Here is a 72,089-nt window from a genome sequence, read left to right on the forward strand (position 1 = left end):
GGTTGGGAGGTGGTACACCCTTGTCCCCGTAAGCCCCCTCATTAAAAGCACTCTGAACGAGCCGGAGGGCGAGCACACACACACACACACACACACACACACACACACACACACACACACCCACACACAGACACACACACACACACACACATTTGGACATTCTTGGTTTAGCTTCATTCAAATGAGGTGATTTAACTGCTTTGGTTAACACAGTGCAGAGCGGGACCAATGTATTTTCTCAGGCAGGACAAATTGACTTGGTTAACAGGTGGGACTTAATGATTTTACACATTTCATTCTCGTTATCGCCTTCTTTTTGCCTAATTAGTTGTTCATTTATTTCAGCAACTAGATAAATTTTACAGACTCGTTTTTAAGGACTCCTGAAGAGCATTGCTGCAAGTTTTCTGTCTTTTTCCCCCCCCTCGTCTAATCTCACACCTAAAGCCGGTGCTCGCAGGTTAAACGAGGGACAAGCTGTTTTGTTTTCAACAGTGCTATTTCAATTGGCCAGTTTTCCTGCTCGACTTAGCCTGTGGAGGTGGTTGGTAGGTAGGCTGGTACTAAGTGTGTGTGTGTGTGTGTGTGTGTGTGTGTGTGTGTGTGTGTGTGTGTGTGTGTGTGTGTGTGTGTGTGTGTGTGTTGTGTACGTGAGGACAGTGTGTGCAGCTGAAAGCCGGTTACCTAAAAGGGCCGTGCCAGGCCAGGCCAAAGTGGGTTAATAAAAATAACCAGCGTAGGAGCAGCGACAATCCAGGAGTGCAGGCAGAGGAGTTGGAGAGATTCAGAGAGAGAGAACAGAGAGACAGAAGAATCTGTCGCTGCTGGTTTACCTGAGATTAAGTCTTTCTGTGGGCAAAAACTGAATCAGTGATTATTCTTTTATTATTATTTAACTTAAATATTTAATCTTTTAATTGAAATTATCTGCAGTTTTTCTTCTTTTCCCCTTTTCTTTTTCTTTATTTCAAAGAAAGTAAATAATTATAGAAATAAAAAGAACGTTTGGCAACGTTGTACGAAGGAATGTGTGGACGACTTTACAGTCACCTGCATGGTGTTTTTGAATTGGAGCAGAAATATTTCCATTGATGTTGTGATTGTGAGTCAAAAATCATGGCTGTGCGGGTCATTACCTGGTATACATAAAAATATAAGCAGATTTTAAATATATATGGTATATTTACTGCGTGTTTTGTTGTGTTTTTTGTCGTATTTTAATATACTTTTTATGCCTTTAAAAATGTTCCTTTTTTCACTTCTCGGTCTTCCGGTTTTTACTGACCTACCTTCTCCCGATGTGTTTCTTTTCGCTCGCTCGTCGCCTTCTCTGTGGTTTGTTTTCAGCATCTTGTACCATATGTGTTTTTGGCATTTGCCTCTTCTCTCTTGCGTCTCTCTGTTTTTGTTTTAATTGGCCTCGTTTAAGATAATTTTGTGTCATAATCTCTGTACTTAACTTGAATTATTTTACCTCAGACACACGTTTCATTTCAAAGATTAAGTGAAGTTTGTTGACTTGCCTCTTCTTAGAATCTTAGAGTCTTTGAATTTAAAGTCTTTTGTAGGTTTTGCTTTTCATCTACATTTCTCGGTTCCTTTTTTTCTTCTGTATTTACCTTTACTGAAATGAATATTTTATTTAAAATGCAACACTTTGTTAAAAACTCGGATACTGAGACCTTTATCTAACTCTGACTCTACCTCTGTGTCTCTGTGTGGCTGCAGGTTATGAGGACGGCAGGATGGAGTTCCCAGACCACAGCAGACATTTACTCCAGTGTCTGAGCGAGCAGCGGCACCAGGGCTTCCTGTGTGACTCCACGGTGCTGGTGGGCGATGCCCAGTTCCGGGCCCACCGCGCTGTGTTGGCCTCCTGCAGCATGTACTTTCACCTCTTCTACAAGGACCAGCTGGACAAGAGAGACGTGGTGCACCTCAACAACGACATTGTCACAGCCCCGGCCTTTTCCCTGCTCCTGGAGTTCATGTATGAGGGCAAGCTGCAGTTCCAGGACCTTCCCGTAGAGGATGTGCTGGCAGCGGCCAGCTACTTGCACATGTATGATATTGTCAAGGTGTGTAAGAAACGTTTGAAGCAGAAGGCCACGGCGGAGGCAGACAGCACGCGCAGAGAGGAAGATGGCGGGTCCAGCTGCTCCGATAAGGCTGACAGTCTATCAGACGGTTCTACAGACCGGCCTGCCACGGCCGACCTGCTGCACAGTGATGAAGAAGAGGAGGGGAAGGCCGAGGGAGGACCGCTGTGGCTGAGGCTGCCATCTGCAGACAGACCAGGGACACCAGCCATGGCTACAACCAGCCCAGGGCATGGCGAGGTGGAGATGCAGGGTGGGGAAGGGCTGGGGGAGAGAGGGAAACTGCTCTCCCCGGCCGGCAGCCCCACCAGCTCCACTGGATCTCTCTCACAGAGGTCCCACCGCTCCGTGAACTCTCGTGGAGGGCGCAGGGGCAGGAGGGTGTCAAATGATGCGGCTGACTGCGTCCTGGACCTGTCAGTCAAGCCGATTGCCGGTAGCAACCACAGTAATCACCACCAGTCCTATTTCAGCGGGGCAGCGACACCAGACAGCCTCCAAAGCCCATTGGCTGTGAGGGTGAAGGTGGAGAGGGGCGTGGCGTCAGACGAGGAAGAGGAACTGGGAGGTGGGGACTATGACATGGAGCACAGCGGCATCACCAAGGCGACGGTTCCCAGTGCCAACGGGGGCCTGACCCACCACGGGGTCGGAGGGCCTCTGTCGGCCCAGCGGAGGCTCGGCCTGGAGGCGCACCTGTCCGCTCTGCGAGAGGCCTCTCTGGCCTCAGAGCTGGAGCGGGACGAGAAGCCTTCGGCCACAGCGGACGACGAGGACATACTGGGGGGTGAAAACGAGCGCGCCCAGGCCGAGGTGGCCAGCATGGATAGTTCCCTGCTGCCCTACGTCTCCAACATGCTGTCAGCTCAACACACCCAGATCTTCATGTGCCCGCTGTGCAACAAGGTTTTCCCTTCTCCGCATATCCTGCAGCTTCACCTCAGCTCCCACTTCAGGGAGCAGGAGGGCATCCGCTCCAAGCCCGCTGGAGACGTCAACGTGCCCACCTGCAGCATCTGCAGCAAGACCTTCTCCTGCATGTACACGCTGAAGCGCCACGAGCGGACACACTCCGGTGAGAAACCCTACACCTGCACCACCTGCGGCAAGAGCTTCCAATACTCACACAACCTCAGCCGCCACGCAGTGGTGCACACGCGTGAGAAACCGCATGCTTGCAAGTGGTGCGAGCGACGCTTCACGCAGTCCGGGGACCTCTACCGACACATTCGCAAGTTCCATTGCGAACTGGTCAACTCGCTGTCAGTGAAGAGCGAACCGCTGGCACTGCCCAATGTCAGGGACTGGGCGATTGAGGACAGTTCCCAGGAACTGTGGAAGTAGAAACAGACTGCTGGGTTTGATAAAGGGAAAGAGAGCGGAGAGTGACAGAAGGGCAGAGAGGCATAGGGAGGTGAAAGGGAGGTGGCAAAGTTTGATATTCGGGGGTTCAAGTGAGTCATGTTCTTGTGTGTCGCAAAATCTCATTCAATTGCACTTTAATAGCACATGAAAATGTTACTACTGAGTTTTTTTGTTGTTGCTGTTTGGGGTAATTTTGTTTTATTTTATTTTATTCTGAACTCTTATTTTTATTTGGCTTAAGTTCTGTTTTGGTGGTTTTCATTGCGTCTAAGGACGATGGGTCCCAGTGAGAATGTCTCGCCTTTTTGAAGAGTTTTCACTCTTGTTTGTGTTTCATCTCAGACACAACACTCCAACGCTGGCCAGCGTGTCGGTCCCAGTTCCACAGACAGCAAACACCACTGCAGGAGTTCAGGTCGAACACACTGAAGTGAAAAAGCATTACAATACACTAAACGGGTACTGTGATCACCACAAGTCGATACCACCACACACGCACACCCAGTTTGAAGAAGTGTGTGTGTGTGTGTGTCTGTGTACTGCACTACTCTGGCAAACATTTCACCTAATGTGCGTAAGTGTGTATGAGTGTGTTTTGTGTGTATTAATTTTATTTCCTACTGGCATGGAGGTGTCGTTGGCGAAGCGCTCTCTGCTTCTCTCGTTAAGCTCTTTGGTGTTGTGTGTTCAGGGTTAAGCTGACTGACTGACAGACGAACTGATGGCACTCATGCAATGCACAGCCTCCTTTTTTCACTTCCAATCAATTTGAAGTATTTTCTAAAAATGAAAAAGACCTTTACAAATTATTATAATAATTATTATTGTTATTAATAGAATTTTTTCTTAAATGTAGCTGGCAGTCTTTAAAACATCTCTTGTTGAAAAGGTATTTAATTTAAGGTTGTTGTATATTGTTCTGCTATAGTTTTAGAACTTTAATCCGTTACAATTTCTTTTTTTTTAAATTAATGATTATTATTATTATTATTATTATTATTATTATTTTGTTACTTTTTTTGTAATGGGACCTGCTGTTGTTGCATGACGTCCAAACCTGTATATTTTAAAATAAAAATGTGAATTTGCTGTATTACTGTACACATTGTAATTGATCAAATATTTGACAATGGGCTTTCCTTTTCTTTTCTTTGTGAATACTACTCCAGGGTGCGGTCTGTTGAAAAACTGAATATTATTCTCACGACTATGGAAAAAATGCATGAAAATTTGATTTTTGTCTTAAACCTTTTAAGTTGTGGTTTTTGCATCGGGGTGGGGGGATGGTGGGGTGGGGGTGGGGGGGTGTTTGAACATAACACTTTTGACAGTGAAAAGTTTGATTTTTTCTACTCGTCGTAGGTCGCTGGGCTCCTAGAAGAATGTTACCGAATGTGTTTCCGTCTGATGTTGAAGCGATATGATGAAGCATTTTAAGCCTGTGTCTATATGCACTGATCTCTCTGCTGCGTGTGTGTTTGTGTGTGTTTATGAGCGTGTGGCTTGGTTATTACCGGTCAATTTAACCTACTGAAGATCTACGTCCACCCAGCACTTCCTGCTCCTCCTGCTCTTCCTCCTCAGGCGTTAAATTTCTCCACTGCTGTATGTTTGTTTTCCATCTCTCATGTCTCCGTCCTCTCCAGCTCCAGATGTGGGCAAGCCATTTCTTAATTGTTTCTGCTCATTGGGCTCTTACTTCAGGTCTGTTGAGTGCAGTTATGTGGCTGTGACTTGGCTAAAGTGTGGAGGAAAAAAAAAAAGGAGAGAGGATGAAACTGTCCTGCTGAAAGTTGAAGGGTCAGATATCTTTGTCAAACTGTTGCGTCACGTTGAGCCGAGCTGTGCTGAGCCGAGAGAGGCCGTGCTGATTCAGTACAACAACCCATCCAGCTCACTGCAGCGCGTTTCACGTTAGACGCAGTGATGTGGATGTTATAAGACGTCTGCATGTGTGTGTGTTTTCCTCTTAAAACATAATCCTTACTTTGAGGTAGATGGGAGAGAATTGGCATGACTGAATGCACCTTTTTAAGCTAAAAGACATGAAATCAGATTTTTTGCTGAAAAGATGCCTTTAATAGAAAACGCTATGGAAGTATTTGATACTGTAGAGCATTGGGAAATAGTTGTTTAAAGTCATATAAATTCTTGGAATTTATTGAATTTATCAGAAAATGATGTCTTATTATATTTTGATCTTGTGAAAAGTTTTTTTTTGTATGTGAATGTTGTGTTCGGGTCGGGGCTACATCAGTTTAATAATTCTTTTCAGTTCTTTTTAACCTCTCTTTTTGTTCTAATTTCAAAGTAATGGTCAAGCGTTTATACAATCCAAAAACATTTGACATACTGAAAAGATGAGCGCTCCACATTTCCCCTCACTCAGATATATATGTGTGTGTATGTGTGTGTGTCTGTGTGTGTGCACGCCCACGTTGATGTGCATGTGGTGGGTGGGGTGGGTGTATGTTCCGCCCTGTCATCTGGTGGCACCTACAGGCTTTGCCAATGCAACAGTGTGGGTGACATTGCGGCAGTTTGCACCGCATCGTCTCATTTTCTTTTTCTCGAAACGTTATTTCTTCACTGGCAGCGTCTCTGCATATGGGCTCCCTCCATCCTGCTGTTGTTTTCATCATTACTGCTGTTTTGTTTTTTTTTGTTCCGTTCTGTTCCTCTGGTTGTACTTGACCGCCTTAAACTGCTGTAGTCCGGGCTGTTTTATTTTATTTTATTTTATTTTATTTTATTTTCTGAAGTGTGAGTGTGGGGTGGAGTTGTGGGAGTGATGTCAACCGCTCAAGACGCTGTGAAGTAACCACCCTGACGAGACATCTCCACCTTTTTTGCTGTGCTTACTTGAAAACAAAGGGGGGTGAGACTTTTTTTTTTTTAAAGCAAGGTTTAAAAATAAAATGTTCAAAAGACAGTTTATGGAAAGGCAGACGGGGGGGGTTGGAGGTGGCGGATGGGGGGCGTGAAAAGACTGAGTCTGTTTTGAAAAAGGACAATCACTGTCTGGGAAAAAAAACAAGCAGATTTTGATTCAGATATATTTGCTCCCCCTTGAGATTAAAACATTTGCTTTTCTTTTATGTTCCTTTTTTCAGATTTAGTCATTTTTAGCTTTGACAATCATAGTTGGGTTGATTTTATTTTTTATTTTTTGTTTCTCTCAAGGGGAGTAAATTCTAATTGTGTTTAGTTTTGTAATTTTTTGGTGTGCTGTTGTTGACATTTTTAAATTGTGTGCAAACTGCAATAAATTATAAGAATCTTGAAATTCAATTTACGTGTGAAGTTCTATTTTCTGTCTTTTTTTTTTTCTTAAAAACGGCTCACGGCTAGTATCTATATCACAATGTGTCATTTTTACCTACAGTGAATCTGTGTTTCTGCTCATGTTGATGCTGAGCTTCACCTCACAGTTTCTTCACTGCCATTAAATTCACAAAGATACCTGAATATTCAAATTTACATCATTTCACATGTTCTTTTGTCAGTAACTGTGTAACCCTGTCGTGTTTGCGCAGAGTTACAGGTTGCAGGAGGTTTTGGTGTCCTGTTCCTTGGTGACTTGCGATGTGGGTGGAAGTTGTTTATATGCATGTGTGTGTGAGAAGCTCTACAGCGGGTCGTGCTTGGATACAGCATGATGGCCTGCACATTCGCCGTGTGTGTGTATGTGTACAGTCACTCTGTGCTTTCGCCTGCCTGCACAGCTCCTGATATATCTGCTACACCGTTTGGGGTGTAGGCTGCATTTGAGAAGAAAATGTGCAGCAGCTTGTTGAGCTCCAACCCCCTGCAACACACACACACACACGGCCTCACTCCAAAGCTCCTCAAGTCCAGTTTTCGAGTAAAGAAATCAGCTTTAGCTAATGTATTGCTGCTCAGTAAACCTGCTCTTACAGATGCATTAAAAGCCCCTGCGCTCTGAGGCCAAGGAGCAGCGTTCATTAGGCCACAGATGGCCTCTTCAGTAAGCCCCCAACACACGCTCACGCGATAAGCTCACTCCTAATCTATATGACATTGTCCTCTGTCTGAAGAATGCCTAATATTGGTTTAAGAAACTTTAGCAGTGTTAAAAAGATTTCGGCAGAGTTCAGTAATTTTTTATTACAAACCCGTAACCTCACACGTATTTAATTGGATGAGATTTATGTTACATTTGAAGGTGAGCGATTATTTGAATATGTTCATCGTATTATGTTGCTGTATTATGTTTTCTGTTAAAAAGTCAAGTGTTCTTGAGGTACTTGCTCGTCACTTCAGACAAACAGCAGACATTATGATAACTGCTGTAGAAAATACAGCAGCCCTGTCCTTTGGGTATGCGCTGCTTGGTGATCATTAATTGCAATCTGCAGTGTTGTAAGTGAACATCTGCTTATAGACAACTGCTCTCTCTCTCCCTGCGAGGAGGCCGTGCGAGGTTTGCTGTGAATGTAGGTCATTAATTTGTTTCTGTCCTTTGTTTACTTAAGGAAGGGGGACAAAGGGGCAGCTGCAGAACCATTTGGCTGTGCCCAAGGCAGGCCAGCTCAACATGTTGGGAGGCTGAGACCAGCTTGGGCTCCTGTCTGGGGCCCGGGCCCCTGCACTCTGCTGCTTCGCGTGAGGGAGCGGCTTCTGCCAAGCTGCCAGCGAGGGCTCCCGTACCAGGAGAGGGGGGTGGGCTGGAGTGGTGGGGAGATAAAGAGAAGAGTGTCATGTGGACTCGAAGCGTCCTGATGTTTGACTGTTGTGCCATATTTTCAAACCAGTTTCCAGCTCGTCTCTCTCTAAACTGACATCTGCAGGTTTGGCTGAGAAAACAATCTCTATAACTTTGTTGCAACTTCCAAAATCAGCTCAAGACAGCTGTTAACATCAAAAAGTTCAGTTTTTAAAGAGCACCAGACACATATGTCTATATATCCAGCTTCTTGTCATGGTGTATTTGTGTATGATGTGTGAAATAAATTGGGTTTTTATGTTGCACCAAAAAAATACCAGTTTTTTTTTTCTTGTGTAAAAAAAAAAAATGAAGCTGGTTAAATATACAGTAAGAACAAAGCTCCGTCACAAAGACCACAACAAACAGGATTTCAACTTTTAGCCTTGACAAGACGGCCAGTCCACAAAGCAGCGCTAGCAGCATTCATTCAAAGCTTATAACCGCACCGACGGGGAGAAAAGCCTTCTGTATCCTTTTCATGTCTGAGACTTGTTGATTCTCCGTGAAAAAGGAAACACTCCCAGGCCAGGTCCAGCCACGGAGAGAGAAAGAGGAAGGCAGGGACAAACGTGTGTGTGTGTGTGTGTGTGCAAGTGATCGAGGATTGTCTGCATATTTAAAAGAGCCCCTTTGTCAGGCACTCAGCACAGCAGGACAGAAGGCAAGCAACAAGCGGCCCGCCTGCAAGCAGACAATACAGTGGCACTACACTGGCTGGGGTGGGAGGGATTGGGGGGGGGGGGGGGGGGGGGGCTGGAGGGGGGATGTTTTTTGGGAAAATCGAGGGGCACAGTGTCCCAGCAAACCATCCATCCATCCAGCCATCCAGCCACCCACTGCACCCTCCTCCCCCTCCTGAAAACAAAAGGCGACGCAACTCGAACTTGAATATCTGTGTGTCTCTTTGAGAGGGGGGCCCCAAATACTACTTACCCCCCCCTCCCCACACACACACCCCTTCACATACACACACACATATATGTCAACATACACTCAAATAAGAGTGTCATTCAGCAATTCACACACCGTGGCTGCACACACACACACACACACACGAAGAACAGCGGTTTATATAACCTGTCATGTAGCGCGCGCACACACACACACACACACACACACACACACATACACACACACACACTCATACACAAACACAAAGGCCTCCAGCTGGTCTGTCTTTAGGGCTGGGCTACGATGGGATTAAACAGTACTTGTCCTTTGTGTGAGTCTTGTATGGAAGGAGAGCAGCCATGAACTCTCAACATAAGAGAGACGTAGAGAAAGAAAGAAAAAAAGGGGGGGATGGAGAGACATAAATCTCTCAATCAGACGGGTTCATTTGAAGAAACGGCATCTGGGACAAACAGACAAATTAATTGGATTTAAGGTTAAAGCAACAATGACGCCCTGCAGAAAGAAATGGAACGTCTCCCTCCATACTTCTGCCACCCTCTCCCAGCTGTGTGTGTTTCTGCCAGATAAGGGGCATTACCAGGGCGTGTTCGGGGTGTTGTTGGAAACTGCTGGCACCGGGACACATGTGCACGACTCAGCACTTTATCATCGCCATGGTGACCTGACGGGGGTCACGCAGGGAGGGGTCCTTTAGTGTCACAAACTCAACATGCCGGGCTGCTGCTGTGTAGATGTTAGCGGCGTTACTGTATGTGTGTGTGTGTTTGAGAGAGTTGTGTGTGCTGGACATCTGCTGCACCTGCCTGCTGAGTTGTACACATGTATAAGCACACACACACACACACACACACAAATGCAAACACACACACGTGACAAGCGAGCAGCAGCCAGCCAGCTGTGGTGTTGTGGAAGAGTCAAGTTCATTCTCCCTGTCATGTCTTTCCTCCCGCTGAAACACAGTGGAGACCTGATGAAAGGGACACACACACACACACACACACACACAGCATTCTGGGTAATAGCTCACACCCCTGTTAGTATCAAAAGCTGTGCACTGTATCTTACCATTGGGAGTGTAACAAATCACAAAATTCACAGTCGGATTTGATGTGTCACAGCGCTGTCAAGATTCAAATCAGCAGGAAGAAGGAGCGGCATGTGTCTAACATCCCATTTGTCAGTTTATAATAACCTTTAACTTGATAGAAGTTTAAGATTTGAAACTTTGGAATCAAACATTAGAGTTCTTCCTGACCTATTTAGAGAAGTTTCTCAGCAGCTTTACTAACTTTACAGCGTGAAAACAACGAGATGTGGAGACAAAAACAGGTGTCATCTCATCTCAACTCGGGGTTAAATATGGTTCAATAGATTTTGAACAAAACGCCTGGCAAATACGTTGATTTGACTCCGTCATAAACATAAGAAACAAAAGAAGAACCCCACTCAAGAAACACAGCTTCAATCTAAAATCTATTCTGAAATGTAAAAATCAAACAAACTGTAAATTGCATGAAACACTAACAAGGTGTTATGCACAACAGAAGCATGGCACAGGACAAAAACACAAAAAAGACTTGTCTTTATTAGAAACAGTGAATTAAAAAAGCAAAAACAGTGTGTGGATTCTACTTTTTGCCACAATTCAATGTGTGTGCTATAAAGTACAGATCCGATACAGTAGTGAGTTACAATATGTCATCATTTCTGACACAAAGGAGGGAGATGAGGGACGTCGACTGAGACAAGTTCAACAAGTTGAGAGATGTCTGCCTGCAGGGCAACTCCACTGTCGGGACAGGAAATAACAAATGTTTTTTACGTACACAAAGGACGTAACTTAGGGCATCCATGGTTGTATTCACAACACTATGCTTGGTGACAACAGTAGGTGACTGTGTTGACTGATTTACATTACCCAAAAATGTCTGAATGCATTGTTCTTGCACGTTTGCCGTCAAAATGGCTGCCGCTATCAATATGTGTACATCTAAAACAAGCAAATAAGCTTTAAAGGTAGTTACGCTAACGGTGAGTCGAGTTGGCTCCTGACGTTTTATGGTAGGATTAGCTAATGTTACGTTAAGCTAATTGTAACTGTGTGTTCGGCTTTATTAAATGTTTTGTAAAGAGTTAAGCAGGGGCATGCCCTGCAGGCAGACACTCTTGAACAGATAAAGATCAGGAGAGTTTGTTTAACATATTTTATCCAGTCAAACCTATTTTAATTCAAATTTTGCCTGATACTAACGTACAAGACAGCATGTTGGAGTTTTACCTCAAAGTGCTTTCAGCAACAGTGTGAGGACTCTCATACCTCGGGTCACGTCGATCCCACTGATCTCGATTTCTAGGACAACTTTGAGAAATTCTGCATGAATCAGATATTGAACTATTATCTTAGCCTGCCCATGCAGAAATTGATTGCAAGAGCAGTAAAATATATGTATGCAAACAATATGTTGAAACGTCCGCCGCGCCATCTATTTGTCTATTTATCATATGGTCGACGTTTTCTTGACACAAGGAAAGACATCGAAAAACACCTCCTGACAGCAGAGAACGTGCATGAGAGGAGTTAACTGGCGCACACGCTTGTATGCGTGCAGTTAGTGTGTGTATTGTGTGTGTGTGTGTGTGTGTGTGTGTGTTTGTGTGTGTTCTCTCACCCTGTGATGCCAACCTCTCCGCTCCCTCCCAGCTCTGGCCAGGCACGACCCATCTGTCACATTCCTCCTTCCATCCCTTCTTCCATCCCTCCCCCATCCGCCGCATCCATCCCTCCCTCTGCGTACCCATCCTTCATTTCCATCCCTCCTGTTTCTCTATCTGCCTCCATCCCTCCATCTCTCTCAGCCTCCATCACCCTCCATCCAGCCTACCTCTCCCTGCTCCTTCCTGCAAAGGCCCAACTCCTCGCTTCTTTTTCCTCTTAAGAAGTTCCTCTTCAGGGTTCACTCATGTCTCTCTCGCTGCTTTTCTTCCACCTCTCTCGCGCTGTGTTTTCATTATATGTGTCAAGCTCTCGTGTGCCTCTAAACGTCCGGCCTTAAAGAGATGACAAACGAAAACATGTGGCCACTCCAGCTTGTGAAATAATAACAATAGTCATCATCTAAACACAACACAATCAAGCCCAAGAGCTTTTTTCCATTGTAGCTCCAGCTACTTGAGGCCAACGTGGGACCCTGCAGGCCCATGTAGAGCCCTAAGGCCCAGTGTTACTGCTCCATGCTGAACCAAACTGATCCAATCTGGGCTAGAGAGACAGGGGTCCTGCCTAGGGAACTGGCACGGTCTCTGTGTATGTGTGTGAGTGTGAGTAGTGTAGCATCAGGGGTGTAGCCTGGGGTGTACTGGCATGGCTGTGCATTGGATTATTGAAGGCAGCTTGGGACCATCTGTATGGTGGTGGGGAAGAAGTGTAGAAGGAGGAGAGGAGACTAAAAGAGAGAAAAAGAGTTGTCAAAAGAGATGCTCTTTCTTTCTTTCTTTCTCTTTTCTCTCTTACTTTGCTTCGGTGCAAACAAATTCAACAGGACACAATCAACCAGCCTCAGTTTCTTCACTATGAACACACTGTATGTTGTTTTCATGAAGGACAGTGGTTCCCAAATAGGTGACCTCTCAAAGTAGCAACGGGTAGGAAAAAGACATGTAGACACATAAAGACATTCCCCTTTTCTTTGCCGCTATAGTGGCTATTGCTGGTCGGTCCACCGCGTTGTTCCAGACTGAAATATCTCAACAGCTATTGGATGAATTGCCATAATATTTCGTACCGATAGGCATAGCACCCAGAGGATGAATCCTACTGATGCTGGTGATCCCCTGACTTTTCCTCTAGCGCCACCAGCAGGTCAAAATAATTTCATTCATCCAGTGAAATATCTCAACATTTACTGGATGGACATTGATGTTCCCAGACGATGTATAATAATGACTTTGGTTCACATGTGTACCGATTTAGATAATATACACATTCATGTCCCCTGCAGGATATGCATCATATGTCGAGGGGTTGTAAATCAAGATTACATAATTTTAAGGGGTCAAAAAAGGTCGGGAACCAGTTTAGGAACTACTTCAATTGAGTGCAAGTATCTGAGCTTTAGCAGTGCATTTACACCAAAGAGCTCACAGTCTCCACTGTGTCACGAACAATTTTGGGCTGAAGTATACTAATCAATAACACAATCAGTAAACATGATTAAATGCAATACAAGTGAGTCTGTGGGGAAATTCCCATACAGGGAGGTCAGAGGTCAGGGTCGGCTACAAAACAGCTTGTGAGAATTAAATGTTTTCAGTGTCTCGAGGGACGAACTGATCTGTCTTGTTCTGTCTACCTAAACTGGCCAACACAGAGGACAAATCCGACACCAGTGTCTTGTTTTCTTTTTCAATTTGAAACGTCGCTGTGTGGAACTGACTGGGATCATTGTTCTGCGTGTAAGGCCACACATCAGTTGACTTTGGACAACAACAGGAGGTCTGCAAGGTCCAGAGGGTTAACAATTTTATTACAATTTCATAACTGCAGTGAAGAAACAGTAGCCTATTTATTGTTATTTAACGGTCACGACTAGCCAATCAGTTCAATAAGGTCAGTATCGACGCAGACACCAATCCAGCATATCGGATCGTTGTATTGCTAACTGTCACAGAGGTTTGTATGCGGGCTTTCCCTTCAACAGAAAGTCTCCGAGGTAACCCAAGGAATCATCTTGATGACCCATTTTCTTTCCTCTTACATCAAAGCAATTATACTGAATCAGGACATGGGCTGGTGAAAGAAGCTTTCACTCCACTTACTTACTCGCAGTGCTTACTTATCCTTGCAGGGCTGGGAGCATTTCCCAACACACGACGAGTGAGAGGTGGGTACGACCCGGACAGGTCGCCGGTCTATCTCAGGGTTGACACACACAGACAAATAACCAGTCGCACTCATACAGTTTGGTTTCCACTTCATACCAAATCCAACACCTCAACTCAGGTTAATTAGGTTAAATGATGAGTACCAATCTGATACCAGTGCTTTCTTTTCCCCAAATTTATAATCTGTATTCCTCACTGCGTGGAGCTTATCGCAATCCTTTTCATGTAAGGTAACGTGAGGCCAGAGATAGCTGTGGCACTAAACTAAAGAGTTTGATGTAATGACTTTAAGACTTTGACCTTATAATCTATCTGATTTTACACATTGCAATTTTGATAACAGTCTATTCTGAACACGTGACATCTATTGCATGTTTGTCCATCGTTTTCCTTATCAGAATCAAGGGTCTGAGGATAAAGGATGTCATATGCTGTACAGATTGTGAAGCCCCTTGAGGCAAATTTGTGATTTGAGATATTGAGCTTTATTTTGACCGTTATGGCAAATTCCTTGTATGTGAAACCAACTTTGCAATAAACCTGTTTGTACTTTTCATGACTCTGACACAGAAACTGTATCTACTGTGGATCAATCACGGCTGATACCATAAGGTCAGTGTCAATACCGATCCCGTATATCGTATCAGTGCTTCTTCAGAGTGCTTTGAGTGGACAGAGGACCAGCATGTTGATAGAAAAGCTTTTACTGTAAATGTAAAAATGAAAGAACTATTGCTGAACTCAGCAGCTTCAGAAAGTTTTTATTGTTATAAAACTGAAATTTATCGAAAAGTTTGAGCTTCTGTACGTCGTGCACAGGAAGCACTGTGACTGAATAAATGTGCAGATCAACATTAAAAAACACAACAGCTGTGTGAGTGTGTGTCCATGTGACATGTATGGTTGTGAGTTTGTCTGTGTGCACATTGTAGGTCTTCCAGAAGGTCTTCTCAAGAAGGCAGACAGGCTGGCAAGCAGCTGTGGTTGTAACTCTCTTTCTCACACACACACACACACACACACACACACACACAGCGACCCACACATGCACGCGCACTCTCTCTCTCTCACACACACACACACACAAACACACACACAACACAAGCTGTTGTTGCTTAACGACTGGGCTGCTCCGGAGCACATCTGCACTCTGCATTATCATTAGCTCTCTCCCGCATCCCCAGGATCGCTGACAAAGTGAACAATACCGACAATCACCCCCATCAGCTGCGGCCATATGGGCGCCATCCATAGCCGTAGCCCCCCCCCGGCTGGCTGGCTGGGTGGAGGGGGTGAGGGGTAGAGTTGGTGGTGTTGGGGTGGGGTGTGTGTGTGTGTGGGGGGGGGGGTGGGGGGGGGCATAGCAGCAATTGTGCCAGCATCTGTTTGGCACTCACTTGCTCACTCGGCCATTTTTGAAGATGAGTCGGCCGAGCTGGCGATGAAGAAAGTTTCTTTTTGCTGTTATCACAACAATCCTGATGTGTGTGTTTCCCTTTCCCACCCATCTCATTTGTTACTCCTCCTTTGCTGTCTCCCTCCCTCTCTCCCTCCCTCCCTCCCTCTCTCCCTCCCTCCCTCTGCTCCCCTCCCTCACCCTCCCGTTTCCCTCCCCTGGACAGTTAAATGTATTGCCAGGTACGCTCCTGTCGGCTGCGTCTTGTAATTGCCACCACCTTAATCCTCCGTCCTAATGGGCTGGGAGGAGGGGGAGGAGAAGGGGAAGGAGAGATGCGTGTGTGTGTTTGTGGTGGGGGAGTCAACCCAGATGGCACAACAAGGTGCGCTCCACCACTCTTCTGCTAGATCCCCAAATCTCTCCCTTCCTGTGGCCCTCTCCCTCTCTGTCTTCTCTCCTCCTCGTCTTTTCTCCCTCCTGGACTTTGAACCCAGCTGGCGGAGGTGTTTTTTCTGGGATCAGCAGCAGAATTCTTCACTGCTGTTCTAATTATCTTTCAACTCCAAACCCCAACTGTATATCATTATTTTATATCCACATTCCTCTCTAAATTCTTTCACTCTCTTTGCATTTCTTCCTCTCTCTGATGGATCACAAGCAGAAGCTTCAGTTGCTCCTTGGAGATTTTTGGAAAAACAGACACTTCACAGCGCATGTGTCACCTTGAGATTAGCGTTTGTTGATGCACAGTTTTAGCCTATTGGTGTTTTGTGGCTGTTGTTCTTGTGAAAAACCTGAAAATGTTGACTACAGGTGTAGCCATTAATTGATTCTTCTTTTGTTTAGTGATTTCCTCCACCTCTGCTCTGCAGTTGCTTTAAACCTAGGAGGAATTATTTGGAAATACTTGCAGAAAACGACTGTGCAGGGAATCATAAATTCACTTTGATTTTCATGAGCACATAAACTGATATACTGTATTAAACAGCCGCGACAGCATGTGGCTGGTATTGTTTTCACCTTGTGAGTCTGTGTGTGGTGTTGCTTTTTCAACGTGATGGCATCACAACCGCGCAAGATGCAGTCACCAAACTTTACAGGCATGTAGATGAGATCAAAATGAAGGCCGAGTTTTTGAGGATGTGTGTGGTCCGAGCAAGAGCGATGGAAACAGTGGGGTAGGAAGCCGGGAAGGGGACATTGGTCCCCTCACTTTACGCCCCTGGTCCACATTCACTTTAAGTCGCAGATCACTGTATGTTAGTATGTGGGTGTGGCCTGATCCGTGATTACCGAGGACTCCTGAGTCGGAACGTCAACGTGTTGACGGGAGTCACGGCTGCTGTGATCCCATCACAATATGGTCTCTAGTTGCACTGTGTGTTCAGTACAGTACGACAGAGAATCAGGAGGTTCCACACTTACATACATATACAGCAATACACAAATACACATGCTGAATCAGGAACTTTCACACATCAGAAGTGTTAGTAAGTGAACTTTGTGTTACATTAAGATTATTTTGTCATATCAGGAAGTAGATTTCTACATTTATTTGACAGGCAAAAATAAAAAAAAAATAGACTTTTTCCTGCAACTGGTGAGGTGAAATATTCTTTAAAGCAGCGGGACAAGCTGTAAGCACGACACTGACGTATCACCGTATACAGCTGATGTGGCGAACGTGTTAGCTAACAGGTGTCTGTTTATTTATCCAGCAGAAATGGAGCAACTCTAATGCTTTCTGGTCTCCACCAACTCAAGAGAAATATCTGGATCTTTAGCTGCTGAATGCTCCACTATGTTCACACTTTGTCTGTGTGCTGTTTAGAGCTGGTCAGGTAGCGTTCAATGGGTTTATCAGAGCTTTTTTGACAAAAACAGCAGCTTCTGGAAACACTGAGAACTGCAGCGGCAGGTGATATTTCTCTGTGGCTTCATCATTACGACGACTCCTTTCACAGAAGACGTAGTCATTTGATCCAGTTGTTAAATATTAATTAGAGCAGCTTTTAAAAAGTCTGAGCACTAAACCTATTTCTTAGATAATTAAGCACTAATATTAACTATGATGACATTTACAGCTTAATGACTTAATCAACACACACTGCTGAAACTGCTGTGAGGAGAAGCTGGAAGATGTTCACATAAGAGATTTGTGGTTTCTACAGGTGACGTTTCTTAGAGGTGCCAAAAAAGATCCATTTGCTATCAGCTGTCAACTCCTGGTGTTTTCCCCAGTTGCCAGCTGATCTTCCCCCTCAGGGCCATCAGATCAGTTGGGGAGCTGTTTTCTTTCTCCCTGTTAGCCGTTAGTCTGCCTAATGTTGCTTTCATCCTGCGGAGACAAAAAACCGGACAGACCAGCCCTCAACCTCTGCCAATACAGGTGTGTGTGAACATGACTAGAGGTGCTCGTCGGTGTGGGTATTCATACATTCATACACAGAGAAGCTGTTTGAGTGTGTGTCAGGTTGCAAGCCTTCCCCGCTCCTCTTCAACTCCCCCCTCTCCAGAACAGAACAAGCGCCTCCTGGGCAAATATTTAAAGTCAAAACAGGCTGGGCCCATAAAAAGCTGAGAGGTGGTGGTGGTGGTGTGGCTACATCTGTCAGGGGGGAGGGAGGGGGGAGAGATGAGAGAACTGGGGGAGAAGAGGGGTGGTAGCAGCTGCCGAAACGAGTCTGGACACCGCTGACGCCAACACCTGTCCATACTGGAGACACGCGGCTAGCAAATGTCCAGCCACAGCCCCTCAAACACACACAAGATCACACACATGCAAAAAAACACGCCTGAATCTATCTGATTGTGGAATGAGCTAGAAGACAAACACACACATAAAGACACACAGATACACACACCTAACCCAGCCCTTTGTAGCCCACCACACCCCTTTCCTCTGGCTGACCCCCATCTGTTGCCTCCCTGGGGAGTGTGTGCGTGCATCTGTGTGTGTGTGTGTGTGTGTGTGTGTGTGTGTGTGTGTGTAAGGGTAGGAGGTCAGGGGAGGGGACAGGCAGGCGTTGGCCCCGGCTGCCCATTGATCAACAGCTGCTAGGCTTCTCATGCTGGGCTGGACGGCTGGGAAGGCGACAGCAGCTGGGTTGGGGAGAAGGTAAGAGCTCAGGGCCAGAGGCTGGGAGCAGGGGCTGGAGTCGGGGTCGGGGCTGGGGGGGCCGAAGCTTACAGGCTGGGAGCAGGGTTGAAGCAGGGGCTTGGGGCCAAGGTAAAGGCCAGACATGAGTGAGTTTTCAGCTGAGGGAAGGGAAGCAGTAGGGGCAACAGGCTAGAGATGGAGCTGCCAGAGATGGGCAGCACAGCCTTGAACGGCAGCCAGATGCTGAGCAGGGGAGGGATGCCAGAAAGACACATTAGAGATCTCGCAATACTGCAGTGAAGAAGACCCGCCATTACGCCCGCTTTGCTTTTTTACACTGAACCAGAGGGTCAGGAGCTCCCAGACCTCGTATCCTCACTCTGCAGACATTTTTGGTTGCTGTAGGTTAGCTGCTAACATCTTCCTCTTGTTTGAATTAGCTGCTAACTGCTGCTACCTGCTTTTTAAATCCCCCGGTGGTGGGTCGCACATCCAACACATCACACCCCTGTCCCGTCCTGCCGGCTCCCCCATTTTGCACTGACGCTGATTCGGTTTAACGTTGAAACAACAGCGTCCTCCCATTCTGTGTTCGTACGATTCATACAGACGAATAACGCCGCAACATTCCCGCCTTGAACAGACTGAATAAAAGTGCCTAATGAGGTTAGATAAAGCAGAGTTTAGGCTTGAAACAAACTAGTTTGTGTCATCTGGACACGTCTAAAGACAAAAGTGTTGATACGTGTTCCCAGTGACCACACTCGAAGGCGGGGTGAAAAGCCTGCCGTCACAGAGAGGAGCGAGACGCGTGGTGTACCCATGAAAAGTGAAGGAAGTAGTTGTGTGAAGAATAAAGAGCTTCAGAGAGAAATCAAAATCTCGCCTTCTTTCTCACTTCCACACATTCGGCAAATATCTGCATGAAGTGGGCATCGATGTTGGATTGTCAGTTTCAGAAAGTTGTTGGACGCGGCCCTCAAGTGTGACATCGTAAGGTGTCGGGGGAGGGGCGTTCAGACGCTGCTTGATGGAGAACGTAGAGAATAATGTGCATAATATAAGAACTTAATAAGACTTATACTATTTAGCTTTACATTTACATTTACATTTGTGCTTTGTCATGCAAGTGCACATGGGAAATGCAGTTCATAATTGCAATGGTCCAGTGGTGGAAGAAGTCCTCTTTTACTTAAGTAAAAGTAGTAATACCACAGTGTAGAAATACTCTGTTCCAAGTAAAAGTCTTTACTCAGGTAAAAGTACTAATGTATTAGCATCAAAGTATACTTAAAGTAAACAAGAAGTAAAAGTACTCATTATACAAAACTACTGGTAAAGGTAAAGGGATCAATAGTCTTATCTTGACCGATAATAATAATATATCATATTTGTTGACACACAGTAGGAACTAGAACTGAAGCAATACAATGAATCACAAAACTGATGATAGATCAATACAGATCAGTTATTACAGTAATATATTTTAGTATTTTATTTTTGGAACCTCTTTCTTCTTGGACTTCCTTTAACCACCAGTATAGAGAGCTCACTTACCAAAACAAGCAATCTTGCTTTGACTCGACTAATATTTAAATCAGGTAACAGCTCTTGTGCTCTTTCCTCCCTTATTTTTATGACTTGAGACTAAATTAAAGTTTCGGTGATCCTGCGTGCGCTCAGGCTTTATCATGTGACCAATAGAGAGGAAGGACTGATGAGAGGGCAAAGAAAAAGGGTTTGCGAGGCTGAATATGTGTACAGCCGCAGATGTTAGGGATGTTGATTGTTGAATTATTTATTGCTTTTTAATCAAATCGGACCCCAGGATGCTTATTTGTTTCCTAGAAATCAAGGTGAATTCACAATTAATTTTTCCTTTGAGAAAATAAAGAAAACTTTCGCCTTTCGCTCCTGGCAGGTCGGATTTCAGCCTTGGAAGTTTGAGCCGCAACTGTTGGAGGTTGTTGTTTGGAGCTTATATGCTGTAGGTTGCTGTGTGTGGGGTTAGAGACTAAACAGGAGCTGATATAAGAGCTGACAGCTGTTAACAGTGTCGACCGTCACACATCTGCTGCGTTTGGGCTCTTTTACAGAGCGGCCACAGTTCAGGGGCTGAGGAGAAGTGAGGAGGGAGGGGGAGGAGGGTGGAGGGAGGGAGGGGCTGGAGAGAGGAGGAGAGAAGAATTGAAGCAGGTGAAGGAGGGTCAAGAGAGATAGCAAGTAAAAACAACTTTATAGGCTTTTTACAGCCCTGCATTCCACACAGAGGTTAGAGGCGTGGGTCAGCGGCAGAGCAAATCACGTTTTCTGGGTTGCTCAAGAGAACCGTGGAAGAGGTGCAGAGCTGTCAGACACCCTTCAATCGCTCTCATGGATACATAGGTTTCTTTACAGATGTTGGTAGTGCTTGACGAGGTGTAGGAGATGAAGGAGCTGAATCTCATTTAAAACATAAACATCTGCCAGTTTCAGAGAGAAAAAGCTTGACGTTGACCCGACCTTTAATCTTCGCATCATGACCTCGAGCAAAAGAGCAAAATGTTACAAGCTCCAGTAAAGAGGATAATATTTCAGATATTTGGATGTCCCTTTAAAATGTGAGAATGTAGGAAAATATGACCCAACAAAAACACACGGGTGACGTAAATGCTATTAGCGGTTGACCTTTGGACACAAGTCAGACCACCTTAACAGAGAGAAGATAACAGGAGCTGGGCGTCAACTCACCAAGCAAGAGCAGCAAGACAGCAGGAAATAAATCATCTCTGCTACTTAAAGGAATAGTTTGACATTATTGAAAATATGCATGTGCGCCAAATATGAAGCTAGAGGCAGGAGACTCTCAACTTAGCTTAGCATAAAGGCTAGAAACAGCCAGAAACAGCTAGCCTGGGTCCGTCCAAAGGTAACAAAAGCTCACAAATTAACATGTTTGTTTAATCCGTCCATGAACTTGAAAGTGTTAAAATGACAAATTGTAGTTTTAGGCTAGCTGTTACCAGTCTTTGTGCTAAGCTAAACTAGCAGTCTCCTGGCAGTAGCTTCATATTTACAGACACAAGACTGGTATTTATATCCTCATCTAACTCTCGGCAAGAAAGTGAATGAGCTTATTTCCCAAAATGTTGAACTATGCCTTTAAGTACTGCACATATACTGAGAGATCTCGTGACCATTAGCTCCACTGCTAATGGAACAATTAGATATGAATGGCAAAAACTTCTGGCTGCTGATGTTTTGGGGTGTGCATTACAATCTCGTGTTTTGTCTCAAGTTTAGTTTACATTAGTGTTTATTTTAATTGATGGTTTTAGACTACTCTTCGGTTGTCTTTAAGGTGATATTTTATATCATATCTTCATATCTTTTTGGTGATTGTCATCTTGTGTTATATGTAATTGTCTGTAAGTAATTGCCATTGCTGCTTCTCCTGGCCAGGAAACACTAGAAAGGTTAAAGCTGCATTCATCAAGATTTGTATATTTACAAATAATGAAATTATGTGTAATGTGAAAGATGTTACTCCTCGTAGTGACAAACCTACAGAGTATTATCACTTCCCCTCAGCTCTACTGATTCTTTCAGGGCTTTTAAAGTCATTGTTTTGTTTTTTCCCAGGCCACAACTTTCCTGTTTTGGTTCACTCTCACTGCTCTAATCCCGTCGTAGCTGTAAAAGAGCCAGATATCAGGTGGCCATGACACATGACTCTGAATGTACACTGATTGCTCCATGTCTGCTGGGTGTGTAAATGGGAAAATTATTTGCTAACACATTTGAGATATTTACAAACATAGATAAGAGTTTCCTGGAATTTGGAGGATCATATTAAAATGTGAAAGTAAAGCAAGACAACAATCATCAGCAGCATTTTCTGCAGCAGATGGATGTAAGACGTGATGGACGTGATGATACGCGCACACTCTGCTGTATGTCGTGGCATTTCCCTTTCATAAAGTGGCCTTTGTTTCAAGGTCAAAGGTCATGGACGCACAAAAGAAAGAAGAGACAACTTTCCGAATGGGCGCATGTATCTTTGCGTGTGTGTTTGTGAAGGGTGCATGTAGGTGAGTGCGTCAGAGCATGTGTGTGTGTCCTAACACCACAGTTGGCTGAAGGAGAAAACTCATTTGCTTGTCCATTTACTCTGCTTCCCTTTGCAGCACAATGCAGCGGCAGGCTTTGGACAAAGAGGCCTCACTGTGGGATTCAAATGAAGGAGGGAGGAGGAGGAGGAGGGGAGCAGCGCATAGAAAGGATGGAGGGGTTGGTGGTTGGGGTACGGAGGTTGAGTTTGGAGGGTGGAGAGGATTGAATGAGTTGTACAAGAAGGAGGGGGCGGAGGATGAGGTGATAGATGATGAGGGGTAAAGAGGAGGGAGGGGCGGCTGGTCACAAAATTAGCGCAGCCCCTGACCCAAATCATGGGTGCTCTTCGGCCTGCTGTGACGACGTCCAGCCTCTCATCAACGTAGTCACACAATACTGAGGAAGGCTAGGCTTCATGCCAGATGCCACTGTGTGTGTGTGTGTGTGTGTGTGTGTGTGTGTGCTTCAAGGTGACACACTTTATTCAATAGGGTGACCTCACTCCGGACAGCTGTGGAGTTTGGTACACGAGGCAATGAATGTCCAGTTTCAGGCAAATCAGGCAAGAATGTTGTTGTGCTCATCCTGTTCAGATGCATCTGGGTGGACTCTGAGGGTGTGTGTGTGAGAGACAGAGTTTGTGGGTTTTTACAAGTTGTTGGTGCATTCAGATGTAGTCAAATATGACGAGGAAGCTCGGTGAAGGCAGGGAAATGAGCTGCAGGTGAGGCTGTGGTTAAAGCCAACCTGTGGTCACACGGAGTATTAATAGTAAACACTAACAGAGACGAGAGAGAGAGATTTTAGCGGCAGTGGAAGAAGTACTCAGACCTTTTACTTACATAGAAGTAGCACAGTGTAAATATTCTCTTCTGCTTTATTTAAGTAAAAGTACATTAAGTATTAGAATCAAAATATACGGCACCAAATGTAAAAGTACTTATTAAGCAGAATGGCTTATTTCATAATATGGGTCATTCTGTATATTATATTACTGGATTATAATAACTGAAGTGCCACTTTCATGCTTATATATACTTTATTTACTGCTGGGTGAATTACCTCCAGGGATCGATTAAGTTTTATCTTCTATCTAAACCTATAAAACAAACATCATAATTTATTTGTTATTTATTGTTGTATTGTTAATTTGAATGTACAAAGTCATGAAAGATATCAAATAAATGTAGTGAAGTAAAAAGTACAATATTTGCCTCTGAATTGTAGTGAAGTATAAAGCAGCAGAAACTGAAAATACTCAAGTACCTGAAAAATGTACTTCAGCACTTGAGTAAATGTGGTTACTTTCTACCACAGGGTTTTGGCTGTGTAATTAATACTGTATTTAAAACCATCTGCAGCCTCTCTGTGTCGGCGGCTTCATGATAACTTCCCTAAAAGCTTCCTGAGGAGAGAACAACTCTCAGTCGTGTTGTTGGTTCATTAACAAGCGTTTAGCGTTCGCAGTCATTCACAGTCAGATGCTTCCCTCTAGTGCTCGTGAAGAGAACTGGTCTCTACATTCATCACGTACTGACACTAAACCATTGACTATTTTACTACTAACTACTTACTAATTAACAGATATATGACAAATTAAACACTTTATAATCTATAATAATAGCAAATCTCCACCAATAGTTTCTTACAGGTTTATTTATTTATTGACTCCAGTTTTCGTTACGTATGGATAATGTTTCTCAGTGCTGCGGACACAAAGCTGGATAACTCAGATCCTTTACTTAAGTAAAAGTACCAATATCATAATCTAAAAACGCTCCATGACGCGTAAAAGTACAGAAATATTACCAATATATTTTACTGTTCTGCAGTAAAATGTCCCATCTGACTGATATTATTATTATTATTATTAGATTTCTAGTACTAATGCATCAATGTGTAAGCAGCATTTTGCTAATAAATAATACTAATACTAATACTTTTAACTACAGTGGTTTCCAACCCTGGGGTCGGGGACCCCTCAAAGGGTCACCAGATAAATCTGAGAGGTCTTGAGATGATTGAAGGGAAAGGAAACTTTTCTCTAATCTTTGCCTGTTTGTGAAATCATGGACCTCTTGTGGCCTCAAACATCTGAGAAGTTTAGGGGGGAAATCTGTCTTTGGTGGAACTAATATCAAAAGAAACATCTGAAAAGGGGCCCCAAGTAGACGCTGATTTTTGTTAGGGGTCACGAGACAAAAAGATTGAGATTGTATTTTATAGACTTATAATTTTTTTTAATCTAACTAGTATCTATATCTGTCAAATAGTTGTAGTGGAGGATAAAGTATAATATCTCCCTCTGAGATGTAGTGAGGCAGAAGTATAAATACTCACATATTAATAATGCACCATTGTTTGTAATGGCTTTATTAATGTCAATAGATATTTTACTAATGCCTTATAGATCAGTCAATAGCCATTAATAAGAACAAGTGTGGGGTTGTCAAGTCATGGAAAAACCTTTAGGCTGGAGTTTATCCTCCTCAACAACTTCTTTATTCGTCTTTTTAACTCCTTCACTTTAGCTCCTCCTTCAGAGTTTAATCAGCTGATGTGTTTGAATCATGATACCACCATCGATATTACAAACCAGCCAAACATTGTTCAAACCCACAGAACTTTATTTTGACTTCTAGTAGAGATCCCAAAGTTTCCACAGACACCAAACACCATGTCAGGATACATTTTCTGGAAATGTGGTGATTTTTTTCCAACCTGAAATATGACTTAACTGGAAATAAAAAGGGGAGAACTGCACGTGAAGGGGTTAAACAAGAACAAAAGCGTTAACACTAAATGTGTTGAGGGTTTTTGTGTGTATTTTGTGCGTATGTAGCCTAAAACATTCATTTGGTCTTAACCAGATGTCGAGATGGGAGTCTGCCTTTAAAAATATAAATAGAGAAAGAAAAGACAGAAATGGACACTGCAGATCTTCAGGATGCAACAGGGGATTCAGGGAAAGTTGGCAGTGTGAGCACGTAAAGGGATAAATGTTCATTATAACAGCAAAAAGACATAGTGCTGCTGTTAGAAAACAATACAGATACCAAACATACAGTGTTCAGTAGAGCAGAGACGAGTGACTGATCCTGAACCCCCATGAGGGGACAAACGGGAGCCACAGTGTCTCAGTGCTTCTAACAAATTCAGGAATTCAGAAATTTAAATTAAAGAGTTGTTGAGACTTTACACGGAGTTTTGTTGAGTTTCACAGCTCAGTTTGGAGTCGAACTAGTTTCAGTTACACACAAGACATCAACAAAACTAGCATGAAGAGTTAAAAGAGTTCTTTAAAAATCCCGTTTTTTATCAATGTCCTGAGAAAAATGTTTCCCACTGAGTGGTCGAGACGCTTAGGTCACCAGAGAAGAGTTGGATTAGATACTATTTTATATAACTGACTTCAAAGTTACATTATTATGCTTCCCAGAAAAATGTACTCACTTCTTCTAAAATACTGACTGCAAAATGTATTTCAATTCATGTCATCATGTGTATACTTGATTGTGTTTTGGAATAAAAATAAACCACATGTATCCGTCTTGCTGCCAGTTTGTAATTTCTGACATAAAACACAGAAACACACTGAACCGCATCTGCAAATAATCTTTTGGTGCTTTCAAATTCATGTTTTTAAAGTGGAAATTATACTTCTGTGACACATTGTTATGACAGCTGTGTGTCTATGAAACATCTGTGACAATTCTTCCACCAAAACTTGTTCAGCTTTACTAAGAGTTGTTGGGTTCAGGGAAACTGGGACTTTTCTGAAAGTTTTATAATAAGAAAGTGCCTAAAACCAAACAGACACACGTCAAGCAAAGCCCGTTGTTTATGGATATAGTGTTATTTTGTCAATGCACAATGCAATGTGTTTTTAATGCTCACATGATGAATTCTGTCTGAACCATCTTGGTTTATCGGATCATGCAAGCGAATCTTTCCCATCTCCACCATCCACCCCACATGGTGTTAATGTGGACTAATGAAAGACGCCACTGAGCTGAAAATGTAGGATCCAGCATTTGAGGAGCTAGACGTCAGGAGTCAGGATATCATGGCCTCTGTTGCTTCAGTTTTGTCTCTTGATAGTCCCCAAACTTCATGAAGGAGCAATACTAAATCACTGGAGCACACCTTTAACATAATCCAAATATCTAAAGACCAAAATGAAAAAACACACGTCAGCCTCCTAGTTGTTGGATATCAACAACAAAATGTTGGCAAAAGGGCTGGAAAGCCACCATCACTGGCAGTTACACCCAAATAAAATCCAGTAATAACACTAATACAATTGATTCAGCGAATTTAAAAAGGAGTTATACGGTTTATTCACTCGTTAACAAACTGCTCCCAATACGTAACGCTGTTAAAGCAGCTAATTAAGACCATTCAAATGATGTGACTACATGACCTGCAGTCCATCTTAAAACAATGTGTGAACACTCGAGTTTGAGCAAAGGGAGGTTTTCCTGTTTCTCCTCATTCTGCCGACATTGCCTGAATACAACATTAGACACGTTACCATATTTGGATCTCATTGGTGAAACAGTGACGAGTACCAGTTTGTTTTTCTGACGGCAATATGCATCTTAAACTTATTCAAGCCTTATTTTCCTGGTTTTAAAGACGTGCGTTATAACATTGGCAGAAAACTGCACAAAAAAGGAGAAAGATGACCAACTGTCTTATACAGTGTTTATCAATCCATATTTACACTTTTCTCTTGTGTAAAAGTTGTTACCGTTGCCTTTCTTTACAATTTAAACAGAACATTGTACTGAAAGTACAAAGAAATCACTGATTTTCATTTGTTATACCAGATTCTCTGTACTGGTTCACATAAAACTCACCTGCTAAAATTAAACCGGAAAACACAAACCCTCTCACATTACAGGAAGACGGGCGTCAACTCTTCATCAACAGCATTCAGTGGAAGCAGTCGCTCGCTACAGGAAATTTAAAAGCTAATTTTTTGGTTGAATGACAAGGCAATGTGAGGAATATTTACTCCACACATCTGTCTGACGACAAACAAAACAAACAAGACAAATAAGACAAGTTACAAATATTAAAAGGATCCCTTTATCGTGTCAGGATGTTCTGTGAACCTGGCAGAATAAAACATAAAGCAGATATAGTCCAAAGCATCTAAAGTGCCGATGTTAAAACTTTTAAACTGATGTACGTGGCACAGCGCATTTAAAACACAGCATAGATTAACAAAATAAAATACACTTAAACAAAGTTTGACCAACCAAACGTCTGTGGACAGTTCCTCCGGGCCGTGAACCCGTGTCTGCGTCTGTGTGTGTGTGTGTGTGTGTGTGTGTGTGTGTGTGTGTGTGTCGAGTCCGTTCCCTCGTGTCCTCTCTCAGACCTGATGGCAGCTGGTGTTGCCGAGTGTGTTGCATGTCTGAAATAAATGGCTACGATATATATATATATGTGTGTGTGTATAAACAGGGACAAATTAAAGAGGGAACTGTTGTCCTAAAGTTTAAAACTGTTAAAAATCCAGATGGAGACGCTGGGAACCGGTCATACAGGGAGGTCAGTCTGATGGGAGTCTGATCCAGAGAGGTCCGGTCTGCAACATGGGACAGTCTGATGATACAATGGTAAAGCGTTAAGAACAGACATGATGGTCATGTCTCTGTCAGAGAGTTGAGACAGGTAGGTAGGCTGTGTGTCGGGTGGGGGGGTACAGTTGATTCGCTGCTGTGCGTCCTTTTGCTTGTCTTTCTCCTCCCTTCGTCTAGAACAGCTGGATCATGGACTCCCTGGACTTGCCAACACCGATCCACTTGACTGGAGGAGACAGAGAGGCAGAGGTGAGGTGCTGATTTCTCTACAGTAGAGGCTGTTATGTTCTGTTGCTACAGGTCTCGGGTCTGTGTGTAAATCAGTACGTTTACATGCACACGAGAAACCACACATACATATATATATATATATATATATATATATATATATATATATATATATATATATATATATATGGGGTGTGTGTGTGTGTGTCATACCAGGCACTCCCACATGCTCCTCGATGAAGTGGACATATTTCTGGGCGTTCTCAGGCAGCTCCTCGAAGCTTCTCGCGGCCGAGGTGTCGCTTTTCCATCCCGGCAGCGTCTCATACTGGACCTCCACGCGCTGCAACACCTCCTGATTGGCTGGCACAGAATCAATGAGACGAGTGGGGTTGGAGGTAGTAATATCACACCATTAGCTGCAATCCAGCAGCTATGACAACAGATCAATATGTTTCTGCCTTGAAATGGAGCTCTCTGTAAATAAGCGTGTAGACTGGAGGAAGATGAAAGCTGGTGACAGGCCAACGAGAGGTTAGACAATATAAACTGAAGGTAGACATTCATCAACTCTACGTTTTCACTGACAACAGTTCAGACTTCATGTCAAAATTCAGTAACAGTGTGATCCACTTGGAAGGTATTGCATCTCAACACATTTTTTTTCCCATTTCAGATACACTTTTGGTTAAGTGATGGGAAAAATTAAAAAGGTAAGGTTGTCTTTAAATTTCCATCCCACCCCATCTACCTGTATCCTGAGAAAAACATGGAGGACAGGAAAGAAGAGACGACACTGTTCTCAGCCTTTCAGTCATTCTCTTGAAATGTGCTGGAATTTATTTTAACACACAAGAAGCACTCGTTCACACACCAGCTCACCTGGAAAATGAGGTATATTTTGGTTGGCGACTTTGTACGCTACGCCCACTTTGATCTCTGCGAACACGTCTAGTATGTCCAGTTTGGTGAGTGCTAAACTGGGGGGGGGGGGCAAAGGGGACAGGAAGGTTATAAGTGAATACACAGTTCACTCTGCAAAAACAACTTATTACGAATCCTAATCACTCTCTGAGGGAAGATTTGTTATGAATACAACAAATAACAAGCCGAAGTGTGTTCTCTGTGGAGATCTTACTTTAAAATAAGTGGATAGACAACAAGATACAGAAGCTACATACAAAAATATAGCAATATATATATATAAAAACACAAGATACTGCATTCGTATTTATCTCCCATGACAAAATTTGTCATAAACATTTTCACCCCGATACACACACATAAGACTAAACAAATCAACACACTGAACTCACGCCGTGAAGCCATTAATCATGTGTGCGTATTTGATGAGCACCAGATCAAGCCAACCACATCGCCTCTTCCTGCCCGTGGTCACGCCCACCTCCTTCCCCCGAGTCTGAAGTAGCTCTCCGACCTCCTAAAGACGACAAGATGAGCGCAGGCGGTCCATGAGTATTCAAAATAAAATGTCCAGCCATTAAAAGACAGTCAGTTTCAGTCATGAGAAGGTGTCACAGACAGATTTATTGATATATATATATATATATATATATATATATATATATATATATATATATATATATATATATATATATATATATTTACTACAGCTGGTTATTGGTGGCAGTGAAGCAAAACCTCCTCTGGGTGGTGCTGTTTGCAAACAAAACTACTTATATTCACCCGATGTGTGTTCTCTACATACCAAGTCATTACACACATTTGACCATGTAAACAAGGTGAATACCGCATGGGTTTTATTTTCTTCTTCAAATGGTCTTGTACACCTTTAAACTTAGTTGTAAACCAACTACTTTTCCTGTGAAATACTATCCATCTTTATAGTAGAAGTCATTTTGAAGATTACATACCCTGTGACAGCTTTACCCTTTTTAAAAACTTAAAGAACTTCATGTTTTATGTCATGTTTAATGGGTGGTGTAAGTTACTGTGCGAGTGTCTTCTTACGTTGCTCTGCTCAGAGGGGAAAGCTCCGATGCCCACTCTGGTGGTGTACGCTTTGACGACACCGTAAACCTCCCCGACGTTCTGAGGTGGCATGCCGAGACCCGTACACACCCCGCCCACCGTGCAGTTGGACGATGTCACGAACGGGTACGTCCCTGCAATGACACGAGGAGTGAAGACTGATCACACTTTTCATTCACACTGTGGATACTTGGTTGAACAAACATGCAACTGAAGAAAAAAAAAAACCATGTAGGAAGGTTTGTCTAGAGCAGAGGTTTTCAAAGTCTGACACTGTGGGTCCCCCCGTCAGACAAAATGGAGACAACAGCATCCGCATGTCGATGGGACATTCACAGCCTTAATGTCAAAAAAATATTTTACAGTGCAAAATGAAATATCCAGGCCAATTTTTTCATCCACATAGTTTTACTTAAGTTTTGAAACTACGGTTTCCATAATGCATTTAATCAGTATTTGTTTACATTTTGGCAAACTGGCACCATTAAAAGTAAGCCAAATTAGCTATTAGCAGTTCCTGTTTGCAATGTTACCCATGGATGTACGGACAACTATCACGGGATTATTTTCATACTGAAGAAAACTTAAAAATGTCACAATTCTTAGGCAAGTTCTGGAGTTACACAGAGCATCTCTAGTGATGGACGGAGATAACGTTGAGCTGTGGGTCTCAGCTAACTTTCTGTTGTTTTTTCTCTTTCACCTCACGTCTATTCCTCTGCGGCCCTCGTGCCACCTCACAGTTTGAAAACCCCTGGTCTAGAGGAGGGAAGCACATACAATTTAATTACAGCACTTTTTATTCTTATTCTTTAGCTTTATAATCTTTATATCACCTACAGTGGTGTGGGCTTAGCAAGGTGAGGGTGATGAGCTGTTTCCAGACAAGGTTTTAGCACCTGTCGTGAAATAGTCAGCTGACTAGTCCAGCTTGGACCTGTCCTGAGACTGACAACTCTGACCTGCTTGTTCCTTCAATCACTGAACCCGACACCTCATTAGAGAAATACTGGTGAACATGCAAAACATACAATAATACCTAGGTGTGACTGAGTATGGCTTGAGGATAACTGGCTTCTTGACGATTGAGCTCTCTGAAAAGAAAGAAACTGGTCTGTCTTCTGTCCAACCATACTCGAGGACGTCCCTGAGGTGATGATCACTCACAGACGGACGTGAACACTAAAAAAACTTTACCTCAGATATTCAAAAAGGGTGTGCCTCAGAAAGTTATGCGGTAATCAAAGTAAACAAGAACTGAGTTTCCACGCCTAGATGCTGGAGGCTGCCCACATGCAGATCATCCCAGTGTTCATAGAGACCGTTGCGTAATCAAAAGGACAGGTTTGATGTCTACAGCAGCCAGTGTGTCTATCAGCAGTCATGTGTCCTGTCAAACTGCCCTAAACAGTCTTGATAAGAGGTTTGCGAACACATAAGGATTAATATAAAATGATATAGATAAAGCTAAGGCTAGATGCTACTGTGACATTTGCCACAACTCTTAATCAAGTGTAGATATAGCCAGTCAAGAGGGGCTGTTTAGCTATCAGTGTGCAGGACACTGAGTTATTACAAGCATGGTGTTGTGATAACAACCAGTGTTGAACCCCAGCTGTAATTTAATCAGCTCAGTGCGTCACTGCTCTCGATAATGACAGGTCTGCTCTGTTACAGTGACATGCTACAACATACAGACGATTGGTATGTTACGTCTGTGGTGTCATTATCTGAAAGGAAAAATACAATTTCCATGATTTCAAACATCAACCTTGTGAGGATATTTCTGGATTGAATGATTACTCTGTAATTGTGATCGACTGACTGACAGACTGCTGATACAGGACGCCGTCGTGCTCATGCACAGTCAGGTGGCATTAAGTGGGTTCAACTGTGAGCGTGCACGTCAAGCCTCTGTGCCAGAGCACTTCAGTAGCAGTTAGTAAACTTACCATCATCCCTAGTCTGAGCTCCAAGCAGGCTTTTGTAAAGAGCATCACAAAGCTTAAGTGTTTCAGGGCAACATCACTGGGTCACTGTAAATACACTCGACAGCGCTTGGCAATTAGAAATGACATTTATTCTCAGAACACAGGTTAGCACAAGGAGGTTGCCTTATTTACAAAAGGATAATTGGAAAATATACAGAACCAAACAAGTTAAGAGTAAGGCGTGCTTAATTGCGGTGCACATGCGCACTCACACATGCACACACAGCGATATACTGACCAAAGTCTATGTCCAGTAGTGCGGCGTTGGCTCCTTCCACCAGGATCTTCTTAGGAGGACCATGAAGAGCCTCGTACATGTAGTGCACCCCGTCTCTCACCATGGGCTTGATCCGCTCCACATAGTCCTAAAGATCATAAAACATGTTAGTGCAAAGAGAACAATGTAATGTTTCTAGAAATATGTTTCTGTTGAATTTGTATTACCTTTAATTTGACCAGCTCCCCCTCTATGTCAATCTCCAGAGTGGGGTACATAGCCTTGTACTGCTGGGCCAACACTTTATACCTGTAACAGGCAAGAGAATATAAACACAGGAGGCTCAAAAACAACATATCTTGACATTTTTATTGTGCATTAGAGATTCATTGCCCCTCCACACACCAGTCCCAGGAACTATGGAGGCCCAGGAACTAAACTCTGGAAGCAAATGGCCCTCATGAACATTCCTGTTTGTGATCCTAGCGCCACACAACCATGTATGTAAAAAAAATGTAAAAGGCTATTTTTTTTAATGCTATAAGTGGTTTGACCAGTCAGTGAAGTTCCTCCCCGATAGCTCCTGGGCCATCAGAAAGCATTACCCCTGGGGCAGGCATTTTTTGGTGGGGGAGCTGGAGAGTTCAAACTCATGGATTTGTTACTCAAACTAGACTTTCTGGATTGCATTCCATGTCTCACAGTACCCCACCAACAGAGAGCCTTGCGTTGCCTTAATGCACGCCTGTTTTGGGTCTGAACGCCTGCTTAGACCTGGATTCTTCTGGTCAAAATGCAGATAAAGTTTCCTGAGATCCTAAAAAGGTTCCTGGAAAGTTCTTGCGGTTGCCGGTCAATAAAACTGAAGCTAGGTATGTGTGGTTGAGTTTCTGAGTTCTTTGGTTCAAGGAAAAGTCTAAGGGGGGGAAAGGGGCAGTAAAGCATGAAACAAACAATTACTCACAGACTTTAATTAATAACTAATCTAAACTCATCACCCAATGGTCTTTGGAGAGCGCTTTCATTGACACACAGATTTAATCGAAACCCCAGACAGAGATATAATCATGTACTACTGGCACAGACCTTTCAGAGAACTGAGTGAAGTCGGCCAACAGGTCACATATCCTGAGACCGCTACGCGCTGCCTTGGCCGAGTACACTGGACCAATCCCCTTCTTTGTTGTCCCGAGGCTGGGCGGGGCCAAGAGAGGAGGGAGGGGAGAAAAAAACCAGAAGGAGCATTAGGATGTGATCTCAATCTACAACATGCCTTTTAACAGTTTCAAAGTTCATTATGTCATCCATCTAATTGCCAAAACGGGGGCAAAATACAGTAAATCATATATTGATAAATCAGACAGAGCTGTTCACTGAGCACTGTGTGCAAACAAGTGACAGTCTAATCTTATTTGAATAGTCTAATGATTACACTCGGTAATCTATCCAGTGAGAAAAAGCAGATGTTCAACACAGTCATTGGGCCATTTTCTGCATCTCTATAAACATGAGGAGACACTAAACATCTTCATACTGATGCATCATCATCATCATGGTCTCTTTATACATGACAGAGTATCAGAGAAGGACTACTCAAACAACACGTTAAACTAGTTAAACATTCACATATGACATTCAACATGCACCTCTCTTGTAACTCGGCCTGCCACAGCTAAATTTGTTTACCCTACATGTGAACTACAGAATGGAAATAGCCAAAGATCCTCTATGGCTATTGAGTTTCATCACCAGCAGCAGCCTATGTAAAACATGCAGTATCCAATCACCATGAGCGCTTAGTGCATCAGTGAAAAGCCTACATGTTATTAATACTACAATTCTACAATGTAAAAATACTCCATTAGAAGTAAAAGTCCTGCATTCAAAAATTTACTTAGGTAAGAGTACATTGGTAATATCAGCAAAATGTACTAGTTTGTTTAAGTGTTTCTATAGCTACAAGACGAATGGGTGTTATGAATGACGCATCAGTTAACATGTGTTGGATTCAATTATATTTGAACGATGACCAAATATTTTCTTATTTTCAGTTACGTCTTTAGCATCTTTGTGAAGCGACAAGACTGCAAGTTTCTCCGCTGTGTTTCTCTTACTCTCCTTAGAGTTCAGGTCAAATTCTGACTAAACAAAACTCTTCTGCTCCGACTTCCAGCGGCAGAGTTCGCAGGATTCCTGGAGATGCAGGAAACCCAGCAGGCTGTCATAGCAATCTGCTGAAAGCTCATAATGACTGTGCTATTAAGGCACCCTGGTGAACATGCATTATCTCTCTCACTCTCTCTGTCACACACACACAGTAGCTGGCTGGGTGTTTGGGGCTTTGGTTGCTGAGCTGGTAAAGACAACAGGAATACACTGGGCCTCTCTTGAGCTTAATGTTGTGAATGCTCCACAGACTCAGCTTAACATTCCTCACATACGTCAGTTTGGTTCACTGCCTGGGTTAATAATGTACGAGAACAAAATAATTTTCAAAATGGTGTGGAATAAAACAGACTACTGAATACTTGGATCTACCGCATGAAATACTTCTAAAATGCATCTAAAAGTATGTCCCTTAATGGGATTCAGTCTCCTAGTGATGAAGCACTGCTACACTCTCTCCACCTGCTCCAGGGCTGCTATACTCTGTCTGTGTGACCTCTGACCTCTCTGTGGACGCCTCCAGGCACAGCAGTGCTGAGGTTATATGCATGTGTGTCACTGTGGAAAGACATTTCTGTCCATATGGAAAGTGAAGATAAACATATGTGAAAACAGGGATCAGTATTGACCGTTTCTAATTTAGCTTTTACCTTTTTGTTATTTGATACATTGTTATTATAAAAGTAAAGATCATAGCCACTTTAATTTAGGATCAAGTAACGAAGTAAGGACGGTTGATGCATTTTATAAAAAGTGAAATATTCAGTGTTCAGGTACAAAGGTGTGAGACAATTTCTCTTTTTTCTTTGAATGAAAATTATTATATTACACTTGCATAACAACAATTGCACACCACATTTAGCAACATAATCAGGAATATTGTATGAAGTATGTATTGAATTGTGCAGCCTTAGTGTATAATATATGTGGAATAGTGTTGTTGTAGCAGGGCTCAGAGTCAATAATGTCAAATAATCTCCAGAATTATCCAGATGGAGACACAGACCTTACTAAAATTCAAGACTTTGACTCACTGCTAACATGAATGCTTTAAAAATGCAAACAATGACAACAAAGCTGTTGAATGCAGGAAGTGATGTATTTTTTAAACCCTTGACCTGCTTTAGTCTTTAGAGCTTTGTTTACAAACACGACCGAATATTTTCTCATGAGACTGGATGTTCTACTTGATGTTGGCTCATAAGATTCAATTCCAGGAAAATGAGTCAACTCCTTTATCATCGAGATTTGGCAACTGATCTGGTCTCTTTGTGTGTCCGTCTGTTTGAGACGGAGTGTGTGTGTGTGTGTGTGTGTGTGTGTGTGTGTGTGTGTGCGTGTGCGTGTGCGTGTGCGTGTGAGTGTGTGTGCGTGTGTGCGTAGCAGCAGCCATCTTTAAGCAAGGTTTCTTACTTCTTGCCTGCTTGCTCTTGTCTCTGCTGTTCCTGAACGCCATCAACCGCTTGGTGGAAGTCAAACACTGCGGAGGAGGGAGAGAGGGGACACACACTCTCACACACCTCAGAGAAAGCATGGCTCACACATCCACACACACATTTTTGCATGCATACATTCATTCACACATAGATTAAAGTCCCAGGGGCAGACCTGGGAGGACTTACCAATATGTGCTCTGTCTGATATGATCAGCCTTTTCTCCCAGTCTTTTAGACCTACACACACACAAAAACACTTTGAGTCTCCACACATTACAGCCCCGTCTTGTTCTGTTACTGCCTGTTATATAATGTGTTTGAAACAACTGTGCGTCACTCACCTTTTCCTTTGCGTTCGTTCTTTTCTGCCTCTTCAAACAGGCCTGGAAGGTGGATCACAACACCATTGCCTGAGGAAAAAAATAAATTAGGTGACACTTAACTTTACAGTCTAAAACAGAACCATACTGAGTTTGATGTGGTCCTCACAGGTTATATATATAAATGTAATAGAGTAGAAAGTATTTCTAAATGTAGCAGAGTAGATGTACAGTGGTTAAGCTGCATAAAATGAAAATACTAAAAAGTAAAGTAAAGTACCTCAAAAATTTACTTAAATACGGCACTTGAGTAATGTGCTTACTTTCCACCACTGACAAGTATCCAGTATTTGTTTCCTATCCTGTTATTAATTTCACGACCCCTCAGATTTATCTTACCCCTGATTTATAAAGTGGAGTGCAGGGAAACCACATGTTAAACTCAGATTCCAGGTGAGCACAAAGAAACTTTGCTGCTGAAAACAGCTTTCTGAATGTGCAAACATTCAGGTGAAAGCACAATAAGCACAACACATTTTTGAGTCGAGGGGGATTTCATTTCCATAGTAAAAACTACAGAACGAGGTGAAATCTCTTAATTTTGTGATTTGAATAAGAGTCCCTCTGTTGCAAACAATCACATGGTTGGACAACCAAAGATCTTTGTGCAACTGATGAAACTATGGTCCTTTATACTGTGCAATTTTGAGCTGTCTGAGATGAACGTTTACAATTATGAGAGAAACGTGGAAAGATCTTTGTTCATCAGTCCCAAAGAGGGGTCCTAGATCATGCTGTGAGACTCGTCCAAAATACACTGGCTGACATATTATTTCGTTGGCCACTTCTGAATTAAGTTTAGGGAAAGAAAATACGTTTTTGTTTTGCTGGACTTTCGTAACATAACTCTTATTTTGGCAAAGATGGACACACACTGATGCTGGGCCTCTGTTCATGCCTCAAACTGATATCATACAGCCTGACAGACAAACCAAGATTTTTTTTAGACCCAACTTGCAGTGTTAGGTGTGATAAACTTACATGATAGTTGTTGTCACAGATTCTAAAGGCACCTTTAATCATCTATCTGAAGTCTAATTATAAGTTACGTCTAAACTGGAGTCGATGTCTGACATTGTGAAAGCAGCCCCAGGTGTGTACTAACAGCCTAACTGTGATGTTCAGGGACCTGTCAGACAGAGCTGGCCCAAACGATGCCTGTTCACAAGAGTATTCAAACAGCTGGCGCTAATTATCTTTTTAATTGGGTTGCATTAACTGGAGATGGTGAGGTAATTACTTTGACCAAATTAAATGTAAGAAATGTGGAAAAAAACAAACACTCTTTCAGTGACACTGTAGGAATGAATGTGAGAGATGCAGATATAAACCCTTTGCAGGTACAGAACAGGAAAGACTTTAACACACAAATTGATTTGTCTGTTCTTCTGTCTGACTGTTTAACACGTGTTTATCTATAAGCACTACCAAGTAACATCAACAATACTAAATGCTTAGCTGTTGCTGCAAGAGAAATCTATTTTTATTTGCAAAATAACAAGCAGATGTCAAAATAACTTACTGCTGTCATACCTTGAGCTCTAGTACCACATTAACAAAACACTGGCCAGACTTGGAACAAGTTATCAACGGCTTTATAAAAACTGAATCTGAAACCAGTGCACTGAGAAAGCTCATTGACTCAAATCTGATTGACTCATCGTCTGTTCTGTGCATTTAATGTGATATAAAAGAAACAACAAGACATAAGTCTACGCCAGCCGTTACGTGGCACTTTACTTTGGCACAGCTTTGCTTTAAGCTAAATGTTAAACATGCTCACAAAGGCAATGCTATCATGCTGCTGTTAGGCAGTTTAAAGAGAAGATGACTGCACACAAAACCACCAGGTGTGGGATGTATATGTATCCGACATGTGTACCGAACTTTCCTTAAGAATGACCAAGTGTGGTCAAAACGTCAGTAAGTAACTCAAGCAGGCACAGTTTACCATATTCACCAGCTTAGTTTAGCATGTTAGCATTGAACATGAATTAGTTAGTTTTTCAATTAATTAACTAATTTGTAAAAAAAACACAAAGATACAGCTAATGGTAATGTCATTTGTTCTGCAGGTATTTGGTCATAAGCTAAAGTATTGGACTAACTGAAATTTTGACCTGATGATGGCACTAGATGAAAGGTCAGAGGATTGTCAAAATTATTACAATTCATCCTGAGGGGGACTTTAATGTTTCACTCAAAACCAGAAATGTGAACCTCATGGTGGCGCTCGAGGAAAGGTCAGGTGATCATCAAAGCCGTTAGGATTCATCCTCTGGGCACCATGAATGTCGGTACAAAACTTTATGACAATCCATCCAAAGGCTGTTGAGATATTTCAGTCTGGCCCAAAGCCAACATGACATCCATAAAACCTTGCCGTTAGCATTGCTTTAAATGTCTGCATACATAAGAAACCGGCATCATCAAAAAAGAGCTAAAGCTCGTTATATTTCCAATTTGTTCTCCATTAACTGTGAAATAATCCTTTGGCAGCTTTTAATTGACAGTAGTGAGAAGAAAATGACAGACCAGCCAGCTGTCCTTTTGAAAATAATCTTCCACAGCACAACAAACCCAAACTGTGATCTCAAACTCTGAGGGAGACATTCTGACCACATCTACAGAGGAACACAAAAGTAATCCCCTCAGTCACTGCATTTTACACTTTTTGCGTCCTGGAAAGCTCAATGTACAGAGGCTGAATTAGCTGAGAGAGTAGTTGCTTTCACAGATCTGACAGCTGTAGTACCGCTTGGCACATTGGGATAAAAGCGTGCACCAAATTGAACGTATTGTTATGAAAATGCTGTTCATTGTGTCTACTGCTGGGCTTAATGGTTGGAACAGCTCAGAAAAAGCTTCTCGTGATAAAAAGTGGAGTGAAAACAGAAATAAATAATTGATTATGCAGCTTAAGAAAGTAAACAAAAAACTATACATGGCTGTACATGCATACCTGTTTCTGTAATTTTCTAAATATAAACAGATCTAATGAAAATAATGGATGGGACAAGTGCAACATGCGCTGAAACACCATAGATCCAAGTGCATGTCACACATGACGCAGAATAGCATTAATGTGTCGTATATCAAAGAAGAAAACGCAGACATGTGACTAAGCATCGACAGATCATATAGCCGTACGTGTCAAAAGTGCAGATGTGTGGAGGCTTGTAAGCCAGACAGAAAGAGTAAGACCCCATTAGCTAATGAAGTTACTGCGGATGAGTGAACGTGATGCAGTCTGGCTCCGAGTCAAGCTAATCACACTCACTGTAGCAGTCGTCAAAATGGAGGGCGTTACTCTGGTGGTGAAGGAGTCTCGATCAATTCATCAAGAAAATAGAAAAGAGGAAAGATGGCCTTGTGTGTGTGCGTAATTGTGTGTGAGCAAATGGTGTGTGTGTGTGTGCGCGTGCGTGCGTAGTTCAGTGAGTGTGTAGTCGCAGAAATGTGAGTGCGAACTATAAGTGCTTCTGCGTGCGTTACTCACCAATGAAGGCGGTGACCTTGGGGTTGATGATGCCGCTGGGGAGGAGGTGAAAGTCGTACTCCACCGAGCCGACCACCACTGTGTGTCCTGCGTTGTTGCCGCCCTGCAGAGAAGAGGGAGAGACCAATGAGGAGACAAACAGAAACACAGAGAGGCATGAAACTAATGGAGGCTCTGCAACTTTGTTTGGCTGAGCTGGAAGGCAGTTTGGCAAGTAGCAACAAGCACTGTACATAAACCACTGGCCGCTGTCTGTTAGTATGCTCTGTGTTGTTGCTTAGAGACTCCTGCTCACTGTACACTCAGATCTCCATAAAGGTCTCCCTCCAGTGTAAACCTACTGACAAATGTGTGAGCAAAAGGGCAGATATAATGGATTGTTGGTACTATGGATTAAACATTGTGTAAATAATGTTCTGGTCCCTACGCCCAAAATCATGTCAAGACTTGCTGCCTCAACATCAAAAAACAAACATTTAGCAGGAGGACTGATGTGTTGTTTTGCAACTGTCTAACAAGCTAGCCTGCCTTTTTTGGCACATATGAAGTGCAATGATAAAACCAAGGCCAAACCAAAGCTCGGGCTGTCAATGGGCCGCTCGTTTCAGCCTGAGGAATGCCTCCTCTTCCTGAGGAGATGCGAGTTTGTGAGATTTCATCATTAGCATAAACTATGCCCATAAAATTGCCGTAAAAGGCTACCTGTTCTGCTCCGTCTGTGGGCAAGTTTCATTCACAAAAATCTTACCAAGGAGTAAAAAAAAGAAGTTTCACACTACAGAGATTCAAGTCCTGCTGTCGGACATCAGCAGACAAAAAATAGCAGGTTTAATAGCGTCAGTAAAGTAGTTTTAGATAATATGACCAGTGCAGATGTCGACCACGCGTCATCAGAGCTGAGCTTTACTGTGAGAGAAATAAAGAGCAACTAGTTTGACATGAAGTTAAACGCTAAAAAACATCTTTCTAAAGCAAAGCAGCCCATGACTAACATGTGAGGCAATCATGGGAACGTGACAGTCATGGAGATATTAAGATATGAGACTAGCCTTCAGTTCAGTAGGTGATGTTACACTGTCGGTGCAAGAGAGGATAGTACTGGACAGCTCAGTAAACTGGAAAGCCATGATGGTGAACAGAATATTCATTTTGCATTGAGTTTGTGTTAGTTTTTCATTTCTGTATCATGTTTAAATTCCAAATTTATTCAGATTAAGGCTTTACAGTTTTGTCAAATTAGTGTTTTTTGCCCCGTAGAGAAATGCAGGCCATGACTCGCCACAATTTCTCTTCACTCCTACTTACAATTTAAGAATAAATTTGTTCGTACGAGAGGCCCAATGTCACTTAGCTGGTAAACAAGCAGCTCAAACTGGGTGGTAAATAGCAAGTTACAACATTTTGCACTCTGGTTCACCTGCTAATACCTGGTAAAGCCCCAAATAATACGACCTGACAAATAATATATTGAACAACAAAATATTCAAGACTGAAGACTGTTTTTAACGCTGATGATAGGTGCTTGCTGGGTGTTTATCTAGACTCTGTATACAGGCCTGCACATGATTTACCACAGCTGACAATGGAGATAAAAATGCAAAAGTAGAGCCCAGAAGGGGAACAGCGAGTCCTAGGACAAGAACGTCACTATCTGACCTGCTTTGCTCCTCTCTGCTTTACGTTTCACAGTCAAAGAGGTTCTACTCTGCAGCTCACGCACGTGCAGACAAACAGATGGAAAAGAACTAGAGGATGATATCAGCAGTGAATAGAACGCAAGCAAAGCATAAAAAAAACTAAGGTGAGGGACACCTGAAGGGACAAATGGATGAAGAAAAGTGTATTTTTGATGTGATGATAATTAGGCAGCCGCAGACCCATTCGTGCCTCTGCAGCTTGCGTCATTGTTCACTACCTGAGGTGCCAATTCAACTCAGCCAGTCCTGTGACCAGGATGTGTTCCTGACGCTGTAGCCCGTGGATATAAATCAAGCGCAGCATGTGCTTTGACCACATGGGTTTATTCCTAGCTACATACCCTGAAGGTGGAGAGGGGGAACAGATGGGGAGGGGGGGCAGATGCCTCTCCTTTTTAGATATTTTTACGATCCATTCCACCCCCCACAGAACCTAAATCTGGTTCTCATGCAGTACAGTCCCGTGATCAGCCTCTTATTCACATCACGAGAAACTCAACTTTTGATACTCACCTGTTACTGTGGGTTGTGCACAGCTACGGCTGCTCTGACCACCCACTGTGTTTTGAGATTACAATACGAGAGCCAAAGGATTTCATTTAAGGCAAAGAGGTCTGAGGATGGAGGGTGCTTTGTGCTGTGCAGATTGTAAAGCCCTTTGAGGTAAATTAGGCTATATAAATAAAATAGAATTGACATTCACAGAAACAAAGTGTGGAAAAACACAGAAGTGACAGAATGGCGGTGGTGGTAATGGATCGAGACGTGTTACCTGATCTGGACCCGTGACCCTGCTCCTGACCAGGGATAAAAACGGGTCTCACACCCCTCTGCTCTGGTATGAAAGGGCAGACATGGGTTACTATTACGGCTGAAATGTCTTAGTCATTAGAATTGGTTAACTAATGAGCTGATCCACAGAAAAGAAATCGAGAATGATTCATTTGTTAAGGCAGCTATCTATCTATCTATCTATACTGGGATACCATCGTTAATGTTATTAATAACAACTGTGCTTTTCCTACTACAAGTCAAAAGGTCTAAGGTGAAAAAGCAATGTGAAGTCCTCAATTAATCTGCCAATTATTTCCTCAATTAATTGTTTTGTCTATAAAATGTAAGAAAATAGTGAAACCTTTTATAATTTCCCCACAGACCAAAGCGAAGTCTTCAAATGTCTTGTTTTGTGCGACCAAAGATTTTCAGTTTACAATCATTGAGAAGCTCGAACCGGGAAATGTTTGACAGTTTAGCCTAAAAAATTACTAAAAATATTATTAGACGATGAAAATAGTTGCTGATTAGATTTCTGTCACTCGACTAATCATTGCAGCTCTATTAAACAACCAGATTTATATGAAGACTTATTATCTTGCATCACACCAGTGTTGTGTATAACACCGTCTCTGAGCAGCAGGGTGCCATGAGTACAGAAACCACCTCCTGAATGGGTTCTCTTTTCCAGTACATTGATCTGTAGGTATGTAGGTGTTTCTGCTAGGCAGGTTGGACTTTTGTACATAACATAAAACGTGTATCTGACACTTTTAATGGACACTTTAAGGCTTGAAAGATCTTGTGCATACAACCTCTATTTATCGAAACTTCCAGTGAAAGGGCTAACAAGCCAACAGTCCCTGTTAACAAGACAACAGTCTGTTTGCCAAACCAAGCCTTGGTTTCAGTAAACATCTCCTTGCGAGTGCATTGAATTTGCGTGTGGTATAGTTGCCTCCGGCTGAAACCACATATCATTATTACACAGTTCGTGCCAAATAAAGTGTCTCCTGGCCAACAAATACTGACAAAACCCCACAGAGTAAGCATGACGGGGCTTCTAAGAGTTACAGGAAATGTAGGAAAATGGGTTTACCTTGACGAGCTTGTTTCAGGGCCCTTTGGTCTCCAAGCAGAGTGAAGGTGTAGTCCGCCGTAAGTGCAGTTACAAATAGTTTGTGTTCTTTGAGGCATCCTCTTGATTATCTAACTTCAGAAGTCTGAACCTTTAGTGCATTTGTACTTCAGTAAATCTCATAAAAAAGACTAACTTTTACAGACTAGTGCTGGAAAATATGTCAGTATTATCAAAGTTCACGAACTTTGCTTCTGTCTCCGGCTGCCAATTATTTTCTCCATTAATCGATTCATTGTTTTGAGTCCAAAATGTCAGATGTATTAAAAATAGCTTGTTTTGTCTGACACTCCATAACTTAGTAAATCCATAAATTTACTAAAGAGAACGTCCTGCAGTTTTGCTTTGAAAATGACTTCAACAATTAATCAATTATTAAAATAGTTGCTGAGTAATTATCGGTCTAATCAATTCAGCTCTAAAATGTTCTTATTAATATCATATTGATTTCAACACTAGTTGAGACGCCTGTAACTATGTAGACAGTGCATTGCTAATGCAGTAATAAATGAAACAAACTTAATCATTTTGTGACTGTTTATTACTTTTTCAAATATCTGCACCATTTACTTGCTCAAGCATGATACGGATATATGATATTCCACAATGATGACTATCATAGCCCGCCCCCTCAGCTACACACCCTTCTTTCCTTTCTTGTAACCCCAACTGTGACTTCTAGGATCTTGACGAGGCCTGGACTGTAAGGAACACCGAGCAGGACTGCTGGCGAAGCTCATTTTATAAAAAGATCAACGCAGCACTTCAGACATACAACACACACACACACACAGTAATGTATGGAGGAGAGGCTGTGCACGACCACTGCCAGAGAGCGGGTTTATTTTTACACGTTTGCTTTGGCAGGACTGCAGGAACAAGGAAGCTCAGAGACTCAGGAGAATCCTTGTTATGTCAATGTGTTATCAACAGAGACAATTAATAGTCCTCTGAAATGCACAGAGTTAGAACGAGCGGTTAAAAGATTAGCAAGATTGTCTGTAGGAGGCTGAGGAACATGGTGCGAAGTAGAGCTGCCAGAGCTCAAAGTGACGCCTTCAAATGGCCTTTTTCTGTCTGAATAACAAAACCAAGATACTTCATTTAGAATCTATATGATGAAGAAAAGCATCAAACCCTAACATTTGAGAGACAATACATCGGCTGATATTAGCTTATCGTAGATTTAGCCTACATGTATCAGCATGTATGTCAGCGAATGAGAATTGATACGGTAATGATTTCGAAACGGTCTCCATTACATAGTTTGGCCACCAAAGAGCAGTGACAAAAAGAGAAATGTTTCTTATGTGTTCCTGAGGAACAACCAGCAACTTTCAACTGTTTCTATGTTTTCAACTGCCCAATAAAAGGTAAAAATGCCAAGAAAAAATGTAAAAAACAATACTATTATCGCCTCTAATTACCTAGATGTGAGGGGAAGGGGTGACAGCTGACTGATTCTAAAAATTCCCCTCCAATCACAAATACGTCCCATTTTCAGGGGCGGGCATACAAGCATGATTTGTAACATCACAAATAGTTTGGAAGCCAATCGTGGTTTAATATTCAACTTGCAAAAGTGTGATGTGGAAACTTGAAGCCTCCAGCGCACACACTGAGAATGGACTTTACAGTGAAGCAGGAAACACCTGTTGTCCACCAGGAAAACTTATATTTATAGATTCTGGATTTTTAATGAAGCAGAAGAAGATGTCATTTCAAAGATTTTAACAAGACAAACTAAGTTTTTTGTGAAAAGAACAAATCAGATATAAATTATTATTCAAAGCAGAGAAATGTATATACATGTTAAAACGTCTGGAGGGAATCTTTAATCATAGACAAAAATTCATCATGTTTCTCAAACAGGTTTTAAACCTTTAAATTGGAAATGAATTGAAACCAGTAGCTTCCACTGACATAAAATGTATTGTGAATGCAGTAACATTTAATATAGACAACCTAATTTGTGGTAAAAAGGTTGAAAGATGCCGAAACATTGCAGCAGTAATGTACAGAAAGCTTGTGATTCTGACTTTATCGCACTCGACTCTGCAGCAGGCAAAGTGTCAACAGAAACTACTGAGGGCTGCGAGGGTTTGAAGTCTATTCAACAAAAATAGGAAGTGCTCCACATTGTTATGCTAACACACAGCCAAACTGAACTCACACCTCTTTTGTTGCCCAGACGATCTCTATTGCCAAAACACAAGGTTAATATCATCGAGACAGGTCGACTGAATAAACTGTAAACACTTAGACCCAGAACATCAGAGACCAGGAGACCAAATATGACCAGTCTTCTACAGGCTGGCCGGACTTCAGCTTTCTTGGCGTAGATGTGGTTTAAGTATGTGGCTCTTGGCCATCACAGCAGAAACGTTTTAAACATTTCAGGCAGGTGCTCCGTCCTCCCTCTATTGCTTTCACTCACTGTCTTACCTTTTCCTGTTCAGTGGGATCAGGGACAGGAATCTTCCCAGTACACTGTGAGGAAAGACTAGAGAAAGACTCGGCAACAAAGCACAAGTCCTAGAAAACAGCTCATGGCATGTCAGAGTCTCCAATCCACCCGTTTCACATGAAGAAAATCGAGCGCATACAAATTCAACACAAAGCGCCAGGAGTTGAACCACTTGAGCCAACATCTAGATAAAGACTAAGTGGAGGGGTCACATGGACGCCACTCAAAATTACAGCTTGATAAGACAAAATAACAGCAACCACAATCACGTCATGTGCTGCAACACATTCACATCTCTTTTATCACTGCACACTTTAACACACCCCTCAAATCCTGATGTTGGATTGGCTTTGGTGAGACAGCAACATCTGTTTGTACACCCTGACATAGTTTAGTAAACGTTATCAACAAATGCATGTACTCTGGTGTTTTGCCCCCTCCCAGCTTGTCTGAAATGATAAGGCGGTGTATGTACGGGCCCCCTAAAGCAGGACAATGTGTATGGTGTATATATGGATCTGATTGCACAGACAGGCTAATATTTGGCTGACTGTGAGCTGGTCGACACTGACAACCCAAATCTGACAATATATTACAACAACAACGTTATGTGGTGACATTTTGATGTTTCTCTGTAGTATTTGAACTAATTTGGAGGTGTAAAACAATGACATTAAGCACTGTAATACAGGCTTTCAGTGTTCATTTCACTCAGCTAGCTCAGTTATAACTTTAATGTAGCTAAGGCAGCTTTCAACAGACCAGGAAATGACAACACTTTAGCAATCACGATCAGGATACTGCAATAACCATCAGTATAATATCAACATCATCTCGCAGCTCTGCAATTAAACTCATCATGTAATGAGCTGTTCAGCCAGAATGAATCAACCTGCTGCCAACAGTAGTCGAGTCCCTCTGCTAGCTTTAATGGTGCCCCCCGACAAAAAAAAAAGCTGTCTGAAGGGATGCACCTGGTCTCTTTCAGTTAGCCACAGGTACCTCCAGCTATCCTGTCATGTGCACACGGCAGGAGACAGCTCATCACGGCAGTGTATGTGTCCGAGGAGCTAAGCAGCTAGCAGGAATTCAAGGTGACATTAGCAAAAACACTGAGAAAACAACACACTGATTGAGATGCTGGTTAGCTAGCAAATTGCTGTTAGCTTGCTTGGAACTAACGCCTAACTAGTTTTAGCTCGTGAGCGACAGTTACCTGCGGGATTTCCGGTGACTAGCTAGCTTAACCGGGAGCGAGACGCATAACATGTGAATGCAGCATGGGGGGGGATAACCAACCTGACATCTGCACACCATATCCGCGTCTTGTGCCAGAAGATCCACAACTTTTCCTTTCCCCTCGTCGCCCCATTGAGCCCCGAGCACCACGGTCACTTTGTTGCCGACGGGCGGTCTGGGTGCCCGTTTCGTCGGGCTGTCGCTGCCGTTCGGGGCCCCGGCGGGTTCCTGACTCCCACTTTCCGACATTTCTGCTGGGTAGCTGGCTGTCTACACTCGTGCGCCCTTTCGCACCGTGCTGCTGTTGCACCAAAGATATGTAGGACTGAAGGAGCTCCCTCCACAGCAACGTTAGACGCTAGGAAGTCACACACACGCCTCGCACATGCGTACAAGTGAAATTACAATCACCATACCCTCATCAGAAAAAAAAACAAAAAACTGGAAGACCCACACAGCAGCAGCTTCACACCTCACTCAAATAAGTCACTTTCAGTTTAAATTTATCAAACAAAATAAATGTCTCCCACATGTTTAATATTGTAATTTTATGGATTTAGCCGACTTAGATTTCTGGGATCCGACAGCAGGTGAATCATCTTGATTGCCTCTACAGTCTCAGAAGACACTCTCACTGCTCTGGAGGTGTATTCAAGCCCGAGGAGGTGCACTGGTGGAAGGACTACTCTCATTTTGTAGTTAAATAAAAGTACAAAAGTATTAGCATCAAAATATACTTAAACTACCAGCAGTAAAATAATAATATATATTATATTATTGGGTTTTTAAGTATTAATGCATAAATGTGTACATCACTTTAATGTTGCCGCTGGTAAAAGTGGGGCTAGTTTTAATTACTTTTTAACTGCTGGGTACCTCGTGAATTTAAAGTTCAATGAAGTCTTATCTTAAACATAATAATACGTCATAATTTATTTGTTTATTATAGTTTGTATTATTAATCTGAATCTGCAAAGTAACGAGTAAGTGAAGGTATCAAATAAATGTAAAGACACAAACAACCAGTAGACGTTTTAAGTAGCAGAAAATGGAAATACTCAGGTAAAGTACAAGTACTTCAAAATTGCACTTGAGTAAATGTACTTTGTTACTTTCCACCACTGAGGAGGTGTAACATCCAGTTATAGTAATTAACCTGTTTTATTATTAAAATTTTAGATTGAATTCATCTTTAAATTAGATATTTGTGCATTCTTGTTTTTAATCCTTCAGAGTTTGCGTCTCTTGTATAGTCGCATACATTGTGTAGACATCGCTTTTAATTCCAGGATTTACACACTGAATTGGACTGTATTGGATGTGTTGTATCTTGCATTGTTTGGCTCCCTCTGGTGGTGATCAGAAATGCATGCAGGTGTCATATCGCTCATATTATGGAGTATTATGTCCATGTGGTGCTGCACCTAAACTTGAGCCAGTTTAACACACATTGAGAGGCAACATAAAACAAAAAGAAACATAAAACAATAGAGCCCACAGATTTTTTAAATAACTGCAGAGTGCAGAATACAACATTTTGTTTGTCAAAACAATAGAAAGTAAAGGCTGATAATCCATTGATTCTCAGTTATTCTCAAACTTCTTTTTTTCATTGTTGCAGACTTGTTCTTGTTTGTACCTGCTGCAGATGGTGATGCACAGTGCCGGGTTCAGCTCACATCACGACTTTCCTTTCATCTCCTCTGAGCTCAGCGTGGGACAGATGGTCAAGTGGGTGAACAAGAGATTGGGGCACTGGGAGCAGTGGGCACGGGTCACGACTCAGGCTCCTCTGTTATTAACAATCTGATGTCATACTGACCTTAATTTATGAAAATAATCAGATAAATATGGTTCGTTATCAGTCACTATCAACTAGAGGAGTGCTTTAAGTCAAAGTTAAGGTCATACTATATTTCCCACCCTGAATACCTGAATATGTACCTGTTTACATGTATCTGTTTACCCAACCAATAGCTCGGGTTGTGCAATGAAGTAGTGCACTGCTTCACAACCAGACTGCAGCACCTGCAAGCTGCCTCAGGACTGAGTGTGTTTGTTCACTAAACTGTCAAAGGAAACAAGAGTATGGGGATTTCATGTTTGCTTTTGCATCCATTTCATTGTAAATCCCTTCATTATTGTACAATTTCCCCCCGGGGATCAATAAAGTATTTCTGATTCCGATTCTGATTATTTCCTCCGTTTGTTTATCAGGCAGCTGGCAGCAGAGGGTGTCACTTTTTCTTGTTGTTTGATTTTTAACTTGTTGTCTAACAACTGTGATTTTTTTCCTTTGGCCCAGATTTCACAGTGTCATTTTAGCTGCCCTCATCTGCGTGGAAAAGAAACCAACACATAGACGTATACTGTTGATTAACGACCTGTGAAATAATGTGTATTTGTGTGTGCTATCAGGAGTTTTCTATTAGATGAATGCCTTGATTGACTTCAACAAACCACAGTAATGTAGCACCAAACAGATGAATGCAGATAAATGTCCCATGTCCCCGTCCTACATGAAAATGTACACACTGTGCTGTTATTATTATTTACTTATTATTTTTATAATAATATTATTTTTTTATTTTTTATTAAGGACTTAGTTTGTCACAGTGGACCAGGCATCCGAACTGGGTCTATCATAATCAGAATATGATCTTGTAGTGTAGTGTACTGTAGTGAAGTAGAAGTATAACGTTGCATAAAATGGAAATACTCAAGTAAAAACTGTACTTAAAGTATTTGAGTAAATGTACTTGCTGCTTCCACCGCTGTTAGAGCTGTCGTCCTGCAGGGGGCAGCAGAGATCTGACATGCGCCAAACTCTGGTTTGTTTGTTGTTACTTCCGTAGCTTCTAAGCTAACAGCTCATTATATCGACCCTATATATCTTCCTCTTGGGGTCATTCACCTTCATATAACAGGTATCTTAAAATGTCTACTCGGCTGCTTCTCAGGGACTTTGTAAACGAGCGACTGACAGCTGCTGCAGAGGAAATATTTCAGCTTTTTGAGAGAACAATAGCAACATATGAAGAAGAAGCTTCCAGCTTTAAACAGGAGAATGAACGGCTCCGAGGTCTGCTGCTGGAGTTTGTGTCAAACCAGCAAACAGGTCTGTTTAGGGATTATTTTTATCATCTGTCAGTGTCAGACTAGACCACAATAATTAGCCTGAAGTGTCATGTCGCAGAGGAAATCGCCTTTAACTTGTATGTTTATTTTCTGTCGCGTTATTTACTGTTTTACTTTACTATGTTATTCTTTTTCATGACCCTGAATCTGTTTGAAGAATCGCGTTAACTCTCGTTTGTGCTGAAACTAGTAATTATTTTTCATGGCTTATTTGTTTTCTGTAAATAATTGATGTATAATCTATTCTATAAACCCAATAAACGGATGAAAACAAAGAAAAAAAACCATCACAAGTAACCACAAACAAAGCTAATGAGTTTAAATGACTTAGTTTGACAAACAACCTCACACCTCAACCTATTTCATTTTAAACATAATTCTTTTATTGCCAGTAAGTAAGTTGTTTAATAAATTAACCAGAACAGCACAATTTACTTTACTTATTAATTAATTAATTAATTGGGTGTCTGTACTACCTGAATGATAAAATAAGAACATTTCTTGTTAACTTGATGGACAACATAAGACCTGTAGACCATTTGAAGATGTCACCTTCAGCTGTGGGAAATTATAACTCTTCACCGTTTTCTGACATTTCATAGACAATAAATTACTCAAGAAAATAATCAGCAGGTTAACGACAATGAAAATAATCATTAGTTGCAGCCCTAATGGAGATATTGTTAATCTTGCCATCCTCTATCCTGCAGCATCCACAACTTTACCACTATTTTGGTGATAAAACTGATAAAGAAATAAGAATGTGAGAGATGATTTGAAGAAGTTTTAAAGTCTGTGCTGGGTCTTTTTTCCAGACCTCTCTCAGTTGTCCGTCTGTAAAGAGGAAGCTTCCCCAGAGCAGCAGCACTGTGAGCAGCAGCCGAACCTCAGCGTCGGTCAGAGGGACCCAGAGCCTCGACACATTAAAGAGGAAGATCACGACCTCTGGGCCAGTCACCAAGAAGAAGAAGAACAACAGCAATACCAGGTTCAGGAGTTTAAGGGGGCTGACGTCTCGTACCTACCTCATTTATCTGCCTGGGAGGACAATGAGCAGGAGGACACAAAACCGCCTTTGCAACCTCAGACTCAAAACAGTGAAAGTGAGGAGCAGTTTGAGGAGCTGCAGGAGACTAAAACTGTAGAGTTCATGCTACCTCTCGTCTCAACTCCGTCCTCACAAACTCAGATCCAAGATGGCAGGGAAAACGAAAGACCTGCTGCAAGTTTTACGTCAAATGAAGCACACTCCCAAAGTCAGACTTCATTTGTGGCTTTCAGAGAATCCACTGAGTTTTCTCATTTGAATTCAGTTGGATCTGACTTTCGTTGCCACTTGTGTGATAAATCTTTCTCCTCCAATCATCAATTGATAAATCATGCTTTTCGTATGCATTCAAAGGATGCAGGTGTCCTCTGCGCTGTGTGTGGGAAGACCTTAGAGTCCACCGAAAGCCTCAGTGTGCACCTTCAGTCCCACAAGGGCTCAAAATGTTGTCACGTGTGCGGTAAACACTGCAACAGTACGACCGCTCTGACTGAACACATGGCCAGCCACACCGGGGTCAAACTGCATCGCTGTCACGTTTGTGGGAAAGAGTGCAGCCGGAAAGGAGATTTAAAGATACACATGAGGATTCACACGGGCGAGAAGCCTTTCTGCTGCTCTTACTGCTGTAAAAGTTTCACCCACAGCGGACACCTGAGGAAGCACACGAGAAGCCACACGGGAGAGAGGCCGCACCAGTGTGACGTCTGCGGCAGAGGGTTTCTGCAGAGTGCACACCTGAAATACCACCTACGGACTCACGCTCAGAAATATTGATTTCCATCCATCTGGGTCCGTATTATATATTTATCACTTAAAAATGAGCCATCTTAGGAGGAAAAAAAGTTCTTCACTCTAAGACACATGTATCATGTGACTTACTCTAATTAACAGCAAAGTGTAATGATATTAATAACAGATTAATAACATGTATGCCGAGAGCAGGAATAGCCAGAGACAACGATTCACCACACATCTGCCATATTGTTCAATCTGCCTTACATCTAACTGAGAGATATGTTTTTTATTTTGTAAAAAAGTAAAATTTGTTTGTGTAAAATCTTTAATATCCCCTTAAAATTGGCTGAATTGTAAACAAAACCAAACAGGAGCAGGAAACAAATTCTGCAGCTTCTTTCCATCATAAAAAAATCCTAGAATTATTAAGTTTGCAAGAAGAAGTAAAAGGGAAGTATTTTTTACTTTCGTCTTTCACTCAAGTATAGAATTTCCCTTGTGGCAGTTTGATAAATGCGGACTGTATGTTCCTCTTCACTGTAGACGTGACTTCTTCTGGTGGGAACTCATTACTCAGTAACGACTAGCGGGATTTTCCAGTAAAGAAGAGTCACTATTTTGAGTAACAACACTGCTGTTAACATTAACAAAATAAACAGCGTCTTTGGCTTTATTTGAATGATGTTATCGCTGCTTTGTTGTTTGAGGCTCAGACTTGCTGTGTACAGTAATTCAATTAATCAGTTAACCAAGAACACACTGCATTTTTCTTTTACCAGATTTAATTAAGTACAGTTTTATGCAGCAGTTGTGCTGTTCACTTCAGCAGCAGCTTGTCTCATACAGATTTTAAAAACTGAAGACTTTCATAGTTTTATTCTATTCGATGTAATGCTTTATTTAACAGATCTGTAATTTGTTCCTATAATGGACTATGTATTTTGGTACTAATTATAGGGAGAAAGAATCCTTGAAAGAATGGCTCTATTTTAACCAAGTACATATTAATTAATTGTTTATTTATTATTGGAAGTGATATTCTTCATATATGTTGATTTGTATGCTTGGCTGTAGTCAATTTTACATTTTTGCATGTTCATGCTGCGGATGAGGCAACATGCGTCCCTGAATGTGACTCTGAAAGTGATGAAATCCTGTTACATTTTGGGTTTAATCCACATCTGTATTTAGAGCTGTCTGTTTGGGATTGGATCACCCACAATGCATTTTAGTGTTTATACAAGCCTGCTGGTGGGACAGGAATTGTGGTGGTTACACAACATGAACTTCTGGGCAGAAACAACCTCAAACATGTGAGTGGTTACAACTGATCTCATACAGGGAGAGGGAGGGTATTCCTCCAGTAAAGGACAATCTGCCTGTAGTATTGCACAAAGCCATGCAAACATGTTTCCTGACATTTTATGGCTCGGGTCAAAATTCTCCAAAGGACATTTATGCCAACAAGTTGTTCCTGTGAATTGAATCAATTGGGAAAAGATCATGTTTTTAGAGACTCTAAAGAGTCAATATGACCCCAAACTAACAGGAGGGTTCAAAACCAAATCTGCTGGCATCTGGTGTTAGAGGAATATGGTTTACCAGTAGGTGGCACTGCAGGAGCCTTTATTTATCCATCTCTCCAGGGCTCCTCCAGAGTCTGCACGGACAACTGCAGTTCTTCTTACTGGAGGTAAAATTAAACATTAGATTTTCTTGCCCTTAACTTTTAAGAGGTAAAACAATGTTAACATCATGACATTTGGCACATCTTGTACAATCTGACTGCAAATTCATTTCAAGGGCAGTCAATGAAGATTACTGCAAGTCAAAATCTTATTTAATTAAACTTACCTCTGCATGGGTTTTAACCACAGGCTCTGTATTTCTTGTCCAGGTGCAGTGTGGTTCCAAGACTTCATTTGAAGTGCTAATTACATTCACACAGTCACCAGCTTTTTCAGCCATTCATCCATGACTTTTCGGTTTAATCAAAGGACCATAACGGACTATAAAGGTGGACTTGGATCGCTCCCAGGTGGCCTCACAATCTCACACAGAACAGGAGCTCATTCAGGAATCTGTGTGTTTGGGAAGCCGCTTCAGGCGATTCAGATTTTAGATTGTAAAGCTAAAGAGCTAATCAGGCCTCAGTGACCCTCAAGACTAAAACCAACTACCCTAATCTGGTTATGTAACCCCCTAAAGACACAGGATCACCAGAAAACACCCCTAGATCCTTGGGAACAGTTTCCCACATGTCAGCTAATGTCCTGCCTTAATGGGGATTCAATCACTCAGATCTACAAACTCAGCTGCCCTGATCTGATCAAATCATTACTTGACCCAGACTACGGCTATCTGAGAAAATTGCCCCATAGTTTTCTGTAAAAAAAGAGGGCAAGAGGTTAATCTTCTGTGAAGTTAAATTATGTGAAACCTACTCAAAGGAATTGGAGGGATTTACTTTATGTGGGTCAGGCTGTTGCATAGATTAACACTCGAGAAGAAGGGTTACGTCTGCAGTTTTTCTGTGTGTGAAAAGTGACATTTTGCACCCACAAGCTGCTACGAAGAATTTCGCCGGCACTCGGCATTCATCAGGAATTCCACCGACCCTCGGTTGCATAACTGGGTCATCGAGTTACTCACCAACCCACCCAGTCTCTGCTCAGCACCAAGGGAGTCCGTGTGGAATCCAGATCTGCGCCCAGCTGTGGATGGAGGTGATCCAAGGGAGTTTCTGATGCAGAGGAGGCGGATGGGGGGGGGGCGAGATCTGACAGGATCATCCTCACGGGTTGGGTTTGGTTTGGGGGAGGACAGCAAACATCTGGTGGTGATCTAAAAAACTGAAACATGCACTAACACACCAACAAGCAGCGTATTGGGCAATGGAAATAAGTGGTTGATCGAGCTGAGCATCACTACACATTTAGTTAATGTGGGAGTTGATGTCAGACGAAGTGCAGGAACATGAGCAGTGATGAAATGTCTTGAGTTTATTGGGTTGATACTCAAATACTGATCTGTTTTTGTTTTGCAGTCCCTCTTATCACATTCCTGCTGTGGATGTTTTAGGTCCATGGTGTACATTCAGCAACAGTTTGTTTTGTGGGAAACCTTGAGGAAGACCAGATGATACATTTGCCTTATTGTATTGTATATAAATCACACGCTGGACCTTTCTGCTATTAAAAGCAGAGAGAGTGACTGACGCTGCTGCTGCTGCAGTTGTTGTCGTGGGAAGATTTCCAACACACTTGTTTCCTCACATGCCTCTTCTACAGATCTGATAACTGAAAGTATCACTTGTCATCTGTTACCTTATTTATACAGTGTGGTTTCCTAATGATTTTAACGAGGAGTATGAAGGAAAAAAGGGATGGCAGCCTGTGAAATACAGCATCTCTCTCAATGAATCTTATTCATCTGTTGGTGTTTTGTCAAACCACCAACGCTTCTAACAAATTAACTTTCTTCCTGCATTCTGCAAAACAGAAATTGATCTTTAAATGTTATTGTCTTACAAAAATGATCATCAGATAATTACATTCAATCATCTACCTGCTCACTGACGATGTATTTCATTTGTTTTGTAAGATATAATCTGACAAAACCTTTTTGATGGTTATGTTGAGGCATTCACAGCACCCCCCCCCCCCCCCCCCCCCCCTCTCTCTCTCTCTCTCTTGCATGCTGCAGAAAACGTTTCTTCAAACAAAAGAAAACATTGCCAGTCAAATCCAGGCAGCAATTACCTTTCCCTCTAAATGTAGTTGGCGAAACAAAGTAATAGTATAGAAATGAAATATCCAGGTTGCTCTGATTATTTTGTAGTTCCAGTTGCTTGACAGTGGACAGATAAATGAGTGGCTGGTGGTGCACAGATGTCTGTGATAGATGGTGCCAGGTGGCCTACAGTCCCCTTTGCTGCATCAGGACCCTTATAGCTTCGCCCCTGTTGGGTGATATCTCCTGGCTGTATTGCCTGTATCGACTATCAGTAGAAGTGGTGTTACAAAGCCAGTGTGTTGTATGAATAAAGACCTTTGAACGAGGTAACTATGTCCCCTCTCTCTGATTATAAAAGGATTATAATCTGGTGGCTTATTTGTAAAAATCCAAAGTAACCAGCTGGCCTGCTATTTGTCGTCAGAGACCCCCCCCCCCCCCCCCCCCCCCGCAGCTCTGCAGCCCGTCTCTCTGTGCCTGTGTTGAGTTTTGCTGCTGAATCTGACGAGAGACAAACAGACGAATGAATGCATGAACGTTGTTGCCCACGAACCGACGCGCTGCTCAGATGTGAGCGCATCGCAGGCCGAGTGTATGAGGGTAAGTCTGCGTTTCTCTCACGGCGGCGATAGAAAGTAAAGGAAGGCGTAAGCGATGCCCACGAAGTGTGCACGTTGCTACTCTCTGCTAGACAGCGGGGGCACTGCAGGTGTTTAGTTTACAGGCGGTTCTGTGGAGCAGCTAGAAACGGTGACAAGGTCAAATGGTCACAAAGTCGCAGTGCGCATCACGTCAGGTGATGTGCGAGTGAGGGCATTTGCTGATGGCTGTGCTTGATATGTGATATCAGACATGAGTGTATGCCGCTGCCTTAATGGTCTATATTAAGACCTGGAATATCTCTCTCTGTCAATAATCCAGCATGTTGTGATAGCTGCGGAGGAAGTTGAAAGCTGAGCCTCGCTTTGGACTCAGAGTTGCTGCGGGCCAGAGGTTGAGACTTGTACACAGTCCGAGTTGAGGCATCACAGCAGGTGACAGTGTGAGAATATAGATCCTCCTCACACACACTCGCACAGCAGGGGACAGCATGAAAGAGCTCCGAGAATAGACCCCATTGAGCTTAAAAACCACTACTGTATCATGTAAACAGTCGGTGCTGTGTTTTCACTGCGCACACACACACACTTTCAAACCCCTCTCTCCTCAGTGTGCTTCATACAATGTTGGTGGAGTGTGTGTGATAACGTTTGAAGCTGCTTGCTGGAGCTTTGAGAAAGCTGCCATTCTCACAGTGATAAGTTGTTTCTGTTCATGTCAGCTTTCACATGCAGTGAGAAAGTTCAAGATGCTCAGCTCAGGTTCGAGACGCTGCTGCTGCCAGTGCTCAAACATTAATCGATAGTTGATCTTTAGAAGATTAATAGATGACAATTTGAATTACTGTAAGTCATTTATCAAATAAAGATGGTAAAAAAAATTGTAGGCTCATACTTCCCCAGTTTAAGGATTTGCATCTATTCTCTCCCTTATGTCTTTATAAACTGAATCTGTTTGGATTTTAACTTTTGTTTTGGATAAAAAAAAAAGTGACTGTGTGAAAAGCTGATGAGCAGTTGTCCCAATTTTCTGACATTTTATAGACTAAAGGGATACTTTAGCAATTTGCTTTGCACATCCATAAAATGGGGGGGACTCACAAGAGACCGATAATGCAACGTATGTCCACGTCTTTCAGTCACCAAACCTCCAGTTTGTGTTGAGGCTTTCTGTTATAACTTTGAAGTTTCAAGCCACAACAAAAATCTGTAGAATTCCCCTTGGTCACTCATTCGGAAAAAAAGCATAAGTAAATCGATAATGAATGAATCCCATGTGACGTCCATGATTCTGTTGTCTTCTCAAGCGCATAGAAAAAAGTGTTACAACTGAGGTCACAGGCTTGAAATTGGGAACAGCCCTGTTTCCTGATGAAGTGCCTCGGAGCAAGACACTGATTCCCCTACTAGCCTTATAATCAGCCTTCAGCTCTGCCTTAACATCAACCTTTATGCAGCGCTCTCTCTCTCAGCTAGACGACTATAATTAGAAAGTTCCATTTGAAAACTAGACAGGGGTAACGGCACGTAAGTATGCAGCAGGGTAATATGATGCAGTGGAGTGAAACCAGGTGACCAAGATTGAATCATCAAAAGCGTCATTGTGTTTACAGCCAGACGCCCTCTGGCACACAAGGTCATGAGTACTGATGAATCAGGGAGATTTACTGAGGGCAAAGCAAGAGCAGGAGAGTACACAAGAGCGGACTATCGATTTATCTGTTAATTATTTTTTAATTATCTGATTGTTTAGTCTATAAAATGTCAAAATAATAAAATATGCTCTTCACAGTTTCCTAGAGCTCAAGCGGACGTCTTCAAATTGCTTGTTTTGTCCGTCCAAGAGTTGGAAACTCAAAGATATTCAATTAACAACGATAAAAGACGGAAAACAAGCAGAAAATCCTGACATTTGAGAGGCTGGAACAAGCAAATGTTTGGCTTTTTTCAGCCATGCTAGCATCTTCAGATGGCCATGTCTGTCGGTAGGTCTACCACTTTGGTCCAGACTGAAATATCTCAACAAATACTAGAACTTTTGAGCAGGCGCTCATGGTTCCCAATGACTTCAGTGATCCCAGATTTCCCTCTTGCGCCAAAACCAGGTCAAAATGTAAATGTGTCCAATACTGACTAATTGTTTCAGAACTAATATTTTGTACTTGTTGCTTGCTTGTGTGTGTGTGTGTGTGTGTGATCTATGCAGATGTTTAGTTTGTTTGCAGTATCATGTTCTCTCACATGTAAACCGACCTGAGGTCTAAAAGATGGAGGGACAGAAGGAGAAAGGGATGGCTGAATTGAGAGAGCTCCTATAGAAAATGCTGATTTTTAAAAATCCCTTAGATAAAATACTTACAGCATGTTTGTTTAGAAAATAATTCTTGCTGCAGGTCAGTTTAGTTTAAACACACTGGAATGTGCTCTCATTAACTTTCCATAAGTAAATAAGATTAGGTTTGTTTTTACATCTTTAATAAAACATCTCATATACACACACATATTGTTGAGTTTAGAGGAGGTGATTTGGGGTCAGTTTGGCTTTTATCAACACATTTTCACACACATTAGTTTTCATCACACTGGAAAAATGAACATTTCACAATAAAAGAATGTGGTATTGACTTAATGTTTCTGTGTGAAGACTGAAAGGGTAATAAAGCATTTTTCATCAGGCGATGAGATTACATAACTTCTCCACATTGGTTCAGAGAAATTCCTTGGAATAATCTCAAACATATGTTGGCCATTTTGACCTACACAACATCGTCATTTCTGCCAGCGGCTTCATGATTGTTGCTATTCAGGCACAAACTGCCTACACAGAACGAAGTAAAGATCTTTTTAAACACTTAGGAACAGAAATCCAGCGTTCAGAAAACAATCCAAAACAACCGCTCTGCTAATCCTCGATGACCTTAATACAAAAGTATTTAAATGAAGAGTCTCTGACTGATAGTTGAACCTCAGATTCAAGAAGGAACAATTTTACACTTTCACAGATAATTACAGCCGCGTTACTGTGTATCTGTTGAGCGTCTGTGGGAATATGTTGGTTTTGGGCTGCTGCCATTTGGTCCTGTTAGACCCCGAGGGAGAGCAGGCAACACTGACAGACAAGAAAATCGATATTGGACGTTCAATGTCAATTGTTTTTTTTAGGTTCAGTGCCAATGTTTTAAGCCTAATGTTCTGTTCTGTTCTGTAACAGCTCAATAGACACACTGTGTCACCTAGATACTTCACTGATGTATCCTTATTTAATGAGTATTGCTTATAAACGTGAGTTTCTACTAAAGACATATTTCAGAAGTCCACTACAGAAAATGATGCATTACTTTTGTTTGGTTAAATATAATGGATTTTCAGATGCTCCGTACTTGTGATTGGCATGGACAGTACTTTATATGCAGCACTACCCAAATCCCAAATGAGTGCAATGGGATTTGTGTTTCATAACAGGTCTATCAGGAGGTCAGACATAAATAATGTCAGCTTCAAATCTGCACGCCCCGTTTGTTGCAGAGGGGTTATCAGGAAAAGGAAAAAGGTGTTTAAAGGAATGAGAAAGTAATGCCGATTTTTTCTGTATCTGTGCACGTCATACGGTATGGTTAAGGTTAGGGGAAGATAGTGGTTACAGTTAATAAAAAGGCAAACTGCTTGCTGTCTGACATGCCACCTCACCTTCACCCTTGCTGTCCAACTTGTCAATATAAAGGTCACACTATTTTCCTGAACGTTGGCATTACACATAAATCATGACAGTAATTCCCCGGGCTTGAGCTGTGGTCACATTTTTGGCACAAGTCAAAGCTAATGCAGGATATGATAGGCCTTGGGCCTTCTCCTGACTATGATTATTCACAGTGCAGCTGAGGTTTGGAGCTTTTCTTTGTTTGATTTTGATATTGAGGTGTACTGGGGAGATTTGTGTTGTGTGAGAAGGAGCCAAGACCACACACAGACACCAAGTCGATTAAACAACCTAAAAAGCACAATGAAAAGTATCAATGCAATACAAAATGTAAGATTTGGAGTCACAGAAAAAAAGACACTGCCAAGACTGTCGATCTAAAAAAAGCTCCCCTCATTTTAAAGAACTTGGTTGCACAGCCAAGATATTGAAGCCGGAGGAAGAATATTGATGTGCAGATACAGAGTCTGCTCACTAAGCTACCGTATATCCAGAGAGGAAATGACCTTTGAGTCTTCAGACTAAATTTGGGAACATTTTGAAGAACACACATTTACACAGTCTCTTTGAAGTTTGAGGTTTTGTTGATTCTGACAACTTAACTCAACCTGGCTAGACTGCTTTTTTCTAGACGACCACAGTCTCTGCTATGTTTAGTATATACTATTAAAATATTGTCTATAATTAACTGTTTTGTTTAGTCTAAATGAGGCTACAAGCAAAATATTTCCTCATGCTGCGGTATTCAGATAATTCTTTTACCTGAAACATGTTTAATATATAGTCAATTTATCTACCAAACAATTGTTATTACATGCAGAGCTGTAGATGAAGTGATTAGTGAATGGAAGGAGAATTCATCTATGACATTTTATTAATTAAAGGACGTGTTTGCTTTTCTTTGTTTCATGGTAGATTGAAGTTTTAGTTTTTTGGATTTGAAGACAACACTTTAGGCAGCTTCCAATTATCTTTGATATAATCAAAAACATATTGACTGATCATTTAAATCCCTAGTTGTTTGCCAAAGTTACCCTGTGGAGTTTTCATTGTTAAGATCATCAAAATCTAGTGCATTTAGTGTAACCTTAAGGCCTTACAAACATGAACATGTTGAATTCATTTCCTACTTATCGTCATTGTTAAATCAGCTCACTGCTTCCTTTCTTCTTCTTTCACATTGCTGCCTTTTATTGCACATTGCCTCCATCAGCTGTTCATGTTAAAACCCTCCGCTGTGCTGTGTATCACATCGCCCCTCATACTTGTGTGTGCATGCACTCTTTGAACATGAGATACACACAATATGTTTGCTCTACAGCGCCGCTAGTGGTCGAAGTCTCCTCAGTGTAACTTTAATCTGAAGTGTCATGTAAACTGAACAGTAATTAATAGCTAATTTACAAAAATACATTTAAGAGACATGCTGTCGCCTAATGTCAGGCTTCTATGCTATTCTGTTTGTTGTTATCTGTAAATACCAACTCGTGTCAGGTTTCCATATGTAAACTGAGGTTTACCCCGGAGCCCCGGAGCCATGCAGGGACACAGTGCACAACGTAAAAACAGCACTGTGAAATGCAGTGACTTTAAATCAGCTTGTGAACATCTTTGTATAAGAATTCAAAAGTATTTAATGGTAAAAATGTTTTACTCAGTGGAACGTGGAATTTAACCCTTCCCTGATCTGTGACACGTGTCACACACAGTTGTTGGGTCATGCATGTGGCAAATGCAGCTCACTTAATCATATGAGTGTCACACTGCCATGTGGTTCACATGCAGCTGAGGGATCTGGTGACAGCCTATGAAATTATTTTATGTCCGCCTGTAAACATACAAAAAAAAACAGGAGACTTCAGGAGGTGCTTCCACTAACATTGGCTGACTTCCTCTCAGGACTCTGTAGGTGTGTAAACACTGTGCTTGATTGACGTCTCCGTCACTCTCCTTTTAGTTTTGTTGCACCTGTTAGGGTTTTTATTAGTACATGATGTAAATGATGTCCTATTAGTAGATTAGTACATGATGTCACAACCTAATGTCATTTCTAGCATAGCTCCATCCACCTCCAGACACAGCTCTAATCAGCCAGAATAAGTGAAAACACCTCTGCCTTTAAAGTTATGATATGACTCTTATCGACTCGTAACATCTAATCCACAGAACACACTGTCAGCAGCTTTCATTGGCGCCACCGAAGTATAGTACACATAAAAAGATAGTCATTGGTTAGGCCACCTGACCCCTAATATCTGGAAGAATGGTGGAAATATCAATTATTAATCACTAAATTGTCTTTCTTATTCATTTTGTATGCGTCTCCTTCAACAATAATAACCCCTGAGGATAGATCTGATGGCTTCAACAGATGGCCTCCAGTTTCCAGAGAGTTGAGCAAACAAGAGGAGCGGGTTGCAAACAGTCGAGGTTTAATGGGCTGATATCAGAAAGACTGGAAAATACAACTGGTGCGGTCTCACGCTGGAATAGAGAGAGAACAATTGAGTAATGGGTTTCAAATGGGCAAACAGGATGCCGAATGGACATAACCACGCCATAGAAAACGTGGTGATGGCAGCACTCCAAAATCTTAAAAAAAATAAGACCTTGCCCTCAGTGACCTCGGTGTTGATTATTTTCCTCATCAGGACCGGCCGACAGGATGGCTGACAGCCTCTGATAAGATAAAAGGATGGGCCGGGATGAAGACTGATGACGATGATCTTTCAAAAGAGGGACAAAGAAACAAAAATCAGTGAAGAGAAGAGCAGATCTATAGATGTTCGTGAGCTGCATTTACACAGGACCAAAACTGTTTTAACAGCTGAGACTGTCAGCAGGGAATTCAGATTTCCTAAATCGATTTAACAGGTGATGTTATATAAGTGGGAACATACATGCGCAAAGAAAACATATCTGATTGCATGGAAGCGCACATACATTCACGTAAACACACACGCACACTTTAGCTGTATGGTAAATCGTACATCGTGTGCTCTGCAAAAGAAAGAGCTGCCACACATGAAACCCTTGAACACCACACTTGCGTACATGCTGGTACAGACTGTACTCCGATAAACAACAATGTAACAACCAGTAATATTCAACCAAATTTGCTATTTAATATCTAACCACTTGAGAAGGACATACAATGGAATTTCACAAGTTCACAAGTTAAGGCTGCTGCCACTTCTCCTTGGAGGGAAAGGACAAAGGAAATGTACTTAAAAAACTGACATTCTCAGCAAATGTTATGTGAACAATACAAGCTTTATAAAGGAGAAGAAAGACATTTGTGCAGGGTTATGATAATGTCATTTTTTTTGTCAAAAATGCAAAGCAAAAAGCAATTTATGACCTTTTTTGTGTTGTAGTGTATTTGCAAAAACAGTGGAAACCATTTCAGGGCCACAAGATGAATTTGTGATTGCTTTAAAGAAATAGCCAATAAATAAATGACCAAGTGAAAATGATCCTTAAACTTTTTAGAGCAGCTGTGCTTCTTTTTAGTTAACCATAACAATATGTAACAAAGGCTCAGTGCTGGTTTAATATTTAAAGAGCACACTCAAAACCCAGATTTAATCAGTGTCAAACCTGCTCTCCTCTGGTGAAATAGCTTTTCATTCACCGTATTAAATGTGCAACAAAAGCTTGGACCAAAAATAAACTTTCAACTTGAAGATATATGAAATGAACAGTAAACACGTGAAGCACACGGTCCAACAATATAACTGATCCAGACCCACCAACAGACGAGATGTTGGATGCTACTCTGCTTTGCTGACCAGGCATCCCTGTTAGTATAAAATGTATATGATAATATTTAACCAACTTCCTGGGAAAAAGAGAGAGAGAAAGAAAGCGCTTGTGGTGTTCATATGGACAGACGAAGGGAAATGAGACTTTATCTGATTTGATGTAATCCCGTGAAATTCTGCCTCTGCCAACAGCGACAACCTGCAATCACTGCTGTCTCATCTGAATAAGTCCAGTGATCCACATTATACGCACACCTGCTGTACAAAAGAGGTATTATTAAGTCTTCTAAATAAATTTCTGGAACAATAAGTGAAAACTACAGTGATGGTGGATGTTGGTTCTGAGGTGTGGTACATGTTTAAACATTGACTTGCCATTTAGGTAAGTATCATAAAATGCAATACAAAACAACCATAATTTTAACTCACATAGGTTCTGTATTTGTTGAGCACACACAAAGGTTTGGAGGGAAAAGGGACTGACAGCCCTAAAGGGTGTTGTTTGTACAACTTCCTCAGAGTGTCTTAATTAGGAGTGACAGTCTCTGCTGGGAGTTGGGTGGTGGTTCAAGGCAAAACAAGGCGTTGACACTTGCATGATTTAACAATAAGTTTCAAAATTGCCACCAGGGCACATGTTAATTAATTAATGATGAAAAACACTTTTGTGTGGGGTGTGGCCAAAGTTTCAACCCCTATAGTCTGTGTGGATTTAACCTTTAACACTAGCCCTGTCATCAGGACAGCACCGTCACTACACACGATGAATTCAAGCATAACAGCACAGGAATGTAGAAATGAAAGGAATGCACGCTCGATCCTCCTCCTCATGTGTATGACAGAATCTGAGCTGTTATCGTTGTATAATTCCTACATTTTATAAGAATTAATCGGAGGAAGATTAAGAAGTCACTGTTGGCCAAAATGATTGATGTGAACTCCTACTTAGCTTCAAGGCAAGTTCCAGTTTCCTTCATTTGTCTCATATGAATGATCACACTTGTTGGTCCCCGCTGATTTACTGATAGATGGGGGAACGCAATAGATGTTATTGAGCTTTATTGACCGAGCAAGGACGTAAAAAAGAGTGAGGGATGCATCTGAAATTCATGGAGCCATAAACATTTCAGCCTACATTTTAGGCTACTAAATCTAAAATGTATTTGGCAAGGTTGCTTCATTTTTTAGATACGTTTGTGCCCAAAATCTAATCTAATTATTGATAAATGAGAATTGTAAGGATTGAAGGGTGAACTGAGGGTGAGCGCAACATGGGTGATTTGCATGGTTGCAGAGAAGAATGGGAGCAACAAGTGCAGAATTTAGGGACTAATGCTAATGTTGAGCAAGAGGTGAATCCCATAATGGACTCAAACTTAGCTCTTGTCCCAAAATGCATCACTGGATTGACAGGAATGTATTCCATCGTGACAGGGATTTCATACGAGTGCGTGACCCTTGCAGACCACTCACACTCTGTTGGGAATGTAAGGGGCTACTAAGGTAAAGATGGGGAGGGATTTCACTCTCACAGACCTCCCTGAGGAGGTTTTTCTTTGTTTGCATGTCTTCGTCGCTTCAGTCCAAACCTTAATCCTCCAAAATGGAGCCAGGCCTCGAAATTCTTAATCCCAAATGGGATTTGCTTCACTCTCTCCGTGTCTCCTGAGCCATTTAGGGGTTGGAGAGGCCATCCATTGGAATTCCTTTTTCTACCGCTGTCCTCTTAAATCTCAGTATGTGGTCATAAAGCCACTTCCAGCCCATTCATGTCATGCCCTCCTCCTCTCCCCAAGCTCGCCTCTTATGCCACAGACTTCACAGGATTGTCTCGATTTAGACATGTATGATGTTTATTTGCTCATAAACCTGTGTTCTAAAAATGGCACGAGAGGGAGCTGTCCGGGGTCAGCAGGAAGTGAAGGAGTTGATGACATAAGATTTCTGTCTGACAATAGAAATACCCACAACCATTCCATACCAATCCTCCAGGTTCTTACTAGATACTGAGGGGGAATCTGGGCTTCTTATCAGGTTGTTTTGGCCTTTTGTTGTTAAAAAACGGCTCCACTGGTTGCTGGCAGACATATTGTCACACAGGTGCCTCATAGAAATCAGTTAGTGGCAAAGACCTCAACCACACATGCACCTGTTGAGCTACAGTTGAGCCTGTTTTCATATCTCTCATTTCTGCATGGATGTTCAGTGTTTGTCTGATGAAGGAGGTGTCTCGTAGAAATCATCCTCTCTCATTTTTCTTGTCTGCGTTTCATTGCTTCCCTCTTTTTCTCTTATTTTTCCCCCCCTCTGTCTCTTCTCCTCTCCATGGAAAAACCCTGTCAAGCCAGTGAACATGCCTGAGGCTCAGAGGACCACAGAGACATATTTGACTTCAGGAATTAAAGACGTTTGTATGGCCATTGATGGAAAGGAAGTGTAGTTTTGAGACAGTAGTCCCTCAGTCCTCAGCGGCCCAGCTCCTCCTCGTTGGGTTCTTGTTTGCGAGGAAGCAGCCAGACTAGCGCTCCTTCACAGATGGTTTCTGTCCATAACCACAGCAAGCTTTTTTTAGACAGGGTGTGGATGACTGCGTACCTACCACGACTGTATGAGCAAACAACGGAGACCAATGCTTATTGCATCCAGACTCTCATGCAGCACACAAACCGACCATAAACAACGCCTCGGCATGGCGGTTCAGACAGGCCCAAGTGTTATGATGAAATTATACATTGGTGTCAGTTCTCGCAGACACTTAAGAAAACAAGCTGCAGTCTAAAAGCAATAGAAGAAGGGATTGTAATGTGTTAACTTTTTCCAGACAGATTTACAGCAGGGCTCACTTAACTGCACATGTGTCCTGAAGTAAGTAATTTGTTCTGTCCCATTTAAAGCACAAGAGTTCAATATTTCTAATTGCTTTTTGTACCAGGAAAATCCTTGCTTTCATGTCAGTTTTAACACAGTCATGCGAACGCAAGCTCCCCCAGGCACACTCTGTCTTTCTTATCCTTCACTTGAGTTCTTTTGTCTTTGACTAAATGCCTCAGACTGTTGAACACGGTCAGCACTGACCTTCAGCTGGAATACATGTGCTGTCTTTGCATTTGGAAGAAACAATGTGGTTAAGTGTGAATAATGACGAGATTACATGATTTATGGTACAGTTTGAAAACAGCTCCCTCCATGAATTTTCACAACATTCACACAAACAAGTGTGAGTGTTTAACTTTTTCATCCATTCATCACTTATTGTGGTATGCAGCTTATTTCCATTGTCCTTTTGAGGGAATATGAATCAGAACAAGAGCAACCCATGATTTTCTAGCAAATTATTTAGGCCAATTTGATGCCAGCTGCTACACGGAAAGAGTGGTTAAATTATATAAAAATGGAAATTAATTCCAGAAGTCTTCTTTTCCACCAAACTGTCCCACAATTAATATCAATTAATCCCACTGTTAATATTGGAGTTGCTTGTCATCACTGTATCTTACTACCATTGCCAGTTGGTGATCATTGAATGATAATAACTGACTGGAAGTCATAGCTTGCTGCACCTTTCATAGACCGCACCATATTTCTGTTGTGTGTCAATAAAGAGATTATTCATCACCATAGAGGATTCAGAAAGAGTTGGCAGACTGCTACACATCCTGTAAGTCAGATGCAGATGACATTTTAATGTCATCCCACATCAAAATACTATGAAGTTTCCCCCCGCCTCCTCTAGTGACGAGCCTGCTGATGGCTTCAGGGACGGTAAGAAAGTTCAGGGCAGTAGAATCACCTAAAATTCACACAAAAGTTACTGCATGTGTATGGGTTTAATCTGTTTCTAGTACGAAAATGATGTTGCTTATTGTGTTTTGGCTAATGCTGCATTTCAGTTTTTGAATAAGATGGCGTACTGCATTATAGGGAAAGTTAACGGTCGGCTGCAAAAATCCATAGATTATTCACTATAAGAGTTTTATTTCATTGCTAGATTCTTAATTGTGCATCACGATTATCTTATTAACTAAAAATAAAAAATAATAAAAAATGCGTTGAAATGACCGACCGATCACTTCTGTGTCTGAAATATGAAATACTATTACGAGTAGTACGTGAAGGTAACACGAGTCTCCAGTAGTTCCACTGAGCTCCGAGGACACAGACTGGTTCAGACCCAGACACAACAAGCCTTCACAGACTGTAATGATAAGGTAGGACACCTCAGTGTGGTTAACTAACTAACTGAATGTTACTGTCTGCCGTTTATGACGGTTAGCTCTGAAGAATGGCGGCTGTTCGTGTTTGTATCCAATTCAAAACTGACGGTTAAAGGCGAATTTGTTGACAAAATAACGTTAACGGTTACTCGTTTCAGGTGTAATTCTGCCTTCTTTCGGGTGTGTGAGGCGATTTTGTTCATTTTTACGATTCCGTGGCTCGTTTTGATGTCTTTAGCCGTTTCTGGGAGACAAAGATGAAGACAAGGGTACCGGTGTGTTGATGCTGGACACCGGCATTCCTCCTTTGTTGACTAGAGCTGTGGATGAAATTTAGCGCCAACTTCAAGCATGGTCCGTCCAGTTAGGTTAGGGCTAGCTAGACCGGCTGCTGGTTACAGTTTGCGACGGTGTTGTGGGCGAGATACCTCCGTAGAGGTTAGAAAATGGAGACTAAAAATATTGTTTGTAAACTTATTTTTCCACTGGAAAACAGATGCTGAAATTACTTGCATTTTATTCCTCTCATATTTGTGTAATTTGAACGTGTCCGACCCCCAGAAAACATCGAATAATATATTTTAATTGTCAGCTAACTTGTCACACAGAATACTTGCTGTTCAACTCAACAAGTCAAACTGTGATGAATAATACTGGATCCCTGAAAAGATTTAAAAAAAATTGAGTCCTAAATGTTGCACTTTAATTTTTGGGATGGGAATTAGCCTGTCAAATTAAGCTCTTTATGACTGGTTAACATTATAAATTTAATGAAGTGGTCTTCTATTTTAGACCAAGATCTTTAAGTCTCAATACACCCTGGTGATATATCATGTGGCGCATGGCTTTTGCTGCCTGTGGTAGAGCACGTGTGTGACTGGCAGCTTTAATGAAATTTTCAGTGGTAGCACGTGGGGAGATACTGATTCACAGGACATGACAGTAGAAAAAGTAAAGAAAGAAATGAGTCCCTTGAAAGCTTTGTAAGCATATTAGTGACTCAAAACGGAGGTGGGGTTTTAACAGCAGCCACTAACATTCCTGCTGCAAGGTAAATCTGTCAAATCTGTATGTAGGTCACTAATACAAGTCACTGTAATATTTTAGTTAAATGTGCCTGTGTTACTCAATAGTGACTTCAGTTACATGAGGATACTTAGCTGTGTGTTTTTATTACTGTAGGCTTTGTTGTTTGAGTATGTGTGTTAGAGTGTCATTACCGTTGCATGACATTTTAATGATTTTAGAGGATAGCTTTGTAGTATTCTTTTAAAATGTATTACAGGATTACTATAACTCCTCTAAATGACGAGGGATCTCTCTGGCTATGAGTGAGTGTTTCCTGGCTTGGCTCCATGTCACACGTGTCTGTGCTATTTGCGACTCTGCTGACCCTGAAGCAAGGAGAAGAGCGCACCAGAATGGGGGCTTTGTTTTTCACCAAACAGCTGATGGGACAGCAGCATCGACCCACCACTGGGTGCACATGAGCATCTGTTTTATAGGAGTGGGAGAGTTAAGTTTTCCCATCTGTTGCCTGAGTTGACCGGTGCTACGCTCAAAGCAAGAAACAAATGTGCTTTATTATTGCCCATGCTGGCAGAATAAAGCATTTATAATTAATGGCTGGTGGCAACTCCTCGTGTGAAGATAAGATTAGGCTAACCTGACTCATCAAAGGAAGCATGGGAGCCATGGCCCCCTCTCTCTTACTCATTTAAACCCATCACCGCTGACTGTAGCGTAGTCATGGCATAAGTGGCGTTGCTATTGCCAGTTCACCAGTCAGAGCACTTGAACCAACTAAAAAGACAGGCAGCTGGAGATGGGCTTTGTTCCTGCTCTGGCGGGAAATGATTTGGGGCGTAAAGGGGCGGGTATGGGTGAAGACAATGGATTTGGAGACCTTTATGCTCCCTCCCTTTTTTGGCATGGATGAGATTGTCTTTCTCTTCCAGATTTTTCCCTCCAGGATTTGCCTCTAGTGTCTCACGAAAGTCTCCTTTCCTATCTCTGTGCCATTGTTTCCTGCTCTTATTTGTATTGTCCTGATTACATCCCAGTCTTACAAAGCATGACAATCTCTGTGGTTCACACCCCTGCACAGACCTGTGTCTGGATGGAAGATGGGATGAATGCTTAGGTGTAAATCATATAATACACACAATTTGCCTGTGCTTCTTAACAAACAGAAAGCACAAGCTGTAGGTACAGATTTCATTAGATGTGGTTACATGCGGTTCATTTATGAAAGGAAAAAAGGAGTGGAAAATGGTATTGTTTGTAATGAAGCTGCACCCGGGCGGCATGGTGGCGCAGTGGTTAGCACTGTCGCACGGGAGGTAGAGCAGGGTAGAGCGGGTTGTGGGTTAGATCCCCGGCTCCCCCCGTCATGTCGAAGTGTCCTGATCTGTAAAGCGCTTTGGGAACTGTTAAGGTTGAAGAGCGCTATATAAGTGAAGACCATTTACCCTTTACCCTGTTTTCATTAAGTTGTTTGTGCTTCCTCAAAAAGATGAGACATTTGCAGTGGTGTTCGTGCCACAATACTTTTTGTTCAAAGTGGACGATAAAGGAGAAGGTGTGATGGTCATTTTACATTCTCTGATTAAATGTCATTGTTCAAGTTAAATGACTCCAGCTGGCCATGTTGATGTACGTGGGTTGTTTCACTTCCACTTTTTTCACTAGGGAAAAAAAAAGCCAAGGCAAGTTTATTTGTATAGCACGTCTCATACACAAAGGCAATTCAAAGTGCTTTGCATAAAGCACAAAAGGCATAAATATACGAAACAAATACATTTAGAAAAAATAGATAATAAATAGATAAATCAATATTTAACAAGTGCAAAAATATATCAATGTAAAATGACATCCTTGGGAAAGGCAGTGGCAAACAGAAACATTTTAAAAGAACATTAGAGGTTTGAAAATATCAATGCAGTGTCATCTCTTGACTGAGAACAGTAACATGTGCCAAGTTGAATTTTGTGTTTTGATTGGCTTTCTGACTCCAGCTTCCCAGAAAATAAAGGTCCACTCAGTGTTGTTTTGTTTGTTTGAGTTGATTTCATTGGTCTCTATGTCTATTTGTCAATCAGAGAATTGAGACCCCCACAGTGCTACCTAGGCCTGCAGTGTCTGCTTGGTTTGACCCTGAAATCCCTCTCTGTCCATGTGGAAGTGATGAGGTGTCGATGTGTTTGGCCACCTGTCGGGGTCCTTCTGTTCACAGCCTGTTCCCTGGAATGAGCTTTGGTTCAGAATGAGAAGTTGTTTAATCTGTTGAGTTTTATTTATTAATTTTTTCTTTGTCAATAGGACTTAATTTGGCCACCAGTATAACGCCAGGGCCTGACATGAAAGGCCTGTGTGGACAAGCTGTTTAATGGAACGGCTACTGACTGAGATCGGCTTCCCACCAAACCACAGTGTGTGCCATGTGATGGGAAGTTGTTAAATGTTTAGGCGGCGTTGCATTTGCTGCCAGGGTGACTGGCAACGACAATACATGGCCTACTTACATTTAGAAGGCAACCCTAGTCACCACAAAATGTGATTAGAGCAGATTAGTAAATGTTAACTTGTGCATGCAGGTGTAGATGCATGATCGCTGCTGTTAATTATAAATATGAATTGAATTATAATGACTACGGTATGGACTTTGTTAAAAGCTAATTTGGGAGTTTGTCAGTACAAGTAGTTCACTTTGAGGCTAGCTTACTCACCTGAATGTT

General features: G+C 42.0%; 2 protein-coding genes across 5 annotated transcripts in view; one reads left to right on the forward strand and one right to left on the reverse strand.

Moving 5' to 3' along the window:
• Window positions 1-3,730, forward strand: part of zbtb18 (zinc finger and BTB domain containing 18) — a 7,570-nt gene extending 3,840 nt beyond the window's left edge. For 2 of the 3 annotated variants that reach the window (XM_070916338.1, XM_070916339.1), the window contains exon 2: window positions 1,729-3,730. In XM_070916338.1, coding sequence (XP_070772439.1) covers window positions 1,746-3,443 — 1,698 coding nt within the window. In that variant the 5' untranslated portion in view covers window positions 1,729-1,745 and the 3' untranslated portion in view covers window positions 3,444-3,730. Of the gene's footprint in view, window positions 1-228; window positions 269-1,728 lie in introns of those variants that run through there. The other variant, XM_070916337.1, reaches the window with a different exon arrangement.
• Window positions 3,731-27,270: 23,540 nt separating this feature from the next.
• Window positions 27,271-47,717, reverse strand: adss2 (adenylosuccinate synthase 2). Of its 2 annotated transcripts, XM_070915709.1 has the most exons (13): window positions 47,480-47,717; window positions 40,105-40,207; window positions 36,567-36,635; window positions 36,412-36,462; window positions 36,203-36,269; window positions 33,710-33,817; window positions 32,851-32,932; window positions 32,645-32,771; window positions 30,395-30,549; window positions 29,719-29,843; window positions 29,285-29,382; window positions 28,616-28,765; window positions 27,271-28,400 (listed from the first exon to the last, which is right to left on the reverse strand). In XM_070915709.1, the coding sequence occupies exons 1-13, from the start codon at window positions 47,666-47,668 to the stop codon at window positions 28,348-28,350; spliced, it is 1,377 nt and encodes a 458-aa protein (XP_070771810.1). In that variant the 5' UTR covers window positions 47,669-47,717; the 3' UTR covers window positions 27,271-28,347. The 2 variants fall into 2 exon arrangements, with proteins under 2 accessions (XP_070771810.1, XP_070771811.1); XM_070915710.1 differs by lacking the exon at window positions 27,271-28,400 and having other exon boundaries at window positions 28,672-28,915.
• Window positions 47,718-72,089: the final 24,372 nt, after the last annotated feature.

This window comes from Enoplosus armatus, chromosome 12, assembly GCF_043641665.1.
Source record: "Enoplosus armatus isolate fEnoArm2 chromosome 12, fEnoArm2.hap1, whole genome shotgun sequence".
In the NCBI taxonomy this organism is placed as follows: domain Eukaryota; kingdom Metazoa; phylum Chordata; class Actinopteri; order Centrarchiformes; family Enoplosidae; genus Enoplosus; species Enoplosus armatus.

What these genes read in the sequence shown, in the direction of transcription:
- adss2 (XM_070915709.1), bottom strand. Translation starts at nt 47,668, where the DNA reads ATGTCGGAAAGTGGGAGTCAGGAACCCGCCGGGGCCCCGAACGGCAGC. An exon ending in GAACGAACGCAAAGGAAAAG is followed by an intron (nt 36,463 to 36,566) that starts GTGAGTGACGCA and finishes GTGTGTGTGTAG; the next exon opens with GTCTAAAAGACTGGGAGAAA. An exon ending in ATCAGACAGAGCACATATTG is followed by an intron (nt 36,270 to 36,411) that starts GTAAGTCCTCCC and finishes CCTCCTCCGCAG; the next exon opens with TGTTTGACTTCCACCAAGCG.